This window comes from Megalops cyprinoides, chromosome 1 (assembly GCF_013368585.1).
Source record: "Megalops cyprinoides isolate fMegCyp1 chromosome 1, fMegCyp1.pri, whole genome shotgun sequence".
Lineage (NCBI taxonomy): Eukaryota > Metazoa > Chordata > Actinopteri > Elopiformes > Megalopidae > Megalops > Megalops cyprinoides.
In genome coordinates, this window is record NC_050583.1 from 16,008,357 (window position 1) to 16,079,819 (window position 71,463).

The 71,463-nt window shown below is 41.5% G+C and overlaps 5 protein-coding genes across 11 annotated transcripts; 1 reads left to right on the top strand and 4 right to left on the bottom strand.

Annotated features, from left to right (window-relative positions):
* Positions 1-1,477: 1,477 nt before the first annotated feature.
* On the bottom strand, positions 1,478-10,916 carry odad3 (outer dynein arm docking complex subunit 3). Of its 2 annotated transcripts, XM_036541298.1 has the most exons (14): positions 10,749-10,916; positions 10,151-10,272; positions 9,413-9,490; positions 9,050-9,229; positions 8,870-8,905; positions 8,472-8,573; positions 7,871-7,996; positions 7,223-7,345; positions 6,720-6,866; positions 6,262-6,422; positions 5,834-5,990; positions 4,489-4,638; positions 2,702-2,786; positions 1,478-2,088 (listed from the first exon to the last, which is right to left on the bottom strand). In XM_036541298.1, exons 1-14 carry the CDS (start codon positions 10,828-10,830, stop codon positions 1,958-1,960), a joined length of 1,680 nt encoding a protein of 559 aa, XP_036397191.1. In that variant the 5' UTR covers positions 10,831-10,916; the 3' UTR covers positions 1,478-1,957. The 2 variants fall into 2 exon arrangements, with proteins under 2 accessions (XP_036397191.1, XP_036397199.1); XM_036541306.1 differs by lacking the exon at positions 9,413-9,490.
* A 1,705-nt stretch (positions 10,917-12,621) lies between these two features.
* Positions 12,622-36,290, bottom strand: slc44a2 (solute carrier family 44 member 2). 6 transcript variants are annotated; one of them, XM_036529814.1, is made up of 23 exons: positions 36,117-36,290; positions 24,722-24,770; positions 24,534-24,607; positions 23,875-23,959; positions 23,512-23,596; positions 23,155-23,271; positions 22,940-23,000; positions 22,388-22,514; positions 21,961-22,044; positions 21,729-21,841; positions 21,063-21,194; positions 20,422-20,521; positions 19,487-19,579; positions 18,962-19,046; positions 18,574-18,836; positions 18,285-18,379; positions 17,490-17,593; positions 17,158-17,231; positions 16,964-17,034; positions 16,643-16,731; positions 16,157-16,241; positions 14,949-15,183; positions 13,509-13,617 (listed from the first exon to the last, which is right to left on the bottom strand). In XM_036529814.1, the coding sequence occupies exons 1-23, from the start codon at positions 36,151-36,153 to the stop codon at positions 13,596-13,598; spliced, it is 2,280 nt and encodes a 759-aa protein (XP_036385707.1). In that variant the 5' UTR covers positions 36,154-36,290; the 3' UTR covers positions 13,509-13,595. The 6 variants fall into 6 exon arrangements, 5 of the variants coding, with proteins under 5 accessions (XP_036385715.1, XP_036385724.1, XP_036385707.1 ...); XR_005004983.1 differs by having other exon boundaries at positions 13,542-13,617; positions 13,992-15,183; XM_036529822.1 differs by lacking the exon at positions 14,949-15,183 and having other exon boundaries at positions 12,622-13,617.
* Positions 36,291-39,839: 3,549 nt separating this feature from the next.
* Positions 39,840-45,899, top strand: gcdha (glutaryl-CoA dehydrogenase a). The gene is made up of 12 exons (XM_036538435.1): positions 39,840-39,914; positions 40,906-41,021; positions 41,563-41,601; positions 41,706-41,846; positions 42,007-42,069; positions 42,676-42,846; positions 42,991-43,120; positions 43,469-43,685; positions 43,790-43,893; positions 44,170-44,295; positions 44,754-44,914; positions 45,266-45,899. Exons 2-12 carry the CDS (start codon positions 40,919-40,921, stop codon positions 45,337-45,339), a joined length of 1,329 nt encoding a protein of 442 aa, XP_036394328.1. The 5' UTR covers positions 39,840-39,914; positions 40,906-40,918; the 3' UTR covers positions 45,340-45,899.
* Positions 45,900-46,909: 1,010 nt separating this feature from the next.
* On the bottom strand, positions 46,910-47,647 carry syce2 (synaptonemal complex central element protein 2; the record flags this gene model as incomplete). Its single annotated transcript, XM_036523785.1, has 2 exons — positions 46,910-47,104; positions 47,447-47,647. Coding segments are annotated over 2 exons (396 nt in total), but the record flags the coding sequence as incomplete, so codon positions are not given.
* Positions 47,648-64,462: 16,815 nt separating this feature from the next.
* Positions 64,463-67,216, bottom strand: acp5a (acid phosphatase 5a, tartrate resistant). The gene is made up of 5 exons (XM_036549020.1): positions 67,186-67,216; positions 66,839-67,038; positions 66,387-66,511; positions 65,798-66,143; positions 64,463-64,775 (listed from the first exon to the last, which is right to left on the bottom strand). The coding sequence occupies exons 1-5, from the start codon at positions 67,199-67,201 to the stop codon at positions 64,515-64,517; spliced, it is 948 nt and encodes a 315-aa protein (XP_036404913.1). The 5' UTR covers positions 67,202-67,216; the 3' UTR covers positions 64,463-64,514.
* Between the last annotated feature and the right edge of the window lie 4,247 nt (positions 67,217-71,463).

Below are 71,463 nucleotides of genomic sequence, written 5' to 3' on the forward strand. Positions count from 1 at the left end.
CAAAAAGCAATTAACCCAACTGACTCAGGACACTTTCCGCTGTGAAAAAGCTTTTGTCTTGCTCTAGTAATTTGTCGCATTACGTAAGACAGAGTCAGTTGACCACCTGCCATTAGCCTGTGAGCAAGCACAGGTGGTGGACAGGAGAGGTCACAAGTATGGAATTCCTGGGCGCAAGGACACACAATGTGCTAGTAATCAAAACAACAAGGGACGTGACAGCACCAAATTTACAGTAAAGCCTACATATAAAAACAAGTTTAAACCACACATGGCGGCTTAGGTGTTATGGCTGTGACTCATCTCTGACATTAATTATACTCAGTCAAACAAATAAAACAGCTAAACACAAGTCAATACTATTAAATTGTGCTAGACGTTTTGATCAAATGACAAAAAATACAGTGCATTGTTACATTACATTACTAAACTACTTTATTTCACAAAAATAGAAGAGGGCAATCAACATCATGACATTTCTTTGGTGAGAACTTGTATCTAAGAATTCTAGCCCTGACAATAAGAGCAGCCTGGGATAATTTCAACTACCGTAAGAATGTGGCAAGGTTATTGAGACATTTCGAGTGTATGTGGCCTGAACTGTACCAGTGAGAGCCCCTCACAGTGTGCGCCACATGCCAAGGTTGGACCTCTTTCAAAATGGCCCTGCTCACATAGTTTCAGCGGGTTAAGAATTACAAGAATCCTCAACCACCAGTCAATAGAGGGCTGCCCCCTTTAGACCTCAGTGACACTGACGCACATCACATCTGAAAGGCCGACCGCCTCACTTTTCACTTCCTCTCAAGCCTCTTTATCTGAGCACAATGGGAACTTGCGTGAGTGTGACATCACAAACGGCAGCAGCGTCAAGATGACCTACAAATTCAGACGGGACAAAAGATCAGATTTTCTGATGTGTAAGTGGATGAATTCTTTTACTATAGTTGGGGCTGGGTTTCAGTGACAATGAGATGACTGCAGAGATCCCCCCAGGGACTTAATGCATGACATCTTAATCTTTCACTCTCACGGTCTTTGCTGCAATGACACTGTACTCTGGATCTTGTGCTAACGTCACAGTGCACAGAGGGTGTACGTTGCATTGTGACACCTTTCCAGACGTAAAACAGTTTAAAAGCAGAACAAAGGATTAAAGCTACCAAATGCATACATCTGTGGAAACTATGACACAGAAAGCTTTAACAGACAGGCACAATAAAGTATAGCCATATAATCATCTTTTATTAGGGGAGAGACTCAAACAGCAGTACTCAGATAAAACCAATGACCACATGAGAGGCAGAGAAGAAACTGTTATGTCAACAGAAGAGATTGTTTCAAAACTTTACTGTTGATGAAAATATTAATGCCACAACAAGCTCTGCTTTAAACAGATTATCACCAGTCCAAACAGGCTTTTAGCATTCACAGAATTAAAAAAATACATTCTGATGCCAAATTGAAGGACAGGTGTTAACACTAACTCATTTCAAGTAAAGATTCATTTGGTGCTTTTCATGCTCTTTAATCAGTCATAAAGGAATTTAATTTCTCATAAGTACTTGAATCCACAAAAGTGAATCAGGAGCCCATAAGAAAAACAGCAAAGCAACATTCCTTTGTCTGCAACATAGGTCCTTTACACAGGTATGAAATGAAGACTCCTGTTCCAAATCAGGTGACAGCCCTCAGTCTTGTATTGGCTAAGAGCTTCAAAATAACCACCCCCCTTCAAATCCATCACAACATTCTCTTCTGCCGCATTAGTACAAACTATGTGTGGGCCCATTACACCTGGTAAAATAAAACCAAAAATGGATCAAGCTTCACATGAAACTGGAGTCTTGTTTCAATCCCTGATCAGAGCAAGAGCCTGCGATTGGGTATTGGGAAGGTACTGTCTCAGCTCTCCTCATATTCACTCCCCAAACCCAGGTGGAGTCCGGTGAGGTTCTCAGGGCTTGCCCTTCTTCTTCTTGGTACGTGTCTTCCTCTTAGTCTTGGAGTCAATGATCAGCTGGGACTGGCGTTTGAGGGTAGTCCGAGTGATGACGTCACCCTCATCCTCCCCACTCTCCTCCTCTTCTGTTGGGGCAATTGAGCAATGATGGGGAGGGAGAGGCGGGGACAATCAGTTTGTTAGTTTCTGCCAGTCCTGCTAGAGTGAAACGTCTACCCCGCAACCATGCTACGTGCTGTACGTAGCCACTGTGAATCAACACTTCCTAGATTTTAGGAATTTAGCCCAGACGTCCATTAACATTGTGCCTTATAGGACAAGTTCTAGTGACTGACAGTCCAACTGTCACCTGTCAACTGTAATGTTTCAGCCCAGTCATTGCTGAAGAGTGTTCGGAGCTTCAAACACAAACAACATTCTTTTACTAAAGGCCATGTGTTAAAAGGGCACATACCAGTCAATCCACCATCCACAGCACAGTTGTACACTTATGGGTAATGGAGAGGCCTCCAGGTTCAAGTGGTTGTCAGTCAGCATGTTCTTGTTTTTAAATATGTATTTTTTCCTATTTATAAATATGTTGTGGCACTCCCACCTGTATAAATGCTCACAAGCACGTCTTTAGACTGCCAAGGAATTAGAGGAAACATAATGTATGTGGACAGTGGTACAGAACTCTGACTCAGACGTGCAGAAATCTGATCTCTGAACTGCTACGGGTGGATAAGGTGGTCTCACCATCGTACGGGTCCTGCTTCTGAGCTTCAGGCAGCTGGATTCGCATGTTGTAGACAGGGAGCTTCCCCTCGATGCTGTTGTAGAACTGGACAGGAGCATAACGAGAAACAATAGGCAGTTTGTGCGATGCATGACATCACAATGGAAGAGACAGAAGAGGACAATGCAAACAGCAAAGCTTACATAATCTCACCAATCAGAGAAGTATTCTCCTATTCCCTTTGGTGAATGAGACATAGTTGAAGGGTTACTGGTTGGATGGACGATCAATCACACAATTAATACTGTGCTGGAGTGATACCCAAGCTCAATCCAATCCAGCAAATAGGATACCTGCAACTTCTGTGAAGTGCACAAAACACTACTATACTGAATTCTTCAGTTACGTCTTTTACGCCCTTTTTTCATCTTCTGCCTTTATGAAACACCCATACAGAGTAAACACAAAACAATGACTAGTGTCAGCACTATAAATTTCTTTAGCCACTCATTAACTTGGGTTGAGAACACTGTGTCCTTGGACACATTTCTCTCTTCATTTTCAAGGGGGGGATAAGCAGGCCTGAGTTAAAAACAAAGGGTAAAAACTTCTCGGCTTTGATTGATAGTGGTTATGATCATGTTTAAAATGATCACTCACTGCTGAGTATCATTACTGAGCGAGGCCTTCAGGCAGCTCTCTGACAGTCTGATGTGTCTGCCCAGAGCTACAGCACACTACATTCTTCTATAAAGCAGGCATTTCATATTTGAAGGATTTCACAGAAGGCTGGAGACTTCTTGTACTGCTTGTACTGACATTTGCAGGAGAACTTCAGTCATCGCTGTGTCTTGTTCCAACATTTTCGTCTGTTATGTAATATCTAAGCTGTTAAAAGGCAAGCAAGATAGTTCTATACAATCCGGTTTTTAAAGCTACCATATGTAAGGTTTTTGTTCTCATGACATACACCAGATTACACTCAGATATGAACTTCAACTTCTGAAGGAGTTGCATTTTTTCCAGCTTTTGGTAAAGTATTGCAGATATGCCTAAACAGATTGTTACTTCAGTGTAGTAACATTATTTCACACTTGGGCTGTTGGGCTCAAAGCCCAACTTGGAAAACTTCACAAGCGATTTTCCAGGTGGATTTCCATGGCCCATCAGGCTCTTTCTGTGGTCCCAACAATGATGCTTTTCAATGCAATAGATGCATTTCCATGGACTGCCAAGCAACGGCTAGTTCTCACAGTCAACCACAACCCAGTTTATATGAAAATAGACAGTGGGAATATGTGCGTTGGCCTAAAAAATATATTCCTTATATGGTCACAGATCTAATGCTACTGGATTAATATGAATGATAGTATAAAAGGAAAATAAAACCCTGTCAACAAATGCTACACCGTTATTTCTGTGTATGATGTCATAATAGAGGATAAAGTTTGCACTTGTAAAATACGAATCAAATCAAGAGGGTTAAGGTTGACACGGGATGACTCAGTACCCTTATCTGTTGCTGTGGAGATACCTGAGGACACAAAGAAGTATCAGGATAGTAGTGACGTAGAGTGTGAGTAATGCAGAACCCTTACTGAAACTGTCACTGGTATGCATCTTCAGATGCCACATCCTGATTGGCCAGGCCTACTGCAGGAGAAGGGAAGGCTATGCATATTCTGCCCCTTTGAATGAGTTTAAGCTTCACAGTCCCACACCAAGTTCCAAAACTCAGACTGCATAACTCAGACTCCCCACAAGTCTCCTGCCTCCTCTGGCCTCTCCTCTCCACCTCAGTACACACCTCATCCTCCTCCATCTCCTTCATGATGGCTCCCAGATCCTTCCCCTGAAGCTCCTCTAGCAGCGCCAGGAGTTTTTGCTCTGACTGGGCCAGCAGGTCCAGGACGTACTCCTCCGAGCCAGGGGACAGCTGAGACGACGTGGCCTGGCTCTGCAGTTAGGGGTAAAAAGGGAGCAGTACAGAGTGAGGAGCACCACAAACAGATGGGTTTAAAGCACGAGGGGGTGGCAAGAGAATCAGTGAGACAATGGGAGGGTGGAGGATAGCTTTTGGTTTGTCATCCCCACTTTGCCCCGCCAACGTTGCTACAAGGAAATTATTCCAGCAGGAAAACTAAAATTCACTGAAAAATTGATGACAAATACCAATATAACAACAGCACAAAAAATAAACACTGACATCAGGCAATCCTTCCCTTTCTCTAGATGTTCTGTAAGATTCAGCACCCTTGTATTATTTCAATACTGACTCACCAAACAGCCTAGAAAAACATCCATTTACACAATGATTTATCTTTGTGAAAAGGGCTGGCTGTGGCTCAGTCTGGAGCTACTGAGTCTTGCTCACTATGCAGATGTCAGATCCCAGCTAAGAACAAAGAGCCTAAAGCACAAAGTTACACAGGACTCCAAAACAGCCCGCATCTCTTGACCACAGACACTGCATTCACAGAATCCCAGCCTAGAGCTCAGAGAATATAAGTCCTCTCTTGTTTAGTTTGCTTTCAAAATAATCAGAGCTGTGAAGTGGTCCCAGAGTTTTAAATGAGCAAACATTATACTGAAGAGCGCTGTTCTTTTATTATAATTGCCACTATAGTATGAAATATCTACTCTTGAAGGATCTAGGGGATGCAGATGTGGGTGGAATTTGAAGACAGTGATCACTGTCAGACAGGCATTCATCTCAGTTGGAAGTAGGGGGACTTAGACACTTGTGTACATACATTTGGCATCTTGCATCAACTTTGTGCCACAAACCTTGAATAATTTAAAAGACAAGAATTGAATGGGTTTATTCCACACCTTTGCTATAAACTAAACCTCACTGCATAATTATGGATTAAGTTATAAATAGTAATTCAATCCATTGCAAAATTGGCAAACCTACATTTGCACAAGCATAAGTCTCCCTAGTTCAGACAGATGCAAGAACAGACAACGCAACAGCACTGGCCACCTTCAAGCATTCCGTCGCTACATGAGCTTGTGTTAGAGGGTCATACTTTTTCTAGCGCCACATTCTTTCAGTTATGCTCCGGTGCCAGTTCACCCGAGGCTGCTTAAATGGCTTTTGAGTGCCCTCAGAGCAGGTCCTCCTCAGGCAAGCGTTACGCGGCATGTACCAGTTTGATGTGCTGCAGTTTGTCGGCGAGGTGCTCCACGCCGGCGCGCGCTGCGCTGAGGGTGCGGGTCAGCCAGTCCAGCCTGCTGCTGGCGTCATTGCGCCTCTCCTGCTCCCTCTCCAGATGCTCCTCACACTCCTTCAGCATCTGCTGACCACTGCCAAGCAGAAAAGAGGCACACAGAGGGTGGCCTTCACACTGACTCTTTCCACACGCAGATGCAACACCTGGGACTGCACTGCTATAAAGGCTGTTTTAAGATATTCCGTGATTAATAACTTTTAAAGACCATCAAAAACGTGGCGTGCAGTTGCCTTCATGTGACATGAGGGTTCCAGCCTTCTTATTTCCTCTATCTTCCTGTATCCTGAGGTGTCACACCTTGACTTACACCCCTGTTTCAGCTCTAAATAGGGCCCTTGCTTCACCTGGACAGCTTGGCCTCCCCAGAATACTTCATGTCTTGGAACTGGGCCTGCAACTGGTTGCGCTCCTCCTTCAGCTGCTGCAGCGTCCTCTCGTTCTCCTCCTTCAGATCCTCCAGATGCTTCCGAGTGTCACCCTGAGAGATGAACCTCTGCACCACCTCCTGCCCTCACACACACACACACACACACACACACACACACACACACACATCCACATTCATACATAATCACAGGCACATAGGATACAAACACATACAGACAATCATACACACAGTACACAGGGACACAGTCACACACAGACCACACATGCAGAGAAAGCCAAACGCAAGTGCGTACGGTGACAGTCATATACATTGTGCATGCACAGCCCCAGACACAGCACATACACAAACACAGACGCAAACACACAGTACACGGTGTTTGTGACTGTGCATGTGTGCACATTTTTTTGACCATACCTGTGTGTCGGTGACTCCAGTGGCATCCTTAATGCGACGGAAGGCCTCCTCGAATGTGGATATGGCCCTGTCCTCCTCCCCAAATGCAGTGGCACTCCGCTGGGCCTCACTGCTCAGCTCATCTGGGTGTACGGCTGCACGTTGGGCCTGCAAATGAAACACAGACTTCATATTGCATTTAACAGTGTCAAGTGTCTGTGATCTGTGTGTACAACAACTGCTCAGGAAAAAATGGATAAAGGCAGTAATATCTACAGATTTTAATTCAGGGCGGACGTGAATTCACTTCGCCTCTTCTCTCACTTCTCTCCCCACACCCTGTCCTTATTTGTGAGTGTAATTGAGAGTCTCAGTGCACACATCCATCATGGCAACATGTCAGGCAAAACAACAAGCCATCATGAAGAAATGAATGGTATGCCTGTGGTGTTAGAATGCTCTCAGACGTGTTGTTTAATGAAAGCACAGCACAGACAGGGCGTGAGTGAGGGTAAGACACCTACTCTTCTCTCCACCCTCTCCCCATGGGCTTTGAGCTCCTCTGCCTGCTTCTTGTAGCAGGCCAGGATCTGCTCCCTCTCCCTGCGCTCCTTGTACACCAGCTCTTCCTGCCGCTGCAGCTCAGCCTTGAACACACGCAATATGTATGGATACACAGAGAAATATAGTTATACACAAATACACACTCACACAAGAAATGCAAACAGAGAAACACAGGTGCACCAACACAAACAGACACGTGAGAGTATTGGGTAAACATTGAGATATATACATGTACAAAGCATGTACAAGATGTCTGTAAAACAACATTTCTGATGAAAATGACTCATGCATTTTGCAATTCTAGCAGGTGCCACAAAAATTCTAGGAGCGATATTATTGGTTTAATGATTCATTGAGGCACCATTTGTTCACTGGCCAAGCTATAAGGTATTCAGATTTTTACTGAATGGAAAACACTTACACTGGGTCTAGAAATGTTTACTAATTACAGTACAGCCAGTATTGATTCATTCAACTCATTGTAAAGCAGTACCTGGGTTATCGGGGTGGTAGCTATGAAGATGGCTACATTAGAGTCAAGAGACATAAAAATAAATGTGACCGAGGCGGCGCGCTGCTCTTGACTGCCGCGCGCTGGTGGCTCTCACCTTGGCAACGTCCTTGGAGAGGTGAGCGTCGTTCTTCATCACCTGCAGCTCCTGCAGCTCCTGCCTCTGCCTCAGGATCTCCGCCTCCAGCCGGTCCAGCTGGGACTGGAACGTCAGGCTCTCCTCCTGTGGAGGACAGCGGGGTTAACCGGGGACGCGGGGGTTTTCCTCTGCGCTCTTACCGCCAGGCCCGCATTCTGACAGCGCGGCACAAGAACACTGAGGGAGTGCTGTCCTGGCAGGTCACCAGGGAAATGCAGAGCCATGCACAGCAGAATCAAGAGTTCACTGTTTTTGGGTTCAGGGGCAGTATGGCTCCAGTTTCACACTTTGTTCCACTCAAAATTCCTCTACAGAACAAAGGAAATTTGTCTGCTCATGACTGAATCCTTTGTAATCACTAACTCTAAAAAAAAAAAACAGCATTATGCTGATTTTAGTGGTAACAAAATGAATGCATTTTCTTCACCAGACTAAAAATTAACCATGGGCTTTGATTTCGATCAGCCACCCAACCGTAAATGTGATAGAAACTCAGGACTCCCATAGCTGCAGGGCATTGCGAGAGCCTCAGCCGTGTCGGATTCCGTACGGGGGCTACCTGCAGGTGAGCCTTGAGTTTCAAATAGCTTCTCATGATGTGTTCAGCTTCCTGACACTTCAGCTGGGCCTTCTCCAGCCGGTTCTCCAGCATACGAATGTTCTGAAACACAAGGACACGCACCAAGACAGAGGCATACAAGGGTCACACAGCCAGGAAAAGACTGAGAAGGATTTAAGATTCTGACATTCTTCACTGAGAGGATACAGGTTAGCACATTATCTCCAACACCCATCTGATGCATACAGCGTCTTGAAGAATATTTGGACAGGTGAAGTTTTGTCGTACTGCGCTTTTGCTGTGCGAATATAATGGTAAAATGGTCTGCGCTGAGTCAGGGCACTGCGTATGGGCAGTGCTGACCCACGACGGCGCTGACACAGAGAGGTGAGCAGAACCTGTCGGGGCAGCTCCTCTGCGCCTTCCCCTTCATTCTGTGGACAAGGGCAATACATCAGTAACCACCACACAAGCAGGGACTATCCTTTTAAAGAGCCCTGCTCGTATTAACAGGGGTAGCATTTGTGCGCACTTGTCTTTGTGCACGCACGTCTGCGTGTCCCTTCTCTCCTCAGTACCTTTGCCTCCTCCTCTCGTCGCTCAGCGGCAGACTCCAGGGCTTGGGCCGCCATCTGTGTAGTTTGGTACTGCAGCTGCAGCTCCTCCAGGCGGCGCCGACGAGTCTCTGTGCTGTGTTTGAGGGCATTCAGCTTCTTCATCTTCTCACACACTTTCTGGTCAAGGATCTGAAGAGCTGCCTGATGGAGAGAGGTTATGGGTGGACAAAAGATCAGGGAATGTGGCTATGATTAACGAAGCATGTTTCTCCAGGATTAAAAATGCAACTTTTTTTTGTTTGTTTGTTTTGAAGGGGGGGGGTTATATTTTTCACATGTACAAGATAAAAATATCCCAAACAGAGCAATGTGGAAACATCTCACCTTCCCAGACTTATTCCTGAAGGTAGCCATCTCCACACCTCTGCTCTGAAAGGCATCCCGTATCACCTGCTCGTCTCCCTGAATTAGCACAACCGTTACCAATTTAGGGTTCAGTATCTGTTTGATTAATATTAGCAAACTGACTGTAAAACAGTGGTGGTCCTTCAGCTAGAAACAGAAGAAAAAAAATGTGGTTCACACTTCAGCCCTAGAGCCTTCGGTAAGGGTTCACTTTGTGGCCAGGCATGATAGCACATGGAACCACTTTGCATGCAATCAACGCAGGGGCTTGGCGTAGTGTTATGCACGCAGTCACTGGTGTGGGAGTGTTAGCCTGATATGACCATTGCTCATTCAACTTGAATGGATACACGTCTGTTATTTTGTGCTGGAAGTCGCTCTGGAACAGAGTGTCTGCCAAATGAATGTAACGTAATGAGGAAATAAGGGCCACGACAGTTTTTACATAGGCCTACAGAATTTTTTCCCCTATATGTAAGTTAGCTCAACAGCCGGCACTTAATAGGTCTTCCTATTAGAACTAACAACCGGTTGTTAAGTGTTCAAAATTAAAATCAGCAAGCGTACGTTTAACTAAGGTCTTTATTAAAGCCTTAAAACCATTTGCGCAGTTTCAGGAACGTCATTCAGCAAGGTATGTATACACATTACACAAATAACTGATGTTGCTACAACAAAACAAGTGACTATTCCATATTAATAAACGAGTTTACGTACAGCTAGGGCGTCAGCCAACTTCTTATGCAGACGTATGTTGTCCTGACGCAGCTGAAGAATGGTATCTTTGTTTTTCTTGATCGTGGACTGGGAGCTCTCGTAATATGCGCTTCTGTCTCCCTCTGTTGACCGGAAACGGCTTGACAAATTAGCTCATTTAGTGAAATTCCAGGGAAGTCAGAAAAAAATGAGTTACCAAAGACATCATAAAGTTAGCTATCTAGTTACATTTAACCAGTTTAAAGCTTTTTTTTCCCCACACAGGATAACCTTAACCATTCTAAGATTAGTGATACATCGTCAGGTAGCAAATTTATACACATAATTTAGATAAAGTTAGTTAAATTAGCAGGCTATCTGGTGATAGTTAACGTTTACCCGCTTCCGGGCCTAAGTGGTTTGCTTGCTAGTTAGCTAACTTATCTAGATAACCAACCATGGCGTTTCCTAACTGACAGTGTAGGTACATCTAATTTCAGTCCACGCTCTCCAAATTGTTTATTGGAGGATGAATAACAAATCCTCTGCCGCAAAACATGCTGTTAAACTAAGACCTTTACGGCAAAATAAATCAAGATAACTAACGTTAGCGACATACCTAGAAGCTGAATTTTCCGCTGTAGGTCCACTCCGTCACGAAAGGATGGCTTCATGCCATCAGAGTTGAATGGACCAGGCATTGCGTTTAGATGCCTTCAAAGACACCGTTTCACCTTAATTTAATGAATGGCAAAGCATCCAAGGGATTCACTGCAAATGATTCGTTTTAATATAGAAGAAACTCCTTTGCCTGATAGTCTTCAGTAAGAACACACACGCATATACACAAAGCTTCTGTGGTTACCTAGCAACGAACCTCAGTCCTACAGGCAAAGTACAAAGAGGTAGTAAACAAACCAAAACCTCGTGGTTGCCTGGTTCATGCGTAAAGCATGTAGGGAGTTGGAGTTTGGGGGAAAAGCCACTACCACAGAAAGGTGTGGTAGTGGCTTTGAAATTTTATTTTTAACCAGACGACGTCAAGTCTGAATCACAGGTCTGCGGCTGCTGTACGTGCCCTTTAGCGTGGAACGTCTAACGTTAAGATGCTTCAGTATGCGTTAAGATCAAGAGTAAGGATTCCAGAAAACGCAGGATCCGGCTACGATTCAGGAAATAAATATGGAATTAATTGGAAAGACAAGATACGCAGGGAAATGTCGGGAAATGACTTGTAGTGTATGATCCGTAGCCTATTTAAAAATCAGTGCGCTGTATTTTCTACCGTCAAACCGGTATCAGTCTGTGGTCTGTCTTGTGGTGGCAAATACTCAGTGAGTACCTGCCATGTAAGCAAAACACAGTACAAACATCTGTCCTAAAACAAGTCATTCATTTTGGATTTTAGAATGATGTCATCACAGATTATCGCACAAATTACCCCAATCAAGCCAATCAAATTCGTTTCAGTCTATGACGTGCTTGCTAACTAGATCGCTGGTGCTTACAAGATGTATTTGCACAACACCGATGCTCGTTAAGAGAGCGTGTACTGCTGTAGTGCACAGAATGTACACGTGGGGGTGCAAAAAAACAGCACGTTAAAACTGCATATATTTGTCTCACACGACTAAATATTTACAGTAAGAAAAATGCGTAACATGTAGTGCGTTGGATTGGGCAGGCCTGGATTGCAACCTACTGCCAGACAAATAGTTAGGCAGAAGGCATCTTGGAAGCATACCAGATTCAGATAAAATGACATTTAGTTACTCATCAATCAATGGTTTAAAAGTACACACTCAACAAGAGAGCTTTAGTAACGGTGTTGATAGTAAGTGTTACACATGTACAAAACTGTTTAGATAATTTACGACAACAGGGTTTTTACAGAGGAGCAAGATGGATCTTGAGACTTTAAGTTAAAAACCGTCAGTGTCTTATGAAGCAATTATATTCTTTTTACAACGTTGTGTGAAACCAGGGTGACCTCATCTTAGCTGCAGGGAACTGAGATAAGCAAGGTCTATTACAGATACAATAACATGAAAGGATTATGGTGCTACCAGACAGCTAACAACATGCTGTAATTGTTTGGTTTATTTTCACAAACATGTCCAGATTTGCTGCGTAACCACAATGTCAGGTTCTGTTGTCCTTCAGGCTGCATTCAAGAGACAAAGACATTTTTGTACATGTAATATTGGAGGACAAACTCATTTCTAACCCATTACGTGCACCTTGGAATTCAGTGATGAAGCCCATTAATTTTATTACAGCTCAGTATGGAAAAATATGAAGGAAATCCAGAAAGAGGTTGACTCCCCTGAAATTTGGGTCATGTGGGTCTGTTTGTGTTTGTAGACTGTCTTGAGCCGAGATTGTCTTGAAATGGCAAGCATAGAAAAAACTAAGACACACAAACACAGACACCTGAAATATGTAGAAAAGTTTTTATTTAAAAAAGTTACTTGACAAATGTGGAATTGTGTGCCACATTTATTAATACCATTACATCCACAAACTAGATTAAAGGCTGAAATTTACAAAAAGGTGCATATTTGCCAGCCTGTAAATTAGAACACCAACTGGAGGAAACTCAATGGCTACTCAGGCAGAGATTACACTCTGCTTTGTTAACTCCTTATACTGAATATGAGTCAAACAGTCCCCTTCTTTGTTGGTAAGATTATGTGTGCTGAAGTCAGAAACATACTGTAGCTAAGAGAACAATATAATACAAATGAACTATTTAAAAGAAAAAAAAACACTGAATCTAACATAATACTTTAGTATTTGTCTTAATGGACTGCAAAGCACACAAACTTGCATATTTTAGAAATAACTGATTAAAAAAAATAAACAGTGCTTCTTGTTACATAAGCTTTTGCTAAGTAGTTTAGAACTGCACTCCATGTAACATACGCCAGCTGCTTAAAACAAAACTTAAATGTGACTAAAGTGAACGTGAAAGGGACTACTTCACCTTCATATTCAAAAAGGAAAATGGACTGTTGTCAACAAGTAAATGGGTTTGGTTAATTCTATCAGTGATCCAACCACCACATGGCTAAATGCACCACAGTTCTTCCATAGCAAAAAAAAAATAAATTCACACAACTTCATTTTGCGTTTTGCCATAAATAAAACATAAATGAATGCATTTACATGGTGGTATATTTCAACACTTACTTTTGACTATACCTCTTGGCACGCTTGTAGAAGTGAGTTTTTACTGTAGCATTCTGGCAGAGCAGAGAGGCCACGTGCTAATCAAGCGTTTCAGGGATGCTGCTCTGCTCACAAGTCTGGTGGTGGACTTCAGAACCCACCTGGGCCTCTCCTCACTCAGGTGCTCGCTTCCTCAAAGCAAGGCCGTGGTTATTCAGCACTCTTTTCTTCATTCTTTTTCTTCAGGACATTGAGCAGATTCTCTGACATAAAGTAAGGCCTCTCTGCACTTCCATCATTTCGCTCCAAATCTTCCACTGTAGAGAGGAAAGGGCAGGGGGGGGTGGAGGTGGGGGGGTCAAAGACCAAAAAAATGAGGTGAAGACACAAAATTAAACATTTATCAATTAACTTCATAATTAACTAGAGAGGAACACTACATTTATGTTGTAAACCATCTTCACAACTTCCAGTGCAAGATAACAAAACTCACCATATGTCAACTGTCCCTCATAAAAAAATCTTTAAAAGCTGTTTGCAATCAAACCCAATTGACTGTGTTGTATGGAGACAGACTACTCTGTGAACACTCTTTTGATTGTGGGCCCTTTGCTTAACAGCATGGACAGAGGCATTAAGTACAGCAAAAGTGAGTGGCAGTGCGATTAGAGAGGCGTTAGTATGCTCTTACTCAAGACGTGTTCGCTCCACAGCTCTCACAGTTGAGAAAGAAATGCACAGGAAGGAACAAATTACACAAAGGTTTAATAGAGAGCACAGAAAGCCTTACTGACAGCATGCAACACGGAAAGACAGGCAGACAGGCAGCACCTCTGGCACATGGCCGGTGGTTTCGAACAGTAAGGCTGCACTATGGCAAAGCAATCACAGACTGCAGTCCAACATTTCAAGGCAAGTAGGTGTGTCACTGCACGTTTAAAAACACACTCATTGGTAGGAACAACTACATAGACAGCAATCAGCAAAAGTATCAAAGTGTTTCACCATTTGGCTTCTGCTGGTTTCAGTGTAAACAGACGGTAATGAGTGTTATTCGTTTTTAACTGTAAACTTGGCATTAACAGAAGTAGCTGTGCTGCCTTTTTGAACATGATCACAACAATAATAAAAACGGACAACAGAGGTTAGGCACAATGTCAGTTCTGCATCACAAGTACCACTTTTCTAAGCATCCTCAGAATCAAACCAACAACAGCTAAAACCAGTACAGTTACAATGTTCAGTGCCTCTAGCTACCATATTTTACAGTCCCTCAACCCCATGGAGAAAACCCAAATCAGATGTTTCCCAAGAGACTGAAAATTAAGACCCAGTCCAAATCACTTCATCCCTAACTTTTCCTGGCATTAGTGGAATACTTCATTTTGTCAACCAGATTAGCGGGTTCTCCCTCTGATAACCCATTCAGTAGAACTACTCCTGAGGTGTCTCCTGGGGTTTCTCCACTGTCATCTCCTTGGGTTTCTCCTGGGCTGTCTCCTGAGCTATCTCTATTGATGTCTCCTGAGCTATCTCCTGGGGTGATGCATGTGTTTGGTCCAGGGGTATCTCCTGAGCTATCTCCTGGGGTGCCTCAAGTGTTTTGTCCAGAGGTGTTTCCTGAGTTATCTCGTTGGGCGATTCACACGTTTTGTCAAGGGCTGTCTCCTGGGTTTCCTCTTCCTCTTTCTCCTGCATTTGTAATTCCTGGTGTTTCAGTCGAACTTCTTCATCTTGTTGCTCCTGCAGTTGCGGCGGTGCTTCCTGAAGATCTGTTTCCTCCTTGCACTCCACCGCCTTCGTCTGAGAGAGAATCTCGTGGAGTTCTGGATTCATGAAGTAGGGCCTCTCTGTGGACCCGTCGTTTCTCTCCAGGTCCTCGCCTTGTATGCATGTGCATGCATGTGTGTATGTGTGTGCGTGTGTGTGTTTGTACATGGGGTTAATGGGTAATTGGGTTAACACAAGCCAAAACAGAACAGGTCAGAACCAAGGAAGGAGCAAGGGAAAAACAAGGGGATACGGTGGGACCCATGAGGTGTGAAATTGAAAAAAAAGACAAAAAAGAGAGAAAGGTCAGAAACAAAGCCAGCAGAATTACCCACATGCAATTCAGATTTTGTATGTTACAAGTGTGATTCAGTTAAATACTTCTGGAAGACGTGACAAATTTGACAGGTCCTAACACCCAAGTTCAGGATAGGCCCTTTCTCACTATGGAAACCTGAGACAGGAAAACGAGAGCCACAAACCCAGAGCTAAGAGCCTTAACAGTAACGTGGTTCCCACTCATGTGTCCACTGTGTTTCCTTTCATTGTCACTGTAGACTGGTTCCACCCACTACTAAGCCCGGCCAAACACAGGAGATTGAGAGGTACTGAGTTTCTGTCATAATCAACCAAGAGCACCAAGGCCACAAAATACGTTTGCTAAATTGTGCTTATAGCTAACAAGAATCATAAGAAGACATGTGCAAGGCTTAATACAGACTGCTCTGTGTGTATGCCCACTGTTTAAGATTCTAGCCAGCTATGAAAAAACTGGTTTCCATACATATTTCATTTCCAACTGGGGCATGTAGAAGAGCTGGTAGGTACTTACCCCAAATAGGTTATTGCAGCAAAAGGCAGCTCTACCAAATATTAATGTGTGGGGGGTTGAATACTTGTGCAAACAATGTATTTCAGTTTTTTTTTTTTTTTTTTAAATAAAATATCACACAGAATAAAATTTCAATGTATCATAATTCAGTAAAATGTGAGAACTGGTCAAGAGTCTGAATACTTTTGCAAAGCACTGTATGTCTACGTGTGAATGCACTGTCAGTTAGTGTAGTGAGTGAGGGTGTTACTCACAAAAGCAGAGGAAGAGCGTATCCACACACATGGCGTACACACTGAAGAAGCCATGGGCGATGAGGTAGGATCCCAAAGCCACAGTCTGAGGAGAGGCCAACACAGTGTTAATTTCAAAGACATTACCCTACTACGGCATCCATATAAGTACTGCATATACACTGGTTATTGCAGGCATTACAATTAATGTTCCAGGAGCTTCTTATGGACCAGAAGAAATTATGAGGTAACAGAATTTTTTTTTTCAAGATTTTGTTTGTTATGTACCCAAGGGTTATAAACAATTATAATGGTGTTTTTCCACAGTCAATTGTATTCTGTTAAATTATGCTGTATAAATATAGAGGGCACTGTATAAGAAGTGGTTTTGGATCAGTATGGCAATAGGTATGATCATCAATACTGGTATTACTCACTAATGAACCTTACTCCATTAGACTGCAGCCTTCCAGCTTACAGGACACAAGCTAAGCCCATCTCACTCACCAGAATAGGGACCCAGTAATAGTTGAGACTGGGGGCCTTGTCCTCAATGGCCCTTATCCTCCCAGAAAAGAAGAAGAACGAGAAGATTCCTAGAGATAAAAGAGAATGGACAGAACTGTCAAAGAATTGCCCATGAAAATGTGATGGCCATTTAGCTTGTTTACTCTTGTTAATCTTGAGACATTTGTCTGGGGATATCCTGAGACATTTGAGAAACAATTACCTATTTCTTTCAAAGTGGGGTGAACCTGCTAACACTTGAGGGCACCAATAATTATAATTATAGTGATAATAATTACAGTAACCCCTACCATCACTTACCCACAATCCCAACAATCAGAAGCTTGCCAAGGAACAACAGGAAGTCTGTCACCTTGTCCAGGACTGCCACCCTATACAGGCAAAGACAGCACAATGTATTCCAGAGTAAAGCATGCTGGGACAAAAGTGGCAGCCTGTCCACAGCTTATGACTCATCCAGGGCTCTTGTACACAGTTCAGCTCTCAGCACTCACCTGAGGATGTTCCTCATCAGAAGGAAGAAGGCATCCCTGGCAGATCTGCAGAAGTTTTTGCCATATATCGCCATCTACAGCAAGTACACAGTATTACATGATATATGGCTGAGACTATCTGTTGGTCATGGATTTCAAAACACTGTAGTTTGAAAAAAACAACCCCAAGTCTTTGCACCTGTGCCTTTGCAAACAATTACTTTTAATTCATTAATATTCACTAATATTTAATTCAGTAATATTCACATGACTACCTTCATATGCAATTTTTGATTTGACTAGTTAACAGTAGGTCCCTAACTGAACGCATTCAGGCAAGCAGATACACGTACCATGATGTAGGCGTTTCTGTTGAGAAACTTAATAAATTTTTCCAGACACCAGAAGCAGCACTTCAGACAGCTCAGCAGAAACTTGGCAAACTTGTTCTGGGCTCCTGAGAATGAATAAAAAAAACAGGAAAGACCCCATCAGAACCACCACTGACCACCAGAAAGCCACTACACAGTTTACCAGTTTACTACATAAATTCTGAATTCCAACGATTTTTAAGAGGTGATATGAATCAAGTATCTCTGAGACATAAAAAAATTTAACAAGCTTTTTACAAGGGGATATTAATGGAGCCAGAATATTAAGTAAGGAAACATTGACCTTGATTTGTATCCTGCTATACATACAATAAGGTGAAAGACACTATAATTGTACACTTTTAATAATACAAGGGAAACTGCAGAACAGTTGAATATAAAGTAAACCATTTTTGTTGACAAGAGCTGAACACACTGCTATTTGTTACATCATCTTAAGTGTGAAAGCGGGCATTTTGAAGACTATAACACAGGCTGTAAATGACGATCTGCATGTAGCAAGTTATGCATGAGGACACGTCATTTCCTTTACAAGAAAAGGCATGCCCACATCAAACTATCTGCAAAGATCTGCAGGCAGTGCAAAATCAGCTCTACAAAGGGTGAAAAGCAAACCCCAGTTCTGATTTGTCGTCACTGTGAAATCTCTCCCCTCCCTGCCTGTACAAACTCTCAGAGAGAGTCTTCTATGAAGTTGGGGGCGGGCGCTGCTCTCAGCTGGAGCAGGGAGGTCCTGACTCGCCTCTCCTCCCTCACCTTTCAGCTTCTGGTCCAGGTACTCCAGCACAACCCTGATCACCTGGACGATGGCGAGGATCAGGGAACCAAAGGCCAGGGAGCCAGTGTGGTACCTGAACAGGAGAGAGAGATAAAGAGAAACAGAGGCAGACAAAGAAGGTCAGCTCAATATGCCATTTCAGATGCTTAACCTAAGACCAAGGATGTCCCCATACTCCTCGATGGAGGTGGTAATTTTGTGTCAGACACACACACACAGACACACACACACACACACACACACACACACACAGAGTGAGTGCAGTACCTCAGGGCACGTCCCAGGGAGGAGAGAATTGGGTTGCTGGGAATGTCATCAGGCTTCTTGAAGGCCCAGTAGTAGGAGGCAAAGGCCCCTGCTAGAGTGACCTGCCCCAGTGCTGTGACAAAATTGGCACACCAGAAGAAGAGGAACACATTGTAGAACTGCAGAAAGATAAGGTACTTGTGGTAACTTGACTCTCCTCCGTAGAAGGCAAACAGGCATTCTGCATCCGGGCACTCGGTTGTGACGTTGGAATTGCTGAAAGTCTGGCGGAGAGAGAAATGGCAATTTCTACGTCAGCTCCATTCGCAGGTGCACATCTGAGTGGCATCAGTGTTGTTCATCATTTTGCTTTCTCCACATCAACATTATCAACTAGAACAAGCCTTACCGCAGGATCACATGTCTGTGTGGCAAACTCGCACTCTGTCTTGTTGAACACTTTATAAACTGGCTCATTTGAGGTGGAGAGGAAGCTGAAATGTGTGCTTAAGGAACTCAACGGGACACATAATGAGCTGGGCAGAGAGCATGTTTGTACCCCAACCTCACCTTATCAAATTTGATGTGCTTTCCCAGCAGCCTGAAGCATTTGTTCACACTCTCCATCTTATTTACACCGTTTTTGAATGGGGCAACGAGATCAAACTGCAACACACTCAGCAGCTGTGTCCAGTGCTGCCTATTAATGCCACTCCATTGCTACTGTGTGTCTGTGACATTACACTGATAAAGCGATGCACATAGTACTTCTGCAAATATGTATGCAACAGGGAAGAAATTATTTATTTATTTACACCATAGCTAGACTAGCAGGTAACATTATGCAGCTCTTTCGGCTTCGGCGTGCACAAACGCATCAGTCTGTGGTTTTCCATGCCAAGAGGCAACTGTAAATCAGGGTGGGAAAGGATACACCGCAGTGACAGCCCAGTATGCAATGACCAGGGTCAGGAGAGCAAAGGTGAACAGAGGGTAGAACAGGGAGGACATCACGTGGCCGATGGTCCTGCAAAGTACAAGGTGTATTATTTATACATAGGCATTTTTATCTAGTTTCAGGACAGGGGTTGGGAAAATATAAGATGTGCCAAACCCTCTGAAGGCCGAAACAAATGCAGACAATCAGACCTCATCCCTGGTGTACTTCTTTTAAATGTCAGACATCAGCCCCATCAGAAAAGGAATAGTCACATTTGTTTTACACCCATTTTAGCTCTTTGCATGCATTGTGGTACCATCATCCTCAGTGCTGCGATCACTCCACTCATAACTGCTGCAACCAGGCACCACTGTTCCCCATGACCTGATCTACTATACTAACGTTCAAGTACGGAGTTCACTGCCTGGCATGCCGCATTAATGCTTGACACACTGAATTAACTCTACGGCACTGTCCTCTCTGTCCGACACGCTGCGTTAACCCCGACAGCACTGCTCTCTATGTGTGACACACTGCGTAACCTCTACAGCACAGCTCTCTGCAACTGACGCACTGCATTGACTGTACTGCACTGTTCTCTCTGTTTGACACACTGCGTTAACCCCGACAGCACTGCTCTCTCTGTTTGACACACTGCGTTAACCCCGACAGCACTGCTCTCTATGTGTGACACACTGCGTAACCTCTACAGCACAGCTCTCTGCAACTGACGCACTGCATTGACTGTACTGCACTGTTCTCTCTGTTTGACACACTGCGTTAACCCCGACAGCACTGCTCTCTATGTGTGACACACTGCATTGACTCGGCAGCACTGTTCTCTGCATCTGACGCACTGCATTGACTGCACTGCACTGTTCTCTGTGACACACCGCATTAACTCAACGGCGCTGTTCTCTATGTCTGACCTGCTGGCTTCCTTGATGAGCGCGATGGCAATGAGGATTCTCTTCCTGAGGAAGATGAGCAGTAGAATGATGATCACCTCCACAATGCACAGAATGATCACTGTGGGAGGAGGAAAGGAGGGAGCAGATTATACACACCACAGTCTTTATGTGAAAGGGGTTTGGGGTACGCCCTGCCAAACTGTAACCCCATACCTACCATGCTAACTACTATTATTACATTAGTTCTAACTATAAAGCACTTTGATTATCAGTAGCTACACAGGGTATTATTCTCACAGTTATGTTTCTATTATTACATATGGATATGCTGTACCTTGGGCTGTCCTACATAAAATTATTAGGGGTTTCACTTAAAATCACTGAACATTCACATGTAAGTGGAATGTGAAATTCATTTAAAGTTTTTGGGAGAAACTCCTTGAAAAAGCATTAGGAGAAGCACCTGAGGGCATATGTCGTATGCACCAAAGGCACACCAAGTCAGTAGGCCATATAAAGCCGACTTTGACATGCTGGGAAGGTCCAATCAAACACTTTCTCTGGGTTTTTTTTTCCTCTCTTTGGTGTCACCCTTTTAAACTGATCACAATTCCCTTAGGCTTCAGTGCATTTTCTGCTCAGTAATGAATGAGACTCACTGAATGCCAGCCAGGTCTGACGGATCTGCAGGTAGACGGAGAAGTCAGTGATCAGACCCAGGTCCTTAATAGTGACATCAGCACCAGCTTCACCCTTCAGTCTGGCGTATTCCATGTAGCAGTGGAAGATCCCTGCAACATAAGGTAATGAGCACTCACTAGAGAAGCACAAGGACTGTGTGTGTGTGTGTGTGTTTTTGGTTATGGGGGGCAGCAGTCACAATGCAGTGTATCCAAGCGTACATCCCTGAATACTGCAGTATTGTTCTGGACTTGAATGATTAGCACTAGCATGGAACGTTTCAGAACTTTAGACAGATGCTGCAGTCTCTGACATATTGAAAGAGGGCTGCAACTGAACACTGTTGGGGCAAGGTGTTGTTTACATTCACATTTATTCATTTAGCAGACGCTTTTATCCAAAGCGACTTACATAGGTTACAGTTCCTTACAATGTTATCCATTTATACAGCTGGATATTTACTGAGGCAACTGTGGGTTAAGTACCTTGCCCAAGGGTACAACAGCAGTGTCCCAGCGGGGATCGAACCGGCAACCTTTCAGTTACGAGTCCTGCTCCTTAACCATTATGCTACACTGCCGCCGTGTTGTTGGTTTGGAATGCAGCAGTTCTGCTCTGCAGCAGAGAGGAGGGGGGTATCATACCGTATCCAATGACCAGAATGACGAGGATGATCATGACCCACACCATGATTCCAGCCAGGTAACGGAGGAGGACGATGAAGATGAGACTGACGATCATGGCTATCAGCAAACCACTAGAGAGGGGCAGAGGTGAGAGAGAAGGAAAGTACAGGTCAGCATGTGAACAGGAAATAAAAGAAAATAATATCAAACTGATGCAGCGCCATTAAACTGTCATGGGTTTTGCACTCACAGCAGGATCCAGTGCCAGGACTGTGTGTAGTCTTCGAAAATCTTCATGGCCACCTGTCGAGCTTCTGTAACTTTGTTAGCTTTCCTGCAAAGACCACAAAAAACCATAAATGGCAAATTCCATTACTGAAATGGGACAAAGCATGTCCACAATAGTATAATGAAAGATACATTTAATACAGACATTTGAAACGGTCGTAAATATTCTGCAATCACAACTGGGCATGTGGATTCAATATCAAATTTTATTACATCTTCAATTATAACGTACAAGCTGTTACGTGCATCCACAAATTACAAGCAAGGCCTTATTTTCACATCTGATGTTGAAGTGCTTATTGATTCCTATCATGTGACATATAACATGTCCATACTACACCCTGTAAACACAATACATTTAGATACACGGCAATGTGCTCAGGACTAACTTTGCCCCTTCCTGGAGGTCTGTAGCATCTTTCATTTTTCCGTCTTCATCCTCAAATGTGGTGGTGTTTCCCTCAATGAACACTTTGCCCTTCTTTGAGAGGAGAGCAGGAAAACACCGTCGACTGACTGGAAAGGAGAGGAGAGGAGAGAGCAACAATTCGGGGATAATCCAACACTGTTCCTAGCCACTTATCAATACACTGGATTTGCTTAACACACTATCTTCACTCTGTCTAGCCAGGCCTACGTATCATACAAATATGTACATGTTATCCATTTTTACAGCTGGATATTTACTGAGGCAATTTGGGTTAAGTGCCTTCCCCGAGGGTACCACTGTAGCGCTCCACCTGGGAATCAAACCACCTAACTAGGTGTTACAAGTTCTGCCCAACACCACTGCAACACACTGCCACCCCAATCATGAGCTAGTTCAAAAGATCACTATCTAGCTAAATCAAAACTGTGTGTGAGAGAATGTTAGAGAGATGCTGACCACTAAGACAGAGGGTGTGGAGGGAAGGGGGGAGGGGCCAGGGGGAGGGGCTTACACGGCTTGCTGGGGAAGAGCATGGCTGGGCACAGGCCATCCCTCAGGATTTCAGGGACGCTCTGAAACACACAAGAATATGAACGGCCATTAACGCAATCCCATCTCACACTGTCCATCCATCCCTCAGACAATAAATCCAACAGGATGAAAAAAAAAACATTTTTAAAGGTGTCTGTTGCCTTCTTCACGTCCCTCTCCATGTCCAACACTCACCGCTGTGGAGATGTCTGTCCCTGTCTTGCAGAATGCTTTGTAGTACTTCATGTCTTCACCACTCTGCTTGGCTTTTACTAGGGTCAAGAACTTATTGGGACACTCATCCACGCAGATCTAACAAAAGGCGCAAACAAACAAGGTAATGTGAGACATCAAAACTGTCAATCATTTGTACAACATTCTGACAAAACTTTTATTGAAAACATACTCTGGAGGAGTGAGAAAAGGATCAGAAACGGGAATGAAAAAAAAACAGAAAGAGAAAAGAGGAAATGCATGAACAGAGCGGGAAAGAAGAACTGAAATCCAATGGAAGAGACCGTGATAGAAGATGGAGGAGAGGTGGGGTCTGACCTGGGTGGTTGGACACTGGAACTCCAGCAGCACTAAGGGGCTGGCGCACTTCATGATGTTGAAGTAGAACAAGAGGGGCTTCTTCCTGTAGCGAGAGCACACGGACTCCATCACACCAGGGCATCAGAGGAAGAGTAGAACAGAGAGGAAAAAGGACAAAACGGGGGGAGGAAAGAGAGTGACAGAGAGAGGGGGGGATCGAGACAGAGACACGGGAGTTTGGGGAATTAAGTGTGAGGATAAAAGTGAAAAGGTAAGTCGCTGCCGTGCCATGATGATTACGGTGTGCAAAAGCAGGTGGGGGCAGTGGGTTTGGGAGTAACGGCGCCATGCAGAGTGTGAGGCTGCTGGGTCAGTACTTACTCCAGCTCCGTGCCTGCCTGCCCACAGAACTCTCCCCTGCTGTCTGTCGGGTAGATCACCTTGCGAGGGTCACCATGAGACCAGGCTGAGGACAAGGGGAACACATTGCTCGCGAGAACCTTTATATACAACCAAAAACATGAAAACAGCACCAAAGCACCCCTCCATCACATGTGTGCTGCCTCTACCACCAACACCCCCCATCTCACAAATCTTTCTGGTCTTTTCCCATAAAATAATCTGCTTGACAAACCCATAAATGGTGTGAAAGACATAACAGTTTGACTTACGCCAAGTCACTTGTGTAATACTGATCACAATAATTTTACACATCTCCAGTAATGTCTTTATCATATTCTATGCAGTTCTTCACCCTGGCGATGGCTAAATGGCTAGAGCAGTTCTGAACAGATTAGTAAATCTGTTTTCAACAAAAGCACTCTTTGCAAAGCCTGCCAATGAACAGTAGGTAGAATTATACTGCGCTTCAAATTAGCTCTACTGTATTTTCTCATACCATCATGTTTCTCCACCTACTTGTTCACTGAAAACGCCACAGCAGAGTTAATGGAGGTTCTGTGTTGGCTGAACACACTTCAACAGTCTATTCTCATAACGAGCAGTCCCCTGTCTCCCCAACCCCTCTTACAAACACTTACCAAGAATCCCTACTGCAAAGTATCCCACAATGGCCACGATGAACAGAATACAGCAAATGATGTCTGTGCAGCCCCTGCAAGGCAGCAGAGATAAAACATGAAATCGGGCAATCAGATTACTTGCGAAGTCTCTGACATGATGTCCTATCAACAATCAGAGATAAGAATGAAATCAGTACTCCTCTCACCTGTTATGAATGGGGCCTTTAAAGGTGGGGTCGAACTTCCTTGGCTCACCTGAGCAAAAAACAGAGTGGAAAGGTTTTAAGCCAATGTGCATTCCACAGTAATTTCAGTTGTTTCTGATCAGATGGATCAAAATCAGAAGCTAACCTATGGGAATTGAATTATTTTGCAAAGTTTTTTTTTTTTTTTGCAAAACTACATACACTTCAAGCTTGCTTTCATTCAAATTGTAATTCCAAGAAATCCCAACTTGCCGTTTAGCACATTTAGCTTTCACTTTAAAAAACAAATTTGCAGCTGAATAACAGTCACTGCCAACTGGATTCCCTCACACTTCACCCATCCAATTGCAATCATCTATCAGAACTTTAAATTAATGCGGGCGACATGAATTCTCCTTTGTTGGATAACAATGGAGCTAACTACTACTGGAATCAGAGATAGGTGTAGAGCAAAAAGACAGAACATATCTAATGGGATATGCAAAATAACTGTGGATCATGTGATGAACCACGAGCTAACCGTGAGGAAAGCTGGGTGGCGGGTGCAACCAAATTTGAGTAGATTTGAGTACATCACAAGAGAACAGATGAGTGACCTTCACTAAATGTACACTGTGCTCCTCTCTACTGTCCTTAGCATATTATGCAGTGTATACTGTAAGTGTACACCAATGAGGACACAATATATTTCTGGGGGTATTTATTAGTGGTCATCAAATTGCACACTATAATTAGATCTGTCAACAATGTATTCATTGACATTTCCGAAAGAAATCCGTCCGGTGGTAGCAGAGGACAGATCAACAAAGAGCAACACAAGGCGGCCACTGTTGCCATGGTTACCGATAACTACGTCATTTGCAAAGATATTCAAAGCAGAAGAATTCATCACAATCTTTCCAGCAATTTTCAGCAATAAACCATAATAGTTTGGCAACCCTTGATCCTATCCTGAAGAGGAAGCGAACTCTCATCCCTGAACCCAACTGAGAAGTGTTTTTTTTGGTTTTGGTTTCTTTTTGTTTACTTTTTCAGCAAAGCCCTGGAAGGTCAGTGACACCAATCCCCATGAACATGTGACCCTTCAACAACCAATGGAAGAGACATGTCAAAATAAAAGCCTGAATGCAGAACTGTGGAGCATGGATCTGCCACACAAGGCATTTCTTCCCTCATTTCTGATGTTGACTAAAACGTGTGGCCCAACACGAATGAGAGGCAAAAAGTCCAGTGAAAATGGGATGCATGTATGTGGTTTTTTCCTCTCTCCCTCACCATTTATTTCTGGATGTGGTTATGGCTAATGGATCATGTCTCCATCTAGCAAAATACATTAATTATTTATATATATAATATTTATATATATATATATATATATTTTTTTTTTTTTTTTTTTTTTATTGGAAATCTCTTATATACCTGTGTATGAATATATATGGGGGCAATGTGTGTGGTCTAATGAGGGTAAAAACATCAGTATTTTTGTGTGAAACTGGTTGATAATGTCAATTCCTTCAAAAACAAATGTGTTATGTCTGATGTAAATATCTGAATTTGAGAAATGCAATTTGGTTTGACAGAACTGACAGAATTATTATATTATTATATTTTCAGCACTTCTATAAGAACAAGAAGCTATTTTGATTCAGGAAGTGTGTGTCAAGAGAGGCAAAACTGTAAGACTGTGAATGTGACACCTCACACCACGGACTACCACTCCTGCCCATCAATAGCTGCCCCATAGCTAATTACAATTCATAAATAAAATTAGCATTTGAGAATTTGGGAATCTTGGAATCTGTTGTCAACACACTGGTTGCTGCAATGGGAGTCTCACGACATGACAAACACACAAAACAACCAGCAACATCGCTCCCCTGTGACCTAGCATTATGTCTGCATTCCAAGGTGTCATGGAAACGCTTCTCAGCAAATAGCGAGATGCAGCCTTGGACACCAAAGCCTCGTTCTTCGACAGAATGTAAAATTGGATTGGTCAGCCATAAAACCATGAGACACACAAAACAAAGACCTATACAACCGCAAGAAATTACTTTCAAACACATTCAGCAGAGCGCACCTACAATTAAAATGATAGTGTCTGTTCCACTAAAACTAATCATAGATCTGTCAGCTGCCATGAGAATGCCATGAGGAGGTTGTCTATTGTGCAGGCCACTGCACGCTCTGAAGCACAGCTGATCTTTAACACAGTAATGCTCTGACTGCAAACTGACAGAATTCAAATGACATTTTCACTTAGTATTCATGCTTTCTTATCATATGGAAAATTCTATTAGTACTCCATGAGGGATGGCTCGTGTGACCTGCTCTGTAGGTTCTTGTGAAATTAGTCGTACTTCCCTTCTGTGTAAGACTATCACATCCACCCACTTTGTCACACTGGTTTTCACTAAATTTCTTCTGCAAACACAGGTGTGAAATTACCATAGAGTACACATCATTGATATTTTAATCTTAACCCAAGGTAGTGGAATGGAGGTGCAGAGAACTGGGTCAGGGTTACAGTTAGGGTTAGGGTTAGGTTTAGGGTTAGGGTTTGGGCTCTGTGATTCCTTCCATCTCACACATCACAATCTCTATACCTTTCCACGTGGAGGCAAATTACACACCGTTTTCTTTTTAAAGTGCACAGGGAAAATAAAACTTACACAGCAAAGGGCTTGGTTTTGGGACTAGCAACATTTAGGATTTGACTTACGACTGTCAGATACCCAGATACTCAGTCAGCCTTACTGAGCTTCCAGAAACACTATTACACTGAAATGATATTCAATCCTGACAAATTTTGAAGCCCTTGAGAGGGAAAAGGTGGTGTTAAACATGCGCTTCACAAGTTCAGATTTCATGCAGAACGGGGGTGGTCACTCCTCTGCCGCAGACAAACAGCCAGCGTTCAGAGAGCGCCTGATTGAAACCTGACATATATTACCTTCTTGTCCCCTGAAGGCCATTGATTTAGTAACCAGACCTGAGAAGTCCCTGTTTTCCTTATACCAAGAGCTGTCATCCAGAGCAATATTCAGAGTGTCATGTCGAGAGCCTTCACTAACTTCAGCAGATGAACTGTGCCCTCATCCCGCAGAGCTGTGTGCCTGCTCAAAATATCACACTTGTTTTTATCTCCAATGTGCACCTGCAACAGCTATAACCACATGAAACCAAAACTAGGCTTCATCCACTGCTGATGCAAATAGCAATGAAACCCAATGAAACATGGGCCAAAATACTGTGGTACTGAAGGTATGATAGGCATGATAATAAGCAAAGACACTGTTTTGTGTAAGATTTTTCCTCCCAACGGCCAAAGAAAGCACACACTATTTCACTACAGTAAGCACAGCATGTTACCTTGCTCCCTCTACAGCACAAATATCACTGTAATTTAAATTTGTACAAGATGTCCGTTTCACGACTGGGGTTTTCAAACTGAGCTTTGATACTTTAAGTGAAACACATCTGTTGTAATCTAAAAATACCGAGCCACACCCAGGCTGCACGAACGTAGTCATGCCACAACGCTGTTTATCTACACAGAGCACGCACCGGCACAGGGTGTAGGAACGTAGTACAACCACGAAAAAAAGACTGCATTTACCGTGCTTTCCGTAATATCCATTGCCTTCCGTGGCCATCTTCAGTCATCACCCGCACTAACGGGTCAAGTCTATATGCCCTCTGTGTATTCTCTTTTTCAGTTGAACACTTCGTTTCTCACGCAGTTCAGGCAAGCTCACTTCCTTCCTGTGCGATGATGGAAACTCAGCGAGAAAGTGATGCCCTCCCTCTTTGTTCTTTCAGCGTGCCTTTTTCTCTAGTCCTTCTCTCATTCCCTCAACCGCACCTCCTCCCTTTCTTCTCTGGCTCCTCTCCAGTGAGAACAGGCACTATGCTGATCACGCTGGAGGTTAGTGGAGAAGTGGAGCGCTCAATTAGTTGTTTTCTTTTCATTACGTACCACCTTCCGCCTCCCTAAAGACTAAAGTCCATGTGTATAACATAGCGAAGGCACAGAGCTACTCAAGGTCTGTGAAATACAGTTTGCAGTTCAGAATTGATTAAGTGAACATAACACTTGCAGACTATTAACAATACTTTACTTCTGCACGGTTGATGCTTGGGGTTACCTACATCTTTGGCCATAGTTATATAAAAACATAGAAAACACTTAATCCATTAGGACCAGCTTGATATTCACAATGCCAGTTAGTCTATATTCTGTCGCCCCCATGTGGTCTACTATATTGTATTGTCATAACTGACTGGCTTCCATCCACTTTCTTGTTATGGAGATGACTGCAGTTTGAGGTTATCCATTTCCTCGAACTGGTGTCATCTGGCCAAACTGCTGAACTGCCTCCCACATTTCATCTCAGCGCGTGACGAATGTGACTCAAAGTCAGTAGTGAACAAGTTCTTTTTCCTTCTTCGCCTATTCCTGGTCTTATGGAAAATACTAGTCTGCTGTTAGACTATGAGTGATGTCCGATTAACAAGTAAGGAAGACAAATGACATATATATACACGACAAAACTGGAAGCTATTTAAGTAGCTCTAGAGCGTTTACTAAGTAAACTGAGAAATTAGTCTAACCTAGCTACCACTGTACTGTTACAGTGCAGTGTGGTAGTTACGGAGCAAGACTCGTAACCAAAAGGTTGCTGGTTCGATTCCCCACTGAGGCACTGCTGCTGTACCCTTGGACAAGGTGCTTAACCCACAATTGCCACAGTAAATATCCAGCTGTATAAATGGATAACACTGTAACCAATGCAAGTCACTGGGTAAGAGCAACTGTTAAATGCCAATAATGTAATGTACTAATAACAGTTAGTAACAAGTCACAGACTAGGACTTTTAATGGTTTAATGCACTTGTGTCTCTACCAGCTAGCTTTGCACTTTGTCCAGCCAACTACTGAAACTTGTTCATTCAGCATTTCTATTATTGTGACTCCTTGTATGGCTTTTGCTTGTGTTGTACCCTGCCTCACTTGTAAGTCGCTTTGGATAAAAGCATCTGCCTAATGAATAAATTCATGTAATGTAATGTAATGTTAAGCATCCTTCAGCATCCCTTCTATTCTTATTAAATATATGTGTTTGCACATACATAACCAGATTTAAACATGGTGGAGCTGCAGACTGGGGCGTGGACAGTGGCAGAGGAAGTTTCTGATTTCACTGAAATTCCTTTAAGTGTGGGTGGATGGAGGGTGGGGTACAGAGAATGCTGAATGTGGTACTTTGAAAGTATATAGCACCCAGTCTGTCGTAACAGAGAGGGTATAATTCAACGTAATTACTGTTGGAGGAAACCTAGAAATTTGCATTTTCCACAACGAGTCCTCTTTAGTATCTTGCTATGGTGGATATCGAAAATTTGTCATCCAAAGAGCAGCAGCAGGAGTATTGGGAGGTTTGAATTAAAAATGTCCTATTGTATCTGCTGTAACGCTACAGGCTTAGCATGCTGTGGCTTAGTTTATACTTCAGGAGAAGACCCCGTACAAACACCCAGATTTGACAGGATAAAAAGTCATTTAAAAGCCTCTTTCACAGATGATCCAACGCAGTGAACTCACGTCAGCTCTGATTGCTTTTCCTTCCTACTGTGCACTGCCTCATCACCGACTATATTATTGGAGCTGCTTTATATTCTTACAACTACAGACTTCTATTGGTAGTACACATAATTTCATACAACTGTCACAGAACACAAGCCAGAGAATTCTGTTGATGAATCACAGAAACAGCAGACTGTAATTGCGAGACCAATGTTAATTTTTTTCAGAGAACAACAGAAAAAAGGTTCTTCAAAGGGTCTATTTACTTTCAACAACAAAGTAATATTGGTGGAACAAGCAAATAACTTCTGTACATTTAAATTTCCTATAGGAGGCAATTACATATGAATAAATGTAAACAAGTACAATATGAGAATTAGTTTCACTATGCATTAATGTGAGCCTACTAGGACTAATATCATTACATTGTTCCCCTAAAAATCAAATTATCATAAAAAAGCTCACTGACGTATTTCCACTTAGTGGGCATCCAACATTTCAGGTTTGACCCAAGTTTTTTTTACCTTTCCCCAATTTTGAAAGTCCCTGACTGCTGCCAGTGATCAGTGATGTGATTACTAAAAATGTTATTTCTGGGTCCTGTGAAATAAAATGCCCTCAATTTGCTCATACCCCAAATTTGATAGAAAGATGAAATAACATAAAATAACAGGGTGAAAATGTATTTGATTTTTGTATTCAACTGATAGGGTCAGGGTCAGGTAAATGTCACTGATGTCCTCAAACGCTACAGGTAGTGTCTTGTCCGTGTATATGAATATGGCTTCTCTCTCTGCTATGTTACTGAAGTATACAATTTTTACAAATTTCAAAGCAGGAAAAAGTATCCAATATGAACTTTTTTTCAGTTATGTTTTTGCTATGATTTCATTAGGGGTAAATATGGTGGGCACAGCAAGTTAAGCTTTATCACAGTTTTTAGCTCTGTCATCTCATCACAAACATTTAACCAGAGGAAGTGCAACATACATTTGTGAATACAGCCATTCCATCACCTCTCCCTTGTGTTTAGTGTAACATAAACCGTTTTCACAATTTTGAAATGAGTTTACTGGATACAAAATAAATTTGGCAGCTGTAAGCGTATGTAAAATTTAAGCGCATTTTCATGTGGTAATTTGCCAATGAGATTTGACTCCTGACTTTTGCAGTGTCTCGACTTGTTGGTATAAAAGTCAGCCCTGCTCTGCCACTTCCCTTATGGCATGGCCTGCAGTGACTCACATATGTGTGAGATGGGTTTCATCTACAGAATGACAGCGAGTTAGAACAAAGAGTCTCTCTGACCAGGAGGCCCTGGCTCTGTTCTTTCAGTCATTGTGCACTGGCTGGAGCTGTCTGAATACTCAAAACCCTCTGACAAAGGACAAAAAATGCAGGCCTCTTCACAGTGGGTCCCATCACACACCCAGCCGTGTAGCAGACTTTCAGCGAAACAATGAACAGGAACAGGAAACTGAAGAATATGCCCTGCCTTTTCAAAACATCATTGGCTGGTGTTACTGTGTGCAAACAGGACACAGTGCCAAACATAAACACCGAGGAATGGGGATTTCCAAGGTTAATTAGTGACGATGGTCCCCAACATCACCACAACTGAACTCTCTTCTGAATCTTACAAGGTCCACAGAACAGCCTGCCTGCTTGGATGGTTCTTACCCCAGCGCCTTCTGTAGGTTTCTGGAACAGGCTGACATAGTCTCAAGATACTGTCATGTTAGGGAATTGCACATTGTATGTTTAGGCCTAACTACTGGAGGCCTTCCAGTAAAGGTACTGTACCTTTAACTGAAGGTACATGAGAAATCGGCTTAGCGTACACTGTACTTTTTGGGGACATTTTTTTTCTGCAGGAAATGTTTTTGTATAGTTATTGTTCAAGATAAGGAATCTGGAAGAAAACACTTGTGATTAGAAAGCATCTGGGCAGTACATCAAATCTGAAGTTTACCAAATTACAGACAGTAAAATGAAAATGATCAGAGAGCTCAAAGTAATCACATACATCACAAAAAATCAAGATCATATTTCATGCAAAAGCAGTTTAACTCTGGTCTTTACAGTATTTTTAACAGCATATTACTGGGCCTGTTGCTCACTTCTAATCCAAACAATGTATCCCTGTTATTAAGGTTTCCCCACTGTCAGACATCCTTGCCGGTCAGACAACACCCTGTGTCGACACTAAAGGCGATTAAGACTGGAAAACAGAAGGGTGGAGCTGCTGATGACGAAAACAACTCACTGCAGAATTTATGACCTAAGATACTTCAGGGCTCCACCACCCAGCTTCACCAAACAACAGTCTATCAACACACATGCAATAGACACAATGCTACAACCTTCCTCAGTACTGATTTTTATTCACAGTAGCCGTACTGGCAATACTGGTAATAGTAGTGTTCCCTTGGTACTCCCTTAGTAGTCCAAATGCCTTACTCACTCAATTGACATACAGTATCTTGCTGAAGGATACAACAGCAGTATGAGGAAGGTGTACGAGCCCAACATTCCCCTCACTCAGGAGCTCGATCACGCTACTCCACCCTCTAACCCATTTTTCCCAAAATTGTTTTCTGGCCCCGATACTGCAATGGCACAGAAAAGCAGAAAAAGCAGAGAAAGACTTCCTGCTGTGATTTCTGGCAATGATGTACAGCACAGTAGTGTGCTGTGATGAATCTGTACAACCCAAACATTGTTGCCTATGAAGCAGCTACACCAATCAGAGCCTGGGAGACAACACTGCACAATTAGTCTCTTAGACAGAGTTATGCTTTGTAGTATAATTACCCACAGAGAAAAGACAAAGACACACAGAAAAGAACTGAACTAACACTTTTCAGGAGTTATGACTAATTAATTGCCTATTTCACCATTTAGTTCTTGAAAAATGTACTGTTATTTCCTTGGGGGAGCTGCTCACTCACTCAACTGATGATAAGTCAAGTGAGGGACACTCCTAATAATCTTCATTGGAAAAATACTCAGCCCCTTACTTATAACATTCTAAAATAAACAGAAGTCACACAATTTATCTACCTGTGTGTATCTGAACTGGTTAACAGTTTAGATTGAACACACCTGTTTTTGTAAGGTTAAGTACACCTGTCTGTGTGAGGTCCCACCATTGGTAATACCACACAAGGAAACATGAAGTCAAAGGACTTTTCCCAACATCTCAGGGAAAGAGTGGTGGACAGACACAAGTCAGGGGAGGGATACAAAAAGATTTCCAAAGCTTTCAGTATCACACAAAGCACTGTGAAATCAATTATCAAGAACTGGAAGCAACACAGAACTACCCAGGATGTTTGTTTCCCAGGTCTTCCTCTAAAACTGAGAAGCCGGGGAAGAAGGGCATTGGGCAGAGATTAGAGAAGCAACCACAAGGCGAGCAAAACACTGAAAGACCTTCAGTGTTTCCTGCCTGAGATGAGAGAAACTGTGAATGAGACAACAACCTCTCAGGTACTCTACAGATTTTGGCTGTATAGTAGGGTGATGAGGAGGAGGAAGCCATACTTGGAACAAACGTCATATAAAGTCCTGTCTGGAGTATGCAAAAAAGCCGCTCAGATAATGTGGGGGAAAAACTGTGGTCTGATGAAACAGAAATTAAACGCTATATCTACTGTAAGAAAGGCATCCCCACTGCGAAGTACAGCAGTAGCAGCAATATGTTATGGCGTTGCTTTTTGTCAGCAGGGACTGGTAGGCTTGTTAGAATTGAAGGAAGAATGGATGGAGAAAAATATAGACAGATCCTTCACCAAAACCTAGAAAAGGCTGAAAAAAAGAGATTCATCTCTTAATAGGACACTGAACCCCAACCACGGGGTTAAAGTGTATGTTTTGTTTACTGTAGAGAAAAAAATCAATTCAAATTCATGAAACATGGTAAAACTCCAAGCAGGGTGAATGCTTTCTCTGGCCACTGTATTTCACGTGAAGTCCAGTACATGGGGACAGGCAGGGAAGTTGAGGCTACGCCTGAAGCGACGGCCGAGACGCAGAGGTCGGCAATACTCTGACTTAGCCAAGAACACAATGGGTGTTGCCTCTGGCTGAAACAGCAATGTCACTGACTGTAATAACCAAGAAAATGAAACAGACAACAGCACTCCATTCAAATGGTTCATGCATAACTCACACACAGTCTGTATAAAAACAGATGTATATGCTAGTGTTACAGCTAAATAAATTAATGTTTAATGTTATATGTTTAACAACCTCATAATAGATGAGATTCTAACAAGAAACAGCCCACTTCCTCAAATTGCCATGCACTTCCTGCCTTGAAAGCTGACAGAGTAGAGTGCAGTACTGCTTTTCGGGACACCACCATTTACATTTGCTGTGAATTAACAACAATATGTTTTTCCAAGCTTTGTTTTGAAAACAACTACATTTAGTGCACAGCCTTGGTCTCTGATTAACAGCAGATTTTCCCCTCATGGAGCTGGCAAGTGTATTCAGTGACAAGTCATGCAGAGAAAATGGGAATCTGGCACAACATACGTGAGGCGTGTAGCCAGACAAGTTTCACGTTCAGAAAATAAATCTCGCTCTGTGTGAAGGCAAGAATACACAGAAACACTGTGAGGAATACATTATAACAGAACTACAGTTAGATACAGCTGCTGCACACAGTATCTGCATTAGGATTTTTCAGATGAAACTGTTACAATATACTCTAATTCAACAGGGTGAAAGAATCTGAGGAGAACGCAGCTGGGCGTGTGCTTTACAGAGAAAAAAAAATGGCACGATAGTTGAGGAAAACTAATAACATATCAGCTCTCCCACTACTCACAGGGATGTGTTCAACATAACGTGCATTAGACCTAAATCATTTAGCAATGATGACTATGACAGATGTACTTTTACCAAAGTATGGACCATAATAAGGTTTTGTCCCAAATATTGGAATAAAAATATTGGTAATTATTTCGAGCTCTGATCCTCGGCACGCGACAAAATTGAACCGCACTCCCATTTCCAACTCACGCGAAGTACTAAATTCTTGCGTTTGTATTTTTAATTTTTGTCAACGCAGGCACACACACCACAACCAGGTTCCTTCAAGACCACAGTTAATTAGCTATCTGAATAATGTAATCTCGCCACCACTTTACACAAATGCAATTTATTATTGGAGAAATTAATAAACGCAAACCACAAGATTAATTTATAAAAAACTACATATCCCTATGACAAAACTGAAAATGATAACCAACGTTAGTATTATTATCAGGATGAAATATAACGGTACTGTGACACTGGCGCGGGAGGGAGAGGCCAAGACATATTGCTAGCTTGCTAGCCTAACTACGTCGACGGCAGCGGTAAGCCTCCAGCTGCAAACCAGTAGCTACGTCAACCACCTCAGTTGCAATTTCAATTAATTTAATTTCTCATAGGCTATTATTCGGTGAGAAAACAATAAAAAACAAAAGCGTCAACAGTTATCCATTCACTGATCAAGACATTTATTGTATTATATTGATAAAACAAGGCTTGTTTCTGGACATTCGAGATATGGTCAATATTTCACTGCACGACGAGATTGGTGTAACCCTAGCTAACTCACTAGACTTAAGTATTCTTAAATACGTATTGCAAGTGATCTTAAACCAAACACTTTAAGTTGAGTAACAATTACAGATGCAAGCCTACTCTTCATATGGTTTAAACATGCGACTAGTGTTGTCCCCACCCATCTCATGGTCATTGTTTCCATGTGGGGGAAAAAAAGAAAAGAGGTGTTTAAAAATAAAATCTCACCATATTTGGAGTCAGGGTTTTTTTCCTCGAGTTCCATTATACCAGTGATTTCAGTGTAATTCCTTTCAATGCAAACGTCAACTGGACAGACAATGGGTAAGTATCTGTGAAAACAGAGAAGACCACTATGGACGTTGCCATTGAAGTCAGCTGAACCGCTATAGGAGGCGTCTTCGAAGCAGTGACGACCCACAAAAAAATAATAAATTCCATAGCTGCGAATAGAATTGACCAATACGAAATCCAAAAGAATTGACTGACGGCACTACGGACTAATCAATGGTCACATGGGCGGGGCTATTACAGGGGGCTCTTTAGCTTCTCCTCCAAAGGAATGTGAAGTTGACGTCTCTGGTCTTGTAAAGGCAGGTCCGAAGAAAAGAGCGAAGAAACCTTGTGGAGTTAAAGCATTTGGAAAAAATGCTTTCATTTCCACTAGGGGTGGAGTCAGCAATCTGCAATAAATGATACGAGGCCATGTTTTTCTTTTAGCTCACTTGGCGCTATATGCACATTAGTTCGATGAAGGTACTGTAGGACTGTCCGTGTCTTACGGATTTGTTTCTGGTAATAGTATCACACATTGTGTGCACTGAAACATACTGTTAGTATATACTTAAACTTCAAATACGGGATATTAATTTTCATTAATCTTGTTATTCTGTTTTGTTCCCGTGAGCCCTGCTTAATGAACCTTGCTATTTGTATTTTGGATGTATTAGAATTAGAGTGTCTGCAAAGTAAACATAAGTAATATATAATATCTGTATTTAAAAGCATGTAAAACGACGTAGATGCACACATTATTTGCATGTGAATTTGACCTACATTACTGATCCACCAAACAAAATTAACTGACCGCGCAGGTTCAACAGATGTTTCCATCATGTGTAAGCTTACAGTACCTAACAAGTAGCACATGATCGGCAACTTTTTATTTTTTCGTAAGGCATGCAACCAGAGGTACAGACTCTGTCTGTGATATTGCCAAGAATGATCATCAATAATTCTGCCATGATCTGCAAAACTTTAATGCACGGAATTAAAACGGGTCCATGCACCCTATGGACACTACGACTATGCGTATACAGACTGAATATCGTGACCTATTGTCTTGGAAAAGGACTTGTGCAGCATTTAGTTACTATATTCCATACAGCAGCTGCTCCGAATCTCCCCAAGCGGCACAGATTGTGATGTCACCAGAACAGACAGCTTCAATCACTTCTTTTCCACTATTGTGAAAAAAAAGACATAATAGCCTAACTAACGTGGAAAAAACCATAAATGCTGGTCCTGCCATTGTATATTAGTTGGTTCAGTAATAATGAATACACACAGCGGGGCAGCCAGCTATGTGTTTATGATGAGTCAGACTGTGTTGACTCCAGAGGAATTCCACAAGGAGTCCTCAAGCAGCTGACTATTGCACTGCACTGCTGGCCAAGCTGTCAGAGAGACAGAGAGAAAGAAGGAGCATTGGCAGACAGTCCTCAGCTGTGCTGGTGATATTCATTGGTGGATAATGACTGTCTTCATTTATGCTTGCATGCAGGGTTGCTACCAATCACTGTGCCATGTCCAGTTGCCTATCTTTATCCTACATGTGCCAACCAAAGGATCCATAATGTCCACAGCAGCATAGGACTCTATGCCTATAGGATTCTATATCAGGCTTCCCTTTTTTAAAATTCTCTAAAGGGAAAATCAGGGCAGATCTTACAACAACAGAATGCATAAGTGTCTAATCATAATACAATGCCAAGTATGGGCAAGTTTTGTTATCAACTTGACTATGTTCATTTGAAAATATCATAGTCTGAACAATATTTGGTTGTATTACCTCACGGAGTGTAATGAGTCATTAATAATTTAAATGTTTAGAATTTATTTAATTAAAAATACACCTTTTGATTTCAGTAGCCATGGAACAATATTAATCTTGCTCAAATGTAGTATCTGAAATTTTTACTTTTGACTGTAGGTAAAGTTAAGTTTGTTTGAAAGCAACTGGATTCTTTGGATTTCTAGTACAGATTCGCCATCTAGTGGTCATTTCAAAGTGACTTCTTTTGATAGGTGGATTTTGACATTTCTCTGTCCTACTTCAGGAGCTGGCGGATGCAAACAGCTGGTGTAATGACAAATTATGTCTTAAAACAACTACAGGATATTACAGGAACTTTTGACGTTTTTGCAGATCTACAGTGGTTAGCAAAGGGATTGTAAACTCATGTTTCACAGACTTCAGTAATTGGCAGTTATACATTTACATTTAGCAGATGCTCTTATCCAGAGTGACTTAGACAGTGCATATAATAAAGTGGCATGAAAAGGTGCACAAACAAGACACCACTAACTCCACATGAGCGAGCATCAGTGCTAAACATAATGCTGAGGTCATAAATGTGTGCCTAGATTGATATATAACTGCAAAGCAATATGTACAACTTAAGGACTATAATATTCCAAATATAATTCTACAGTTCCACACTTCCACATATATGATTGCATATAAGTGGTCCAAAGGATCACACTTTGGGGGTTTGGGGGTGGAGCCTGAAGAGGTGGGTCTTCCGTCTGCAACCTTAAATATGAAAGAAATAAAATATCTGTCAGTGTTTGAGAGTAGGAATATTTTGAAACATGGAATACTAATTGGATGGAAAGTTAGTGAAATATGTCAGAAAGAATCAGCTACCTTTTCCAGCAACTTCATTTTGTCCTTGATTATTCTGACTGTAAACCTGAGCAAACTCATTCAGGTGGCATTTTTTATAAGTGGCATAACAGTGTCAATACATAAATAATCCTTAAAGTTTGAGAGAGATGCAATCAGATTTGGAAACTAACCCATAAACAAGGGATTTACACATTTATAACTGTTATAGATTTCTAATCATAGTACATTATACTATGTATAATCTATATGTATTATTTCCTCTGTATTACAGTTATATGAAAATACATTTCAAGACCTTAAGTATTAGAGGGGGGTCTTTCTGCCTGTGTTTTATAGTCATTTTTATTCCACTGTTATGCTCATTATTCTTTAAAATCATCTCAATGATTTGAATTGTTTTGTCAGTTTGCCAATTGACAAATTGTAAAACATGCTGTGGACAATGGATTTAAATGCAGCTAGCCTTTCCTGTCAAATTTCTGATTAAATTAAAATATGACATGCTCTGTTAGCTGGAGGACACCAGGGTTCCTTATAAAAAAAACTGGGTTGACCGAACTCTTGTGTAACGGTTCAACGGGCACGTTTCAGCAACCATGGCCATCTGAAAATAACCACCTTTAATATGAACGCTATGTGCGCACCCCGTGCTCCACACCCCTCTACCATAACCAATCAGACAAGCAGTGTATCGGCCTTGCCTCATTTTCCAGTCGATGCTTAGAGGCCATGTTGAATGAGGTACGGCTGCAGCGTGGTCTTTCTATTATAGTTGTGCACAGTGGTTTCCACTCCTTCTTCTAGTACATGATCCTGAACAACATTAAACGTTGCATGAAGAATCCATCAATCTCATTTAGTAAGCAAATTAATGCAATTTTATTGAAATTAAATCATATTTTCAGTTTTACAACAATGGAGATCCACCATTGTATATGGTGTTTTCAATCCCCTGGCCACACTAAAAATGGCGGTACAACTACCCCAAAATCACTTTTTGCAGTTGCATTCATGGAGCATGCAACGTCACCGCCATTGCAATCTGTAAAACACTGGCAGGGGATTGCAGGTGGCATTTTCTTCGAACGGAGTGGTGTTACGCAGTGGTCTGGGAGGTAACCACCAGTTTTATCTATTTTTTCATAGCATTGATAGCACAAAGAAAATGCAAAGTTTGCTCATATGTAAAGCGGACCTAGTATATGTTGCGTGTTTGGTAACTGTCAGCTGTCGGTACTGGTTTGAGAGATTATGAAACAGTGGATGAGCATGTTATGAAACGTGCTTGCTGGTTAGTAGACCAACTCAGGAAACTAAACGTTACCTACAGTAATAATCTCGTTAAACTTGACAGTCTGGAAACTTGTTTGTGTTACCTCAAACTTTCGTTTTAGTCGTTATTTTTGTATGGTTGTTTACCAGTAAACAAAGTTCTAACTCCCCAAATGTGTTGTGTGATAACTGGGCATACAGTATAACTGTCAAAGAAATCAGATCATACTACCTAAAGAGTAACGCACCTTTATTGAATGAAAATAAGGGGACGATTAAACATAACTGATAAATGGCGATATTTTTCAGCAGTTATACACGAGCACAGTATGCGCTCCGATGTCATCAAAAGATCAAGTACACTACATTTATATGACTAAATTACCGCCATATATTATAATACTAACTAGTTAGCCGATATGGTTGCAGCTGCTTTTTTAATCATGACACGAATTGCATCTGGCAGTGTGGAGGCGCGCGACCTCCCCCTCCCGCTCGTTCCCACTTCCTAATAATTTAGTGGGATACTATTGCACTTTGTTTAACTGAACTAACTGGGAAGAGAAATGTAAAACACTTCAGCTCCACTACAAATGAACACATTTAGACTAGCAACCAGTACATTTACAAGAATAATATGTGGTCTTGACTTTGTAATGGAGGAAAGTGTAACTAAGGAGGTATACAGACTTATGTCTGTACACCTTCATATTTGCCAGCTAACTTGCTAAAATATATCAGAAAGCTACTGTATGTGGGAGATGGCAATATCAAAAACTGACGTAAATCTGATGTTAAATGTACACAGTATTTATGTATCGATTCTTCTTTCAGATTTTAATCTGCCATGGCTTTAAGGAATGCTGTTATCCGTTTGCTCGCCAACACGCAGAGATGTGCTGTGATTTCAGCTTCAAGAGCACAGGGAACAGCAGCACCAGCTCACTTGGGTAAGACGCCGAATGTCTCTCCACAATTTCATAGGCATTATGATGTTATTTTAGTTAGTAAAATGTAATGACACAGACACTTTAATGTAATTTCCTGTGTATTGTGTTTCATCTGTATGTTTTATTATTAATATAATTATACAACAGAGAAACAGAGGTGAAGATAAATGCTCCTTATCTACACTCCCTCATACACCCAACTCACTCATGTTCCAGAATAAGCACGTTTCATATGCCTGTACACCCACCAGACTAATATTAGCACAGTCTGATTTATTGTTTTAGGCACGTCATTACAACTAACACAGCTTCCACCATTTCATCCTGGTCAAATATGAGGTTACACATTGTCATGTTATTTTTATTCCATTAGTTAGCAATTTTAGACATTAATTATATATACTGCAGTCTGTTTTGTGGTGGCTTGTCTTTCGAAACTGAAAAAAATACACAGAGACGAAGTGAAAAGACACTCAACCATTCGCTGTTGCTCAAACCTTGATTAATTTTGACTTGACTGTGAAACAATATCTCTTTTCAGGGGGAAAGAAGACGGAAGAAAAAAAGCCAGCTAAGACACGTGAGTTTGTTTGTTGTTGTTTCATCCATTTAAATATACAATATTAAATGTAACTCACCTGTCAGATTTACCATGAGATTAATGGGACATGTCTTGACCCACAGCCAAGGTGCAGTTTAACTGGCAGGATGCATTGGATCTGGAAGGGCTTCTGACAGAGGAGGAGATAATGATCCGGGACACTTTCCGCACCTACTGTCAGGAGAAACTCATGCCCCGTATCCTGATGGCCAACAGAAATGAAGGTAGGAGGACCCTGGGCTACTCTCCTGTGGGGGATTTTAGTCTGTGTACCTATACAGGCACTAATGTAGCTGCATCCATTAGCAGCTGATTGAAAGCTGGAATCAGCATGCAGGCTCCATGCGAGACTGGTCTCTCTGAGTGTGTGTTTTTCTCCTTCAGTGTTCCATCGGGATATAGTTTCGGAGATGGGGGAGCTGGGAGTTCTTGGGCCAACTATCAAAGGTAAGCAAGTGCATGGGCAAAAGTCAGCCTTGTATCCCAGGAGCAAGAATGTGTCCATTGAATTGAAAAAAGAAATATTGCTGTTGATATATAAATTTCCTGTTTAGCTCATCTGTTTTTGTAATACTTGATTTTGTGTCTATATGGGAACCTTTATATCATTTTTACATTATTCCGCTGTTTCTTCCTTATGATTGATAAGACATGTGACCTATTTTGGCATAAAACAGTAACAGCAGTCTTTGGGTAAACTGTCAACTTTCATACTAACCAGATTTTGGTCATGGCAAACTCACTGTATACATATAGATGTACAGTACCAGTCAAACGTTTGGACACACCTGGTCAAGAGAATCGGAAACATGCATTCAAGGACATCTTGATCTAAAGGCTTATGGTTAAATGCTTGAAATTTGTTACTTAGGCATCAACTTCATTATTTATATTTGTCTATGTATTTACCTCCAAAAAATTATTTTTAAAAAATGGTAAAAAAAAATAGTAAAAATAAAGAATAAAACTTTCGACTGGTACTGTACCTGAACGCTTCACCTTTTGCTCTTCACACCTGTTCCCTCATGCCGTATGTCTTAACCTGCCTTCCAGGATATGGGTGTGCAGGGACGAGCTACGTGGCCTATGGGCTGATTGCGAGGGAAGTCGAAAGGGTGGACAGTGGCTACCGTTCTGTAATGAGTGTCCAGTCCTCATTGGTCATGCATCCCATCAATGCCTATGGCACAGAGGAGCAGAAGGAGAAGTATCTGCCCAGGCTAGGTAAGGAGGAGATGAGCTGACAGCACTATTACAAGATTTTATGTTTGTATGTATTTGTATGCATTTACACATTTGTATGTACACATCCAGTACGTTTCACTGTTGTTAGTTAAGCAACGAGTGTTGGCCTTCTGCATGTTGTAGCACGTGGGGAGATTTTGGGCTGTTTTGGACTGACGGAACCAAACCATGGCAGTGATCCAAGTAGCATGGAGACTCGGGCCAAATACAATCCCTCCAGCCGCACCTTCACCATCTCTGGGGCCAAGACTTGGTGAGTCTGAGCTTTAGGGATCTGAGTGTTTCACATCAAGCAGTTAGTGACTGAGGGTCGGCAGAAATAAAGGTGGTAGTGTTCCCCCAGGACCAGGGTTGGGAAACGCTTGGATAGAATCAATCCAGGTCTTAGTTATCTGCATGTCCTCCCTTAGAAAGAATACATTTAGTTAGTAATAAAGAACTGAAAACTTCAGAGGATCCAGACCTATGTTTAGCTGAATTGCTCAGCTCTAAACTACTCAGCTATGCCACTTGAGACTGCACTGCCCTTGTCTGTGAGGCATGTCACCTCACTTGTAGTGTGTATCCATGTCACCACCTGTGCCCTCTCCCCCTGCACCAGGATCACCAACTCTCCGGTGGCGGACATCTGTGTGGTATGGGCCAGGTGCGAGGATGGCCGGGTGAGGGGCTTCATCCTGGAGCGCGGCATGAACGGCCTTTCCACGCCCAAGATCGAGGGCAAGTTCTCGCTGAGGGCGTCTGCCACAGGCATGATCCTGATGGATGAGGTGGAGGTACCCGAGGAGAACCTGTTGCCCAACGTCTCTGGCCTGGGAGTGAGTATTCACTAACTGGTCTTTCTCAAATGAAGTGTTACTGTTGAGTGGATTGGGAGTGGTCTTTTCATGACTGTGTACACCCATTTTCTGCCTCTGGACAGGGTCCCTTTGGCTGCCTAAACAACGCCCGCTATGGCATTGCATGGGGCGCTCTGGGTGCTGCTGAGTTCTGCTTTCATGCAGCCCGCCAGTACACCTTGGACAGGTAAGGAGATAGGAAACACAATCAGTGTTAGACAGAAGTAATGGTTAGGAGGGCAAGCAAACTTGCTCCAAAAAATGTTGCTTGATGAGGTATATTCATGTAGAGGACACTGGGCCCTGCTTTGATCTATCTGAAAACATTTCCTGCTACAGAGTGTGTTTTAAAAAGGTAAGGGTGGTAGGGATGGGGTAGAGTAGTACTCATGAAGCTCTGGGCTGCACTCTGTGCTCTTTCCTTCACGCTTTCCTTGGATCGTTCTCTATCCCTGTGCTCTAGGATTCAGTTTGGTGTTCCCTTAGCAAGGAATCAGCTGATGCAGAAGAAGATGGCTGACATGCTGACAGAGATCACCATTGGGCTGCAGTCCTGTCTGCAGCTGGGCAGACTCATTGATGAAAAGAGGTAAGCATCCTAGTGTGCAAACTCTAGAATGGCAGAAATTACAGAGCTAGTGCTGTTTCTTTACTTTCGATAACAGAGGTGAAAAAGAGAGGCTGTACACAGAAGGAGGGAGATGAGTGAGACAAAGGAAGATGTGGCAGGTTCAAGTGACTTTGCACTTAAAAGCACAAAAGTTGGACACTTAATGTCAGGAAGACAGGAGAACTGAGGACTGTTATCAAAGAATTTTTAATGCAGTGCTTTTGGGATGTCATACTATACAGCTCATTTGTTGTTCATTTGCCTTTTACTTCCAGGCTTATAAGAGCATAGCTATAAAAGCACCAAACCCACAATAAGAGGTCCCTCTCCCTGCCTCAGCTCCCAACGGATGATTTGATACAGCTCACCAGGATAGAGATGTGTTGCTGGGTTTTAGGGTGGAGACACTAACATCTGTCTGTCTGTCGTTTTCACAGAGCGGCCCCAGAGATGATCTCCATGCTGAAGAGAAACAGCTGTGGCAAAGCACTGGACATTGCTAGGCAGGCAAGAGACATGCTGGGTGGCAACGGCATAGCAGACGAATACCACATCATCCGCCACGTCATGAACCTGGAGGCCGTCAACACTTACGAGGGTAAGGGGAGGAACAATTGGGAAAATATGTATAAAAGAACAGAAGGAGGCTGGCACAGAGGCACAGAGACAGGGGAAATGAAGAGAAACTGTGATAAGCAGAGACAAATAACAGGAACTGTGTGTATTGGTCTGATGTGGAACTGGCTGAGGTGCCCCTGACAAGGGCTGTTATATATTGTTTCACCAGCAGGGGTCAGTAATTCTCTGTGTATTATGGCAAATTCAGCTTAAGTACACAGACCCCAAAACGCTATACTGTAGATTTGATTTTTGTTCATCTTCTGCATGAATAATTTCAATGTGCACTATGATCAATGGTTCACAGATCTCCTCCTGTCTGGTCTTGTAGGTACCCACGACATCCATGCCTTGATTTTGGGCAGAGCCATCACTGGGCTGCAGTCATTCACAGTAGAGAAATAGATCTGACTGGAGGTCATTTTCTGAGTGAAGAGAAGAACCTGGACCTCTTCATCTGCTGTTTGAGCAATTGACTGCATTAATGGGTTTCCATTCCAAGTACCTTTTTTGTTTCTTCTTTTAGATATAGAATATTCAGATTTCTAGAATTTTAAATGCAATTGTAATTCTTTTGAAATGCTGGGGGAAAATGTTTATAGGGGTCTGTCAGCCTATCCTTACAGGAGTTTTTTTTTTTTAACTACTGATGTAGTTAAAGTGTACAAAGTGTATTTTATTAAGAAAGTAAAGTATACTGTAGGTACACTAACAGGTCATTTAAATTGCACAGTAACATCACTTTTGAGAAGAACATTTGAGAAGACAAGTCTGGTAACAAATGTACGGGAAAGTGAAGATGAGTATGAGTATGTGTATGTGAGTAAAAACAATCAAAAGAAATTACTTTAAGTGACCTTATGTTGAAATTATTTACATAATTAATTAAATGAAATTATTAAACATTGCAATTAATTTCTTAACGTTACATTACGTTTAATGTATGGGAATTTTATACTGTTTTATCTTTCACTTACAACTTATGCAGGTTTTGGTTTCCATTAAAACAAATCCATTATTATTTCCATTTGCACGAGAAATTAGTTTTAATCTTTATTTTACAGTGTGAAATGTCTGTTACATCCAGTCTTTCTTCAGAAGACATGGAATTATAGGTCAATTTGTTTATTTAATTGTCTGCACAAATAAAACTTAATAGAACAGTCTTCTCCATTTCATTTCTACTATAACACAGTTTGCACAGAGATGTTGTGATCTTATTAATCTACTAAACAATTTTAATAGATTTTATGATCTCACAGTAATCTGCCTTTCTCATTGAGTGTATGTAATTAATACCAAAGGTGGACACCCCAGCTTCAGAAAGTAAAAGTCCTACCATGTGCTCCTCTACCTGGCTGAAGAGTTGTGCTAATTAAATTCAGCTGGTGTAGTGCATGGGTGGAACAAATACATGGTAGGACTTTTATTTTCTGAAGCCAGGGTTATCCACATCTGATTAATACAATATGCTGAAATGCAATAGTTTTAAGGATTAAGTAGGTAAATGACTTCTCAGTTTTCCAGATTTTGTAAAAAGATTTTCACAGAATGGCAAAAAACAGTCCTCCATAATTGGTCATGTAATTTTGAGAGATTATTATTCCACTCAGTTTATACTGTAACAATGTTCTGGTAAAAGTAGAATAAAAGATGATAATTCAGTTGTAAATATGAGGTTTCTAAATAAGATGGGACACTCAAATGTAAACTGGAGCTTGTAAAAAAATCATATTTTGGCCCTTTTGATCTGCTGTATAAAGAGAATCATATGGACAAAGGGAAAAAAAAAACAGCACAACAAAATTATATAACGAGACATAATGTTTTATTAGCAGAGGTTAATATTCTTCTATAAGTTAAATAACAAATAAAGTTGTTTTTTCCACCAATATGCTGAAGCTGGTGCTGTAGTAAAAATCAACAGCGCACCTTTCTGGGAAAGCTCTTGGTGGCTTAGTAAAGGAGAGAGGACTCATTGCTCTGGTAGCTGACGAAGGCCCATGTTGATGGCAGCTAGAGTCTGACTGGCATCCTGCAACTCAGAGATGAGTTGACTGCTCCTCTCCAGCACTGCTGACAGCTCCACAAGTCTGGACTCTATCACACGGCTGTTCCCCTCGTAGCTGCTGAACATCTGTTCTTTCACCCGCTGACACACCTCGGCCACCTGTGGAATCGCGAGCACAACAGCTCCATAAATCGCACTCACCCTGAATTTAAAGATGAGCAGCATCATCCTCTATATTGTGGTCACACAATCAACTTTTCTGAAGGGTGAAGTAGAGGAATCACTGTGCTGAATTACCTGTTTCTACTATGTTGATAATTCCAAATGAAAGATGCATATAATTTCACTATCACTCAAACTGTTGGGAGCATGTAATAAAGTGGATTTGTAAGTAATTTCAATTTATACTCAAAGTTCACTTTATACTCACTAAATATTGTCACCACTCTTTCTATATAAAGTATAATGTGTGTGTGTGTGTATGGGTGAATGCATAAATACCTTCTGTGTTAGCTTGTCCTGGAAGGTGTTCATTATTTCCTGATCCATTGCACGATGCTCATTGATCTTCTCTACCAAATCCTGAGCTTTTTTCCCTATCTCATTAATCCTCAAACTGATGGCAGGTAAATGAACAGGATCGTCACTTGCAACATCGCTTTCAGCATCACTTCTGGAGGTGTCGATGCCAGAGTCGTCACTTTTGATGGAGGTGTGTATAAATAAATTAATTTTTCAACCACTGACCAGCATCACTAACAACAACAGAATGGAAAAGCATGTCTTATCTCTCAGATCAAACATCTTTTCTGTTTGAAAACAAATATATGAGCTACATCTGTATAAGGTGCTCACAGGGAATTACTGTGAAAAGTTAACAGTAAAGAAAATATAACAGGAATTGTATGACTTTATAGTTTTCCAAGAATGTTCTTAAAAATGTGTTTAAATGCATCAAACACCTCCATAGTGCTTGAGCAAATACAACCACGATCCCTTAAACTCACCTTATTCTCTGTTCATTACCCTCAACAAGGCTCCCAAATGAGGATCTCTCACTTGAGATTTCAGCATCTGTGCTTAACCCTATCCCAGCATCCTACATGTACACGGAAGAAAACAATGCCTAAACGTAACAGGAGTATTGTTAAGAAATATAACAGTACAGTAAATATGAAACGTAATCTGCCAAATGTCTACATCCCACAATTCCCAAAATGTTCAACATACAAAACAGAGTATAGAAGCCCAAAGGGACACTATTTCACTATACCTGGGCTACACAGTGATCTCTGGGTTTGGGTGGAGATAGGAGAATGGAGGTTGACTTCCCGACGAAGAAGTGATCCATTAATTAAATGTAACGTTAAAGGCGTCGGCTGGCTGTCCAGTCAAAGAATCCCAGTAGGTTGTCCTTAAACTCTTCTCTCACCTGAGCTGTAAAATGCGTGTCTACATCATGCTCTACTGTCTTTTTTACACATCACTCAAAATATGAAGTCAAAGTTACTTTATCCAAAAGTTACTGTATCCAAAATTGCCTGATAAGAATTTACAGTATCTAGTCAACTTGCTGTAACAGCTGGGCGCAAATAATCAAACGCTATCGACTTATCCACAACAGCTAGACGCTAACGTAGTTCGCTAGCATAACGTTACAACAATAACAATATAACAAAACACAAACTGCTCACAGGTAGCAAACGTTGGCCAAAAAGTTTAACGTTACATCGCGATGTTAGCTAGCAATAGTAAGCTAACACTGCAGTTGCCCTAAAAGGCCTACTAAAGGTAGCTAAATACGTGGATACTAGCGTTAGCTATTGTAACGTCAGTAAATAAGATTAACTGGCTATTCTAATTATAATACAATCTTGCAGCAAATATTAACTTACTTAAAACAAACGTAAAGCAATAATTACATCCCATTTAGCTGGTTCAAACGCTGCTAATTGGCTAACTTCAGCAACTTCGAAAGTGTGAATTTGTACCTTGTCTAGCTTGCTGCCAAATCCTATTTCTATGATATGCCAATTTACTGTTAGCTAGTGCTTTCACTGCTACTCATAGTTAAAGTCCTGAGTTGTACACAAATGCATACCGGATTCATTTCTACATCTGTGTTATCTACACATTATTTTTCAATTGTCTCGAGAAAATAATGATATTCAGTTATTAATGAAATTTTAAAAATTATAACCGATACCTGAAATTATTGCTTCACCGATAGCTAATCAACATCACCAACGGCCTCATCACCTTAGAAGCCTTTCACGCGCTGTTTTAGACTGAGCGAGGAAAAGAAATCAGGCCAAATCAGTAATCAGAACCGCAAGATCCAAAACAAACCCCGAAAACATGCACCATATAGTTAGTTTTTTACAGAATGTTTTTTTTCCCGAATTAATGTTGCTCAAAATTGTAGTTGAACATCTAAACACATTTCATGTGCTTAAAAAACATTCTTACAGAGGCCTGCAATTTTAGCATGTAGGCCAAACCCATTTGTACAAGCTGGGTAGTTCCTGAACCCGTAGGTGGCCTACCTGGACCAGGGGTGCTACAGCAATGATCCACCTGTGAATCATACAAGCAATCCGCGGGTTATGAGCCGTGCTCCTTACCTCAGTATTACCTCCTTAACTGAGCATTTTAAATCCAGATAACCAGAAACAAAACCCTCCTGTGTTATTAAAATATGAAGATAATTTATGGGGAAGCCAATGTGTGAATAAAGTAAAAATGTATTGAGGAAATATTGCACAAACTGTGTTGAGAAGGAATGTACAGTACATTACAATGTACATTAATATGTAATGAGAATAGGTGCTAATGGTTAATATAAAACCATGGTAGTGCAATTATTACATGGTATTGGCATTAGTCTTAGATTACTCTCTGTTGTTCTGATATTTCTTAAAATAAAGGTTGTTACTGGTCAATATGGAAAAAAAACAAGTGTTGAGTGAAGACATTTGCAGGGCATAAAGTGCTCGAGGATGTTGGGTTTTTGTTCACTCTCTGCCTGTGATTAGAATTGGATGAAACCTCTAAACCTGACATGTTTGATTGATTTAAAGAAGTGAAAAACCAGACTGGAAATGTGTGTTTGTGTATGTATGCCTGTCTGTCTGGCTTTATGTATGTGATGAGGGGAATACCATTTTTAACAACCTGAACTTTGATGCTGAATACTGGAAAAGTACAGCCTGATATTGTCACAGTCCAAGGAAAAAAACATGTACCACAGATCCACCCAGAGGTATTACACAACCATTTTAATGCTTACGTCTGTGACCCCAACATCAGATCTTACATTTATAATTTAACCAAATGAAAGGAATAAGTAAACAGATGAAACTATCTCTCTGATGAGCTTTAAATTGGAGGTTGATTCTAATCTCTAAATGGATGAGTTTACCCTTGACATCCTAGGATCATATAAATGGAAAACAATCGTAATACCGAGAAAATGGTCGGACACAGGCCGACCGGAAGAGGCCAGCTCTTTACCTCCCTTTCCCATTAAGCATTAATGGTTTGGCCAATGCTTACAAATCAGATTTGGGATAAGACTTTTTCCACAATTCTTCTCTTATCAAAAAGGAGCCACTGATACAATGGTATTATCAATAAAAGGATATGTGGAGTGTCCAGTAAGTCTACACTTGTCACGCTTGAAGTTCAGAAACAGAAAAGCCATGGCGTGTCAGGTTTCTTTTAAAATTTATTTGAATAGCAAGGTGGTTTGTCCTTAAAGGGTCATTTGCGGTAATTTTGCAATTTAACATGTTGTCTCTTTCTTTGAGTAGGTATGTATCTTAAGCTCTTTATTTGTTTTAATGAATAAGCACACAAGCTTACTTTAAATCCTTGTTTCATAACCTGCAGTACTTCTGGCTAGCAAAATCTCGCACAAAACGCTGATAATCTCCAGTTCTGCTCCATCTCTCTAATGTAATGCTACCTTACATGCACCAAGGAACTTGTTTCTCCTCTCACCTCTGTCTGAAATTTTGTATATATGTATATGTGTTAAATGAGTAAACAGAATTTACAACGAGACACCCAGAATGACTCAATCTTGTATGTAGCCTGTAACAAATATTGGAACTATATTTGAGGGATGAATGTCACACAGTGATGTCAGAGCCGAAAAATTGTAGAAAGATGTTTTCTTAGCATTCTTCTTTGCTTTTGCATAACTCGTGCTAAACTGTGATGTAAGGAACCTAATATCGGATGTCAGATTTTCAGTGATGTCAGCCTTTACATTTGGGCACAGAATTTTAGCATTTGTTTATGCATTCTGATAAGTTGTTCCTGACATGAACAAATATGCTATGCAAATAACAAAATAATGCATTATTCCATACGATTAAACTACCTTCTGGTTACTGTAGATTAATTCTAGGCTTAAGTCTCTGTTATACAATCATCGCTTGATCCAGACATATATTTTCTGCAGTAATTTCATTGTGGTGAATCCACTCAATATCAGTCAGACCTTATTAAACTGTGCTTTGCATTGTTTTTCAATGACTGTTTTGTCAACATTAGGTATTGGGTCCTTGTTTGGATCCTTGTCAATCACCTCATCTGTAATCTACTTCTCTGTTGTTTATGAATGAACAACATTGCTTACACTGCTTCTTCCACTAGACACACACACACACACACACACAAATGCACACAAGCACATTAAATGATCCATTGACTGGGATGTATGGTGTGTGTGATGTATACTTGCTCACATGCTATACATGCTCACACTCACTGGTTTGAAGATTTTTATATTTATACTCTAAACTGCAGCAGTCCACATTTTGTCCACCCTTCACCCACTCACTGACATGTAGGTGCCCCTAATACAGAAGGATGGTGTACAGCTGCAGACAGAAACACAGTGGCAGATGAACAGGTATATGTAAACAAGTAGGCATGACGACTACAGGCAGCAAAAAAAGGAGAAAAACAACAACTGAAAATGCACAACTTGTTAACATGGTTAAACATGTACATCTAGATCATAAAAAACACAGTCTCGCTGAGGGAAACGTGTTCTTGACCTGGCCCACGCTTACAATCATAATGTAACAAGTCTTCATTTCATGTCCACGTTGTCTGGTTAAATAATCTCCAGGCTTCTGCATTCATTGTGATTGTGGCTCTTTTGAAGAGGATGTAAAGCGACGAACCTCTCCTGCTTGTTCACATGTCAGCATCTGCATTAGGTCCAAATCCATTGCATGTCAAAGCTTGCTGCGTTATGTAATGACACGTTAAAGCACAGCTTAGTGTTTTTTTTTTTTTCATTTCCTTTCCGTTCCATGCAGAGCCTGATGGTCCTTCAAACAAAAGCCAGGGTGACATAAGTAATGCACTGATGTAAAACATAAACAACGGCTTTATGGCTCTTAATGTAATTAGAGTTACAATTTGATGTATTATTTTTTTTCTTTCTTGCATCTTATAACACATGAATAGAACTGGGTCCAAACAATGGTCCTGGGGTGCTATATGATAGATTGTCTTTCATGTAATGGAGAGCACCCTTCGCAAAATGTGTGCTGTTCCTAAGAGGGTTATATTTGGTACTTCTTGGCTGTTCATGTTGCTTGGAATCCTATTGATAAATTTTTCCAAGCCTTTTTTACAAGTCTTATAACCACTGATATAATCTATATAATGTATAATATAAGCAATATGCAAAAAAAGGAAAAGAGAAGTCTTTTAGGTGGGCAGCTGTTGTCTTATGCTTGGGCAAGGTACTTAACCCAAATTGCTTCAGCAAATATCCAGCTGTATAGCTGCATATCATGTAAAATGGTAAGCTATGTATGCATTGCTCTCGATAAGAGCATGTTATGATGCAGTGCAATACTCATATTTAGTCTGTGAAACCTCATAACAATATCTGTACAAAAATAAATGTAGGTATTTTTTAGACATTATGTAGGGTAGTGTACAATAATGTTCTGTAGCTAGATTCAAAGGCACATAACTTTTACAACTGTATGACAAAATGTAAATGCAGAAAGAGGCAAGGTGTCTCACGGTATGTGATTGTTTTTTCTGGTTTATGATTGATACAAAAGATGAACAATTATGTAATTAATGCCAAGCAGCTGTTCCATTATGATTATTATCACAGTCTATTTTTAACCAAACAAAGGAACTAATGAAGCACTGGTAATGAATTTAATAGTTCTATGAATTATGTGTAATAAAAACACGTATGTGTATCCTGACTCCTCACAATTAATGGTGTGGGGTAACTCCTTTTTATCCTATTTTTGAATTATGTTAAACAAATCTGTAAATGTGAGAAATACGTTAACTATTTCAGAATTATACCTGAATTCCCGTGGTCAAGAGTAATATGCATTTGGAGCTGTGCACATTCTTTCGTATCATAAAATATTTCAGCCAGTGCCTCGTGATAGCCCCTCCATGCGGGAGAAGAATGACCAATGAAAAGCCAAAACAGCTAAACTAACTTACATAAAGACAAGCAAACAACCCCACAGTTCAAAAGATAAGTTGGTATCCGGAAGAGGCGGGCAAATAGTCGTCATCCAATCAGTGAGATAAAAATGTTAAAATGAGTGCAGTTCGCTCGCTGGAGCAGTGTCTCTCAAGGTTGTACTGTAAGCACCATGAAGAGCGAAGCCTAAAGAGGAATGAACTACATGAAGCAATATAGTATTAAACTTTAAACAAAAAAAGACGAATTGATTTATTTCATTCATGCACTGTATTCAGATAACAGAGGATTGTGCTGGATAACAGGATTTCTGCCAGAGGAAGAACAATACAAACTCATGTCAAGTGCCGACAAGATTTTCCCGAAGTGATTATGCACAGGAAATCTTCAGTTAACAGTTTTTTTTGTGTGTGAAATAGACTAATTCGTGTAAACTGAAGTTATGCATTGTTGTGTCTCATAACGGGTGAGTTTAGAAATTAATTTCTTGGTGGGAAAAGCAAAACTGAATGTTTTGTTTGCATCCGTTTGAATTGTTGATCTAATTTAAAATAAGTTTAAATTATTTTGACTCTATCTGCAATAACCACACCTACGTTATTAACTTTGATTGAACAAAAGGTGTGAGTGTGATAAGGCAATCTGATACCTCTTGAAATGACCTCTCAGATGTGACAGAAAAAGACACGACGTAATCGTCTTAATGCTGCAACCTCGCGTCAGCGTGTGAAGCATGTGTTGAAGTTGTAGGCTACGCCGTTTAATTTGTCGGCACATGGTATTCGGTTGTGTAAACATTGGACATCAATTAATCTTTTAACTTCTCTGCTTTACGAAAACGTTTCGGATGAACCAAAAGGTGAAAATGTCTTCGGAAATATCATGAATGTAATTTCAGTTCACTGAAAAGGAGTTTAAGAAAAGTGGCGAGGAATGAAGACTCAGATGTGATCCTTTGCTTTTTGACAGTCGACGGACGAGCTATGTACCTGCCGATGATAACAGTATAACCTTTACGTCTCCTTGATTCAACGTGTCTCCTGAACCACCATGGATTTCATGAATACTTCAAGTTTAAACCTGACCAGCGAGATGGGTCATGTTTATCAGTTCGTTATCTCTAGCGATGGCCCCCTCTACAAGGACTACAAGCCTCCACCAAGGGACATCATCCCATTACCTAAAGCCGTGCTCTACCTGCTCATGGCCGCTTTGGTGGTTGTTGCCGTTGCCTATGCCATTGTAGGTCATCTCATCAAGGACCTCGCACACGATATTGCAGGTATTTTTTCAGAAGTGCAAATATGTAATAATGAGCGTTATACGCTTTGACTGACTACTGGCTCTTTGCAAGTGTGCTAAAATCCTTCACGTAACATGCATTACCGAAGACTAGTTTCTTGCTAATATAAAATAAATAAATAGAAACCTAGAATCAACGTCTTTGTCCCGGACAAATCTTAGACTTCTTTGACTCTCTTAAGTCCACATCTGAACTGTTCAAAATGGAAAATCTTCTAAAGAGGATCAAAATCTAAGATTGTTGCTAGGCTGAATCTACCTGACTTTAGAAGTATATTTCAGTAATGGAGTAATGGAAAGTTTAATAAATCTTTCATTGATTTTCTGTTACGGTAGCAAACTGCAAATAAAGTGTGTCTGATTTTAAATAAACTTTTAAAATACCTATGACTAACTAAATGTAACAAGATGCTGTTTTACTAAACAATGTAGGCTACCATCAATGTAAAACGTAAAATGTAAATGTTAAATGCTGTTAAATGCAGAACACCAGCTTTTTTCAGGCAGAGTGAAGGTTAAGAAGCAGATCATTACCTGAGCTTTGTTTATAGGCTTCACATAAGTGAGGGCAACCCCTGTCCTTGACATAGGACACAGGGATGTTTCAAACTAAGAAATAATTATAGGGCTAACACATTTTCAAGAAACTGATGCAGTTCAGTATCATTCAGCTTCCATGAGGGATCATGGCTTCCTCCCTCTGTGTTCAGTGCATGTGTATGTCTCTTTTCCTCTATCTTTTCTGTCTCTGTAGACTGTGTGCTCGGTCCCAACGAGGACAACCCAAAAAAGGAGGAAATGAGCTGCATCAGCCCTGTGCACATGTCGCAGGTGATCACCCACTCGCACGCCAATGCGTTCCACGTGTGGGATCAGGACGACGTGGTCATTCCGCTGTCGCCGGGGGAGAGTGAGGAGGTCAGCCCCTCGCTGCTGGCCTCCATTCCTTCCCTCCCTTACATCCCGTCCTTCTTCCCGTCACACAGCATCGCCAACAGCCCTGCGCTCAGCTCCTCGCAAACTCAAGAGACCATGGTCCCCCTGGAGTCCCTGGCAGTTCACGGTCACCGATGGTTCACAGGGACGCAACCAACGCTGTACCCTGGTCAATGACCCAGCATGCTTTGATTGGCGTAACTTTTCTGTGGGCTCAGACTTGATTTACATCAACACACTCCAAAATGGATGATTTTATGACTGCAGTAGAGATTTGGAGACAAGTGACTCTAAATAGCCTAATTCAAATGTCTAGAAAAATATATGATAATCTTATCTATCAAATACTCACTTAAATGTATGTTACCCACTTTTAACATGATTGAGTTGATTATTTTGTTAAATACAAAGAATGTAAATTCAATGAGAGACAATGAGACATTTCTGGAGAGTCCTATCTGGATAAGAGACATTTTAAAAGACTTTTCTGGATGACTTGTCTGTCATCCATTGTACCTAACAATTTGAAGAGACACAAATGGAAAAGGTTTGTTACAACAAAGACTTACAAGATCTGATATCCCGATCTATAAATGGAACAAGTGTTACCATTCTTCACTTTAAAACTTTGGGAAGAACTGGAAGAAAGGAATAACTGAAAATGCATGCATGACGTTTCACCTACACGATACAATGCTGACAGCTGTGTAAATGTATGACAATATGGGATAAGATGTGGGATAGCGAATACATGTTTCCACCAATTTGTGCCAATTTGGTGCATTTTCTTCAACAAATTCAAGTTCAGCAACCGTCCTGAAATGAGAAATGGGGCTGAAATCTTCTCATATTAAAACAATGGATCACACTTGAATGTTGAAAAAAATACCTGCAATGGCATTCAGTGCAGTAGTAAAATGTTACTGTTTCATTGCCATTTTTCAGATGAATCTGTGATAAAGCACTTGTAGAAGTACATTCATTTAGAAGTAATAAAATCTTTAAGAAAGGTATCAGAAATGTAAGCTCTTGTGAGCTACAGCCTCAGTCAGTTAAGGTTGTTCTAAGACATCCCAGGTTTGAAAATGGGCTGTGTTATTGGCTGGCTATGAGAGGGAGTCTGCAGTGACAAATTGTGTCAGTGCACACATCCTCTACTAGGTGTTGGCACTCCTGCCATTCTCTGTATTTCAGAGCTTACGGTATACTGGAGATACCAGAGTCATGATGAAAAGAAGATTAAAAATGAAGGTTTAGGGAATTATGGAGTAGCACTTCATGCATGTTTAAACATGTTAGTAAAATATGTTATTGATCAAGCAACGCCAACTTATACACATAATATAAATATATAATAATGTGTAATAATACCTGTAGTGTATGTATTTTGTGCTTTATACATTGCAGAGCACAAGATTATCAGTACCATGATGTAACATTGCAAGCAGAAAGGTTTATTTAAGCACTTAAATTTAATGGGGTGGACAAGGTACTGTGGATCCATGCTTAAGCAGTGTGTTTTTCTGTTGTCTGCTGCCAAGACACAAGCTTTCCTCCATTTTCATATTCTTTTGCTCACTGCAACCTTGTGGGCAACAGCAGATATCATATGGATCCTTGTGAGAGGTTTCATGGAAACTTACTTTCTGTCTCTCTCTCTTACACACATAATTTGTATGCTTGGAATTTATAAAGGAAATTTTTTTTGAAAATAGTTCACTAAATGTGCACTACACATCCATAACTACACAGCTCAAAGCCACAGAAGTCTTGGTATGCTGAAATCCTTCTGTTACACAACATATGTTGTTACATCAAATGTATCTGTTTTCTAAGAAGTACACATGTAAACACAAGATGAAAGTTTTCAGGGTATTTACCTGGCTCATCGTTATGCTGGTTTGTAGTATTTGTCTCTCAGCCAAAACCCAGTGATGCAACATCCATCTGGGAAAAAGAAATTTCCAAATTGTTAGAGGGGAGATTATGGGGGAAGATTACAAACAGATAAACTCTGTAATACAAAATCCTGTCATTAATTTCAAACCAGAGACTATGCACTGGATGTTGATAAACAGATTCGATCACAAAATGGGAATATCTGAAGAAGTGTTCCATTAACATGACAAATAATCACTAAAGTAATGAGTGCACACTGTACTGCATGTAACAAGCATTGAGTTCATTAATGTATCTTAAGATCTTCTCTTCCTGTCTATAGCATCCATTATACTGGAGATGATAGGGACTGATAAAGTAAAAGTCTTTGTTATTCTCAGTGCAAGGTCAAAACTTGTCAGAATTTTGATCTGCAGAGGGCCAAAGCAATTGTTAGTTGTACAGGCAGTACATGTCAGCCTTTGCACGCTGAAGTATCCTCAAGTCTGTCTTTTGAATTATAGATGAAACTGGAAAAGGCAACACATAACAATGAGATTAAAAAAAAAACATTGCAAGGTACCTTGGAGAGTCATGGATCCTAATGAAACACGAGCAGAGAGAAGGTCCATCAGCTAAAATGCTCAGCTATCCAGTCACCACACAAGGCAGCTGTAGACACTCTGAAGGTTGACTGTTTGCTGATACAGTGCTTGATCATGGTGGATATGAAAGAAATTTCAGGACTAGTGTAAGATGTATGTAAGAGAGGAGAAAGCAAGAGGTAGTAGGACAAATCTAATACCATTCAGCATGTACAATCCCTACTCAAGCATAATGGCTTCAAAACAGCAGATCAATAACAGATCTCTACAAGTCTGGGGTATGAATAGAAGGAGAGTAAGAAAGAGAAATAAGCACAAGGGACAGGGCCAGGGAATTTAAAAAAAATTGTTGGCAGGCAATTTGTCTTGATTGTGTCAATTTTAGAAAGAGAAAGAAGGAAGACAAGACATAAAAAAGGAAAGAGCTGATCTGTCTGACGTAATCACTGTGCTTGATAGAAGAGCTCACTACTGCTTGACCTTCCACCCCCGCTCCTTTGGGTTAAACTGCAATTAGAGATTCAATGCCTCATTAGCACAAATTGGATTAGGCAGCCCCTCCCCTGATCCAACACCGCAAGTACTTGAATCAGGTCTCTCCAATGGCACAGGGCCACAGACACAGCACACACTATGCGGGTTGTACATTCAGCTGACCCTTAGTCAAGTGAAAATCATAGAGCTAATGTGGAGTAAATACAACTAAGATTGGGTAAATATTCAAGTGAAATATTAAAAAAGATGAGCACGAGTTAATTTTTGTTGTTGTTTTCTTTTTTGCTTTTGACAGATTGACAACAAAGAGAGACATCAAACCCCCTATAGAGGCTTGACAGAGGAATGAATTGCCTTTCATGGGAGATCAGTACGATTCTGGTGACTAACACTTTTTTTTCAAGATCAGCAGTTAATGTGGTTTTATGGCTCTTGTTCACAGAACTACCACTGAAATAACCCATTGAAAAACTTTTATTGTCCTTTTATTTGCCTCTGCCACACAATCTTTCATAGACGGTGGAATAAATAGGCTCCAAATAAATTCTGATTAAAACTCTAACAATTTAAATTAAGGTTAACAACATGATGATAATTTATATAATAATGGACCAGTAGTAAGAAGCTTTCACATGCACAAACAAGCAAGCACCTCCTGTGCATTCTTACTTAGCCTTTAGAAAGATCTACACTGTTTGCTTATGGGCACAGGGCATTTTGGGACAAATGGGACAGGGGAGGGGAGCATGCGATAATTGGATCACAGCTCCTGACCATTTCACAGTTCATTACCGCAACAGACAGACCTGACCAGACTGCACCCCACTCATTTTCATCTATACTGACCTGCAAATGAGGAATGTAACTGTAGGCTGGCAGACCTGCCTACAGGTCTGGGGGGAACATGCCACTGAGTTGATGTGAAGTGCCAAAATGCCAAACACGGGGGCAAGCATGAGCCAATGTCAGAAGACAAGGACAGCTGGCATGGGCCATGTGACTAGGTAGGCACTGGGCGGCATGAGTCATGTGACAGGGTAGTCACAGCTGGCATGATACACAAGATGCTGAAGATCAATTACCTGGATTAAATCTTCATAGGCAGTGTAGCATAGTGTAGCATAGTGTAACATAGTGGTAAGGCACAGGACAATTCCCTGCTAGGGCACTGCTGTTGTACCCCTGGGCAATGCACTTAACCCAGAATTTCCTCAGTAAACATCCAGCTGTAAATGGGCAGCGTGTAAAAAAATTGTAACCTACGTACGTCGCTCTGGATAAGAGTATCTGCTAAATGCAAATAACGTAATATAATGGTAAATGCCAATAATATAATTATGGAAGCTCTGTGCTGGTCCATGAGGAAATCCTTAAGAAGACAGGGAAATGGACAGACCACACTATTCATCAGCATACTTCAAATTTCACCACATGGGCTCCTCCTCCAGGATCCACAGCCAGAGAGAAGGGAAGGCCAAAAAAAACACCTGGAGGTGTGACTAGAATGCAGATGCAGAGGAGAGGATTACAGCGTATCTTAAGAAACAGCCCTGGATGAGCGCACATATATAAGCACTTGGAGCCATTTTTCCTGCATTTTATCATTCTTGCATTTGAGCCCAGTTCAGGCACAGCTGCTCAGCGGCAGTGTTAGCAGAGGTGAGGGGGAAAAAAGGAACAGGAAACCAGCAGTAAAGGCCCACTGTCTAGGTTATACATATGAGGATATGCAGGCTGTATTTCCCCCTCAGTCTGGACTGTCAGTGACCTCACCCTGAGGTCTTGCCTAATGACTATAAAGAGGCTGGGCCAAGGCTATCAGCCCCATCTGGCAACCTGTTCTCAGTGAGGTCACCTCCTGGCTCCCGCCACAGACAGCAGATCACTGTGCATGTGGTGCCATGCATAATGTAGTCTCTGCTGTATATCTGTTTTCACTGTGACCGGTTCAAACAGTGCACTTTAATACAAGTAAAGTGAGCTTACTGGCTCCTTTGTACCATATTCGGAGATTAAAATCACAACATACAGAATTTTTTTGCTCAAAATACTATTTCCCAAGATGAGTTTAGTCCCTGAGCTCTTTTATCTCTCGTGGAGCAAAACAGAATAGAACACAGACTTTAAAACTCCCCCATGTTTATGGTACCCTAAAACAGCACAGTCACCTCAAATCCAATCTACAGGACTTGAGAGTGGTAAGATCTATTTTGATCCTGTAATCTCCTAGGTGAGGACACATGGCTTTCAGGTGCAGAGCAGAGCTTTGCCAGCAACGCCCACAACCTCTTTACCCCTTAGCAAAGCATATCACTTCCCTTCACTCAGCAAAGACTACTGCATCAGACAGGAAGGCATGCATTCAGATAGTGACAGCAGTGAATAATATGGATCCTACTCCATGTGCTAAAAACAATGCTACTAACATTGTGCTTTCAACAGATGTGGTCTATATCTCCACCATCCTCAGAATGCCAAAGAGACCTTTGGTTTTGAGAGGAATCACCCACCTGTTGATCACACATGGGGTCAGTTCTGACCTCTTCTTGATGATGATGGCACTGAGTATAGTACTAATTACAACTAATTTCAAATGCATTCCTTTGAAAGAAAATTACACCATGAGCAGTGCACACCCCATCCAATCACAGCATAGCTAATAGTTGTGATTTGAATATATTTTCTACCTTTGTTAGGACATCTTTAGCAGTTCTGTTTAAGCCTATTATCTTTTAAATGACAGAGGACTGACACTTTTTACATCTCCCCCTCACACACTCACACTCACACACCCACACACACACACATATGCACCTCAGTGTCTGACAGCACTAACCACCAAAACCACATTAATCAAGCAATCAGGCTGGCATAGCTATTGACACTGTGAAGGAGAACCTTTCCCTTTCCCCCAAAACAGTTTGTTAAATTGTCACTTGTTGAATATATAAGGATAGTTGTCTTCCATTTCCAACATTATACAGGTTAATTTAATTGGCAAGTGAGAACTATCTCTGTAAACCAGCCCATGGGTTAATGAGTTACACCTGCCTAATTAAATATATGTGTGGTTAGAGAGTAGGGGGCTCATTTTTTTCTCCTGCGTGCTCAGGCTGGTTTCTTTCGTTTGTTGGCTTTTGAAATAAATTATTGTTTTCTGATGATTGCTCTTTCTGTTCTGCTCATTTTTGGGGAGCAGTGTTGGCTATCTTCTGCAGTCACATTTGGTCATGCTAGTGCATGTTTTAGTCATACGGATAACAGTTCCCTCTAGATGGTTAAACCTGGCGAACGGAGGACAGTGACGTCAAAGTCCAGCGAGCTCATTATTTGGTGGATTAGTGCTGCCCTCACCCAGCGCCCCCATCAGGCTCTGAACCAGAAGGGAAATGGCAATCGCCTGAGTGTCTGAGCGCCACAGGCAGCAGCCCCTGTGCTGACCCTGAGATTTGCTCTCCCTAGCGCCGTCCATTTGGAATATTAGAATTTCTCTTAAGCCGCGCAAAGCCTGCTGTCTGGACAAGCTCCACCTGGGGCATGGAAAAAAACCCTGGAAAAATGCACTCTGAAGACCCAGCCTCACAGGCTACCACCTGTTCTTCCACTCCACAAAGAACCAAACTTCATTAATCTGAAATCATGAAAGTGGTCATGCAATTTCACTGTAAGCTGTAGCGTTACAGAAATAGTCTTGATCTACAAAGACAAATAGTAAAAAAGTACTGAAGCGCTGCTCTTTACAGACATTCATGTGACATTTTTATTTAAATGGTATTACAAAAATAATGATGCATTTTATTATTTATTATTTATTTTTTTTTAATTTATAAAGCGCTTTTCAATAACAATTTCAATGTTACGCATTATACTATGCCTTTTTCATTTGCTTAACTTACTATGTGTACTTGTAAAGTGAGTGTCAGTGAGAGGATTATGTCCCCAGGCCTTGCATATGGTGCAAAATAACTGCTGAGTGAGAAGGTGCCACTGTATCTCTGATGGCTGTGGTGAACACCGGCTGCCTGATACCCCTATGCAGGTAACCTACTGGAATGCACCAAACAACATCCACACAGAAAGGAGCTTTGTATGCTTCAGCAAAAAAGACTGGTACAGAGAAGAATGGCTGCACATCACTCAGAAATCTGAATGAAATAGAGTGCATTTCAGTTGAAGCCTGCTGCGTTGACATGCCCAAACCAAAACAAAATCTGATGCTGCCATCTGCTGGACAGAATCAGCCCTGCAGCAAAGACAATCCATGGGTCCAATGGGCTGGATTACAGGCTGTGAGTGAAAACTCTCTGATACCCTTGTGTAAGTGAAGAATGAAGACTAACTGTAATTGAAAGGAACTGAAAGCCACTCAGAAGAACAACTTTGTACAATTGGAATTCATACGCTTTCTTTACCTGGCAAACTGCCAATCTTATTTTAGGCCTGCCTCATTGCAGCAGCTTCTGTGCTTGAAAGAGCACTGAAGCAAGAGAAATGCAAATATCTGTTACACTCATATACATAGCCAACATTTTTTTTTTTTTGCACAGCAAGTCATACAGCACCTCATACCGAAGTGGGCACCAGTTGGAAAATAGGCACTACTCCATTGTTGGCATCCGAACAAACTCAAAGGCGCTTAATAAACCACAGGGTGTGATGCAAGTGGCGAGGCAAGGAAATGAATGATGTACCCACCCCTATCACCAGTGTAACGAATCCAATTTTTTCCGTCCCTGTGGGATGATGTACGAAATCACGCATCCAAATTAAGTGAATGACTTCAATTCACTCAGCTTACTCTCCTGTCTGGGGTTTCCCATTTCTGGTCAACAATTTCCAAGAAATGTTGTCATAATTACAACGCAATATGCAGAACCTGTAATATCTACAGAGGAAAGAAAAGGAGGCAGGTCTGTGGATTGAAATGCAGTGCCTGAGGCAATTGTTTATTCAGACACAGGTCGTTCAATTACGTCTTTTGACACATTCAGGATTGTTCACTGTTGAACTAAAGAAAATTATGAAGCATCAGAAGTAACAGATTTAGCACCCATTTTTAATTGATCAAATTTGTCATCATGCCAATCTAGTTAGCTTGTATGTGGTGTATATTTGAAATACTACTACTGTAAATCTCTTTATACAAATGAAAAATTTTAAATCACAAGACCAGTATGAACAAAAACACAAATAGCAAGAGATTAAAACAAACTTTAAAATCAAAATGTGTAACATTTTTCTTGTTATAGCCCTATGTAAAATCTTACAACTCTTCAGTTAATTTTTTAGGTAAGGATAACTATTAACCTCAAATAGAATTGATAAAAATGTTCCTTTCAATCAAGCCATCATTGCATTTCACAACCAAACTGTCATTGCAAGTAGCACTGCTAGGATCTTAATTTTCTATTTTTTATTCTAAATCAGCTCAAAGCCAAATGTTCCTCCTATTATAGTAATTAAAACATTATAGGCATATTAGAGACTGCTATGGATGTGCAAATCTACCAAAGCTTTGGATAGTCTGACATGATGTCTAACTTCATGTAATGAGAAGTGCATGTGAAGACTGTTTTGCTACATGTAAGAGCTTTCTGAAGCATCTAAGAGATACAAAAGAGATAAACAAGGACAGAAGGTTTACAGATGTGAAGGACTATGTCCTGAATTTTGCCTTGCAGTTAAAGGCTTTGTGTGCTATCACCAATGTTTAAGAGCATTTATATTATTTATCTTTATCTGTGTGTACATGTCCTTCCTGTGTGTGTCTTGGTAAAGGGAATGTATGCCTGTATGACTGTGTGTGGGTGTGTGTGCATGGGTGTGTGTATGGATACGTCTGTGTGTCCGTTTGTCCTGTGCTCCGCTAGTAGTAAGGTGTCCCAGAGTCGTCAATGTCCCGTTTGGACAGGGTGGTGCGGTACAGGGAGGTCCCTCTGGCCTGGAAGAAGGTGATGACCATCTGCTTCTTGGTGACCTCCACGTGTGCAAAGCCGCCCATGGTGGACTCCTGCCCGGCGAAGAACTTCAGAGAGCCGCGGGGGACCTGGTTACGGTGGCGCATGTCCGCCTCCATGAAGTTCCCTGCTCCGCTGACCACGTACCCCACCCCTGACTCCTTCAGGTACTGTGAGAGAGGACAGAGGGAAGAGATCGAGGCTCAGAGAGGTGCAGGTTTGTCTTAATGCGCTTTCTAATCCATTCGTACATTCAATGGTGCAGCAACCCATTTCTCTTCTCATGTACAGCATGTTACTACTAGTAAACATTTGTCCTCTAAACCAAACATTTTCAGGCAGATTCGCCTCTGTGAGAAGGCAGAAAAAAGGTGTGAGATTTGGATGGTAGGCATGATAAAAATTAAATTCAAGTTACAAAAGGAAATGGTAAGATCAAATAAAACAAAATATACATAGTAACAAGAATGGATACTAAAAGGTCAGAGTACATATCTTATCTTTGAAAACACAGGTTGAAAACGCCTGGTTCAGGCTGATAGAGCAAATCAATAGATTTCTAGGTTTCCCCTAACAATCTAAGGTTTCCACATAGGCAAAAAGATATCAATACATGTTGAGACTCATTATTTAATGAAAAGCCAAATGCATGTTGAACTGCGTTTTAAAATACACTTCTATTAGAGCTGAAGAGTGCCAGGTGGTTGGACACCTGAACACCTGAAATACTACCACCTAAAGCACTTTCTTATGTCTTAATCTTTGTTTTCCTTAAAAAATTTCAAATCTATGGTTTCAAGCATTTGTATCTCTAGCTAGCTTGTACCTTGTCTGGCCAACTATTGAAACTTGGTCATGTAATGCGTCTAATATTGTTGACACCTTATGTGGTTATTTGCCTGTGTTGTACTCTGCCTCATTTGTAAGCTGCTTTGGATAAAAGCATCTCCCAAATGAATAAATGTAAATGTAACGTAAAATGTAAAAAATCTAATGGTTTTTTAAGAGTCTAATGAGAAGCATTTTAGGACATTTTGCTCAAAATCTATCATTTGATGTGCTGTATAACATGCTTGAAATAAGCTTGACACTTGACAACAGCTTAGCACAGAATTCAACATATTACGCAATAAATCCTTCCCAAAAGTGGGCCATTACAGAAAAACAATGCTAGGAATGCAGATAAGCAAACCTGAAGGTTGTGGTCGTGACCGCAGAAGAAAGCCGTGGCCTTGTGCTTGACCAGCAGGGGGCGCAGCCTCTTCAGCAGACACTCAGTGGGGCCGTGCTCAGACACGGACCACACCGGGTAGTGGCCCGCCACCAGCAGGAAGTCGGCCTTGGACCGCTCCATCCTCTGATGGAGCCAGCGCAGCTGCCGGTTAGCCGCCACGGCGTCCAGGGGCCCGCGGGGCTTCTCGTCCGCGAAGTCGTCGGAGTTCCCGCACAGAAGCACCGTGTCCACCATCAGGATGGTCAGGGTGCTGTCCGTGCGCGGCACACGGAAGTTCAGCTCGTAGTAGTGGCAGGGGAAGTGCCTGGGGGGGGGGGGACGAGGATGAGGATGGGACAGGTAAAACAGGAAGTCACAGAGAAAAATCAGGGTGAAGATATAGGAGGAAAAAAGATCATGAAAGATCATGACACAAAACAGGAGACAGGCCAGCTGAAAGGAAGTGCACCAACTAAAAATAAAATTAGCTAAAGGTTTAGCCTACAGTTCAACCATGTTCCTATTTCATACGGTTGTATTTGTTAAGTATACCCACAACACCGCTCACCATCTCTCAGAGCGGCTGCTGTACTCAATCTGCGCTGTCACATTTCCAGCGTGGTCGTGGTTGCCAGCGACGACGTACCAGGGGATGTTCAGCGAGTTTGCTGTGAAGACACTCTCAAAGGTCTCCTGTGAGGCAGATATCAGAGTGGAGTGAGGGACCCTGAAGGGAAATTTTCTGTAAGAATAACATCTGAGGACAGCCAAAAATAAATCTAGAACCTCTGAGGAAAACATTTAGTTTTCACATTTTATAACTGTGAAAACTGAACAACTGAACTGAACTGAACTCTCAACACAACATATTTTTTTAACATCATCAATATTTCATTCGTAGTGGGACACTGAAAGGAACACCAAGACCTTGACATGAACTGCTACTCTTCCAGTCATGACTGTCGTTTCCCTTCAATGCCTTTTTGCTTTCTTTTCCCCCTTCCAAAAGCTGTTCCTTACCTCGAACCTGGGGTCATTCACATCGGTCACTCCCTTGTAGTAGAAGTTGTCTCCCAGTGCCAGCACAAAGTCAGCTCCCATCTGGTCCGCCACCTTCCCCATCTCGACTGCGGTCGCCTTCTCGATGGGCGTGATGTACGGGGAGTTCGGCAATCCCCCCCAGTCTCCAACCGCCAGGAACCGGATTGAGCTTCTGTTACCTAAAACATATTCAATATACAGTGAAGCCAACTCTTTTCTACCATACCGATCACCATTTGCACAAACTCAATGCAGTCATGTTCCTAGCTGTGCAAGGACATGAAGCAGGTGCTTCTGAAAGCAGAGACGTGTGGAGTTAGACTTACGGTCATAATCTTCCATGAATGAGTTTGGGCAGCAGAGGATCATGGGAAAAGCAGCCACCAGCACAGACAGAGGGAATACAGACGGAGCCATCTGAAAAACAGAAGACAATCATATTTAAAACAATAAGTAAATAAACCAGCAGCTTTGAATAATATAATACTATTCAAACTGAGTTCTACTGACTACTCACAGTACTGAGGTATGGATCTACTTGTGCCCATTTGTAAGGCATATGAGGATAAACACTTAGATTTTCATGATGTTTTAGAGAGAGTAAGTACAACAACCTTTTTCATTCCCATTACGCTCTTGCAGAATTTCTATGAGCAAACCCATTGTTCAAAAATCAGTGCAGATGTTCAGGCTTCGGGTTACAGGCAGCCACTAATTGAAATACCCCCACCCCCCATGTCTAATGAAAAAACAAAAGGATGCAATGTCTCTATATCCTCTAAGCCTCATTACCTGGTATCAGGTAACATGCCCATGTGATTTGGTTGCATAATTGACTTACTGTGAAACGGCAGGCTTGCTATGCAGTGTTATCCTGTTTGTGTGGTCAGCTCTTTTCTCTGTGTTAAATGGCTGTCCAGTGTGGCTTTTATCAGTTCGGGAACAGGGGTGAGGCCGAGATAGAGGTGAGGAGTGAGGGCCCATGCAGACAAAGCATGCTGCTGACTCTGACTAAGAGTCCATTTTAGTCACCCACGACACGTGACCTTACCCAAGGTTTTTTGGCAATGGTGTTAGTCAGAGATGAACCCTTCTAAATTTCCATCCTCTTTTCTCTCCCCCCCTGACACACACACACACACACACACACACACACACACCTGTCTGTAATGTAATGAGATATCTTCTCATGGCCAGTTTGCAGTGAGATGGAGAGCTTGAAGCAAGCTGAGGTGGAAAGTGAAAGAAAGCACAATAATGCCTTAAGAGCAGTTTTTGTTTCAGTCAGAGTGTCTGCAGCTTGTTCTCATGAGTGGCATACTGTAGCTCACATTTGTTTAGTTACCGGGAAAGCCTCGAAAACAAGAGCGTGGGAAAGTAACTCTTACCAAAAAAGGATGCATCCGTGGAGTAAAATGTGGAAACGGCACAGCTTTTTGGTATGAAGCGTTTGCTCAAGACCACATTCCATTCATTTGTTTTGCAGATGCTCTTACCCATAATCCATGTACGTGACTTTCCCAACCTTTCTGCCATAAAGTCCAATCACTGAGCTGTAGGAATGCATTTAATGCAATTTCTTACCAGTAACACAGATTTTCTCTCCAGCTATTTCAGTACAACTTGACCATCGTGGCAAAATGCAGTGCTGTTGGAAAGAATGGTACAAAAGGCACCAGGCCCAAACAACCGGTTTTGGGCGGCTAGATCTCTTTGGAGCCACATTTGGGGCATATGAGACAGCCTAGTGACAAAATATGAGCCACCGATGACAGGGAAAAATGAAGTAAAAAAAAAAAAACAGACACCCAGGGAAGGAAGGTCCCACTCATGTCTTGCTCAAAATCATGAGATCAACCTAAAATAGTAAATGATTTATTGTTTTTTTTTTTATACAGATTAGTGAATACACCAACTACACAAGCCAATGACATGGCTATAATACAACACTGAAATACAATACTCCAGTAGCATACGTGCAGTGCATTTGCTGGACTACTATACTACAACAGTATGTCTGTGATATGTTGTCCTTCAGAGTTGTCCAGAGACATATTCATAGAAATCATTAATCTGTGTGTTTGTATTTGTGTGTAACTGCTTGTTGTCTGTATTTTTGTGAAAATCTGCAGATGGAAGAGGGGATCTATGGGCATTACCCTGGCAATTAGCCCAAACTCATTTATACTATAGGTCATAACCTTCCTCCAGGTCTAGTTTGTCCAGCCTAAAATGGTTTTCTGCTTATAAACATCTTTATAATTGACTTTACCTGTATAGACTGCTGCAATCTTTGGCTTTAAACGTCATAGCTACAACCCCTCTTCAAATCTTACGTTCCCTCAGGATCTCTGTGTCCACAGGGCAACCCACTGTCCCGACCCGATGGGGTCGCTCTTCTCAGTCACTATCCCTGTCTGCACTGGTCCCTCAGTGGCGGAATGAACTCCCCACGGGGGTCAGGACGGCAGAATTACTGGCCGTCTCCCGACGCAGACTGAAGACCCACCTCTTCAGACTGCATCTCGGTTCCAAAACTGTCCCCACCCCCTAGTACCTGCTACTTCTTCCATTCAATGTTAATTTGATGCTTAGTATTGTCATGTAATATGAATTTGTGGTCTAGGACCTGTTGTATCATAGTATACTTGGTTTTTTGCACCAAGTGCACAAGTTAACTTGTGGTAGGGCTTGAATGGTGATATGCTCACACTCACTGGTCTGGGAGTGTTGTGACCCTGGTCTGACACTGTTGCTAGTTTAAATGGATACATTTAGGTTCTATTGCGATGGAAGTCGTTCTGGCTAAGAGCGTCTGTTAAATGCATGTAATGTAAACATCAAAGTGTAAAAATACATTAAATACATTAAAAAGTACGTGGGGGTCGATATTTGACATATTGCCTACATTTTTGATTTTTCCCCACGTCACCATTGCAAGCAGTTATTACAATATCTGACTATCGATAGACTGACAGTACCTATTCAGACTTGGAAGAGCCGTGCGGTTTACGGATTCATGCTGGCATTACGGCAACTTCCTCTTCATTTAAAACTCCAGTGTCATTTACGTCCACTCCGTCCGTTACAGAAATGCTGATGTACAGAGAATATGGAGGAAACAGAAGAACGCCGATAGCTCACCTTGAAGATATGTGTGGATGACGTTGGATAAATTCTGTTGCAGGTCAAAACTCAGGATCAAGCCGTTCTTTGTGTCTTGCTACTTACAGTGACAGTTTGCGAATCGTCATTGTGATTAATTGTTCTACAAGCCGCTTCGGACTAACTACAATCGTTACCTTATCAAACACTTGATGTGTTGCCGGTAAAAATACGTTTTTAATTGGATCATGTTTAAAGGAAAATGTTTTGATCCTGACGACGCCTACCCTACAACACTTAACGCTAACTGGTAGGCTACCTAACAGGTTTCCGGAAAAGGACAAGCTTCTCAAACGTCCAGTCAGCTCTGGCGAAGCTCAAAAACTGCAAAAATATAAATGCAATGTATACATGCGCAAACTACTGTAAAAAGTATCTCTAACACATCTTAAATGTGAATTGGTCGCCTCAGGAACGCAGATGGAGGCTATCCCAACCCTCAGCTTTAGTACGCTCTCCCGTCCCGCTGTGTCCGACTAAGAACTACGCTAACTCGCTTAAAAAATCATGACCCAAGGGTCCTGATAGGTTGGAGGTCATCTTAGTCAATGATTCCATTGGATGATCGATTAGGGGCCATGATGTTGGGGGGGCTGACTCCGGGGTATACGGACCATGTTGTGTAACCGTGCCTTAGTTTCGGAAACTTCTGTCTAGCAGCTGTAGTATTCAAGTATTGATTCTGACGCACGACTTCTACATGAAGAAGACAAGGTTTGCGGCAAATTTCACCCACAACCGCAGACTTTGTAACATACGCACAGAGAATATACGCATCAGATTCCCACTTTAGAAAGCATACGAGCAACGGAGAGCTTCTTAACAAATGTATTTAAAGTAGCCTAACCTAACTCCGGGAGTTATATTCGTATAAATGCATGCTAAAGATAATTGTGGACTGATGTCCCTTGCTGCACTCAGTAATTTGCGCAGGTAAGCAAAACCTTTAACCACACGTGCTTCTTGTCTTGCATAATCTCAAATGACTGCAGAGGAGGATGAGCTGCTCACGGACAATATTTACCACCATCGGAGCAACCTCCTGCACTCCAGCTGAGCCTCACAATACCCTTTAAGGGAGTACATTCTCTCCTCGCTATCACCTCGGAGGATGTGAACTATAGTCCTAAGATGTAAGTCTGCATAGTATAGTTGACCTTTCTGATGCAATCACATTAAATTTTATGCTTAAAAATTACTGCCAACAATTTCCATTAGTGCGTAATTAATCTGTCTTGTAGCACATTACATCAACTGGTGTTAGTTTCAAGCGTTTGACAGATGTGTAGGTAGAAATTCATTTACAAAAAGTTTAGACTGATGAGACAATACCAAACCCTAAATGTCGCAGGACTCTACAAAACATGCAATATTCTGCTAAGTTCCATAGTAGGTGCATAGTGTTTTACTGTTCAAATGTACTTGTGGATAAAGTATGT

Coding starts and splice junctions, on each gene's coding strand:
- odad3 (XM_036541298.1), bottom strand. CDS start 10,830: ATGCCTGGTCCATTCAACTCTGATGGCATGAAGCCATCCTTTCGTGAC. Junction 8,906..9,049: donor GACGAGAGGAGGAGGCAAAG/GTACTGAGGAGA, acceptor CCTTGTCCACAG/AATGAAGGGGAAGGCGCAGA. Junction 2,089..2,701: donor GAAGCAGGACCCGTACGATG/GTGAGACCACCT, acceptor TTGCCCCAACAG/AAGAGGAGGAGAGTGGGGAG.
- slc44a2 (XM_036529791.1), bottom strand. CDS start 36,153: ATGGAACTCGAGGAAAAAAACCCTGACTCCAAATATG. Junction 17,232..17,489: donor ACAGAAACGCCTACATCATG/GTACGTGTATCT, acceptor TACTTGCTGTAG/ATGGCGATATATGGCAAAAA. Junction 16,242..16,642: donor ATTACTGGGTCCCTATTCTG/GTGAGTGAGATG, acceptor GCCTCTCCTCAG/ACTGTGGCTTTGGGATCCTA.
- gcdha (XM_036538435.1), top strand. CDS start 40,919: ATGGCTTTAAGGAATGCTGTTATCCGTTTGCTCGCCAACACGCAGAGA. Junction 43,894..44,169: donor CGCCAGTACACCTTGGACAG/GTAAGGAGATAG, acceptor CCTGTGCTCTAG/GATTCAGTTTGGTGTTCCCT. Junction 44,296..44,753: donor AGACTCATTGATGAAAAGAG/GTAAGCATCCTA, acceptor TCGTTTTCACAG/AGCGGCCCCAGAGATGATCT.
- acp5a (XM_036549020.1), bottom strand. Junction 66,512..66,838: donor TGAATGACCCCAGGTTCGAG/GTAAGGAACAGC, acceptor TCTGCCTCACAG/GAGACCTTTGAGAGTGTCTT. Junction 64,776..65,797: donor GTCACGACCACAACCTTCAG/GTTTGCTTATCT, acceptor CCTCTCTCACAG/TACCTGAAGGAGTCAGGGGT.